Source organism: Tenrec ecaudatus, chromosome 16 (assembly GCF_050624435.1).
Source record: "Tenrec ecaudatus isolate mTenEca1 chromosome 16, mTenEca1.hap1, whole genome shotgun sequence".
In the NCBI taxonomy this organism is placed as follows: domain Eukaryota; kingdom Metazoa; phylum Chordata; class Mammalia; order Afrosoricida; family Tenrecidae; genus Tenrec; species Tenrec ecaudatus.
Window position 1 is genome coordinate 3,558,178 of NC_134545.1, and position 72,089 is coordinate 3,630,266.

The 72,089-nt window shown below is 45.6% G+C and overlaps 1 pseudogene; it reads right to left on the bottom strand.

Moving 5' to 3' along the window:
* Positions 1-8,280: 8,280 nt before the first annotated feature.
* On the bottom strand, positions 8,281-50,652 carry LOC142429576 (checkpoint protein HUS1-like; annotated as a pseudogene).
* Positions 50,653-72,089: the final 21,437 nt, after the last annotated feature.

Genomic DNA, 72,089 nt, shown 5'->3' on the forward strand with positions numbered 1-72,089 from the left:
CCTTACTGAGATGGAGGGTGCCTGGATCTTTGTTAACTATCTCAGGCAGGATAAGTAATTCAGAGAGGCAAAGAATGGAACCAATGGCTCCAAGGGCATATGGGAGAAAGGGAGGTGGGAAAAAGGAACTGGGGGTGGTGGTGGTGGTGGAACCAACCCAGGGACAAGAGAACAACAAGTGAACTAAAACCAATGGAGAGATGGGCATAGAATGCCTAGTGGGGCTTAATCAAGGGCAATGTATCAGTGAGAAAGTACTAAACCCGAATGAAGGTCGAACCTGATGGTGGGGCAAGAAGAAAGTAAAAGGAAATAGAGGAGAGAACCAGGAGGCAAAGGGCAGTTATAGAGGTCTAACTACAGGCATGTATAACACACACACACACACACACAGGTAAATAGAACTATGTACTCATATCTATATGTTAAGAATTAAAATTGCAGATGGACATTGGGCCTCGACTCAAGTATTCCTCTTCAAAACAAGAACACTTTGCTCTAATAATCTGTCATTCTGTGATGCGCACCTTCCCAACATGATCGCTGAACACAAAATGGGTGCATAAGCAATTGTGGTAAAGAAAGCTGATAGTGCCAGGCTATCAAAAGATATAGCATCTGAGGTCTTAAAGGCTTGAAGATAAACAAGCAGTCATCTAACTCAGAATCAATAAAGCCCACATGGAAGCAGCACACGAGTCTGTGTGATCATGAGGTGTCCCTGGGATCAGGTAACAGGCATCCAAGACCCAGAACAAAATCATACCCACTGTGAATGGCAGGGGGAGGCGGGGGTTGGCATGGAGTAGAGACCCAATGCCCATCTGTAGACAATTGGACATCACCTCACAGAGTGGTCACAGGGAAGAGATGAGCCAGTCAGGGTGCAGTATAGCACCGATGAAACACACAACTCTCCTCTAGTTCTTTGTGCTTCCTTCCCCCACTATCATGACCTCAATTCTACCTTACAAATTGGATTAGACCAGGTCATGCACACTGCTACAGATAAGAGCCCGCAACACAAGGAATCCCTCAGGGCCAACAACGAGTAGAGATACCAAGAGGGTTAGGGGAGGGTCGAGGGAGAAAGGGGGTATCGATCACAAGCATCAACCTAGAACCCCCTCCCAGGGGGACAAAAAAAGGAAAAGTGGGTGAGGAGAACATTGGAGAACGTTGCAAAATATGAAAATAATAACCTATAGTTTATCAAGGGTTCGTGAGGGGGGCAAGTGGGGGAGGGAAGGGTTAGAAATGGGCAGCTGATATCAGGGGCTCAAGTGGGAAGAGAAGGCTTTGAAAATGATGATGGCGGCACATATGCAAATGTGCTTGACACACTGGATGAATGTATGGATTAAAGTGGGTGAAGGGAGATGTCACACTGTGTAGATATGACAAAATAATTTATAAATAATCAAGGGGTTGTGAGGGAGGGCGGAGTGGAGAGGGAAGGGGAAAATGAGGAGCTGATGCCAGGGGCTTAAGTGGAGAGCAAATGTTTTGAGAATAATGAGGGCAATGAATGTACAAATATGCACTATACAATTGATGTATGTATGGATTGTTATGAGTTGCATGTGCCCCTAACAAAATGATTTATATGTAAAGGCCCCCAATAAAAGTATAATTTTTTAAAGTTCAATTATCTTTTAATCCTGTGTTTCCATGAACTCTCTGAAGCACATGCTCCTGTTCCTGATAACATGAATGATGCAGGATGGAATTACTCTGAATGAATTAGTCAGTCATCCAAGGACAAATACCATAAGAGACCACTAGCGTTATAAGTCAAGGAAAGGTTTGTATCCAGAAAGAAACATTTTTTGAAGCATATGAGGTGGATGGACGGACACATATGAACTTGGGTGAAGTGAAGGGCAGCAGCCAAGAAAGGGAAGCTCAGCACCGAGCGAACAAGGGAAAGGAAAGCACTGGCCGGTGCACACAATTGAAGGCAGAGGGGTGGATATGCACAGTCCTGCAGCGAGGGTCATGGGAATCTGAGTGGACACATGGACAGTCAGGCCAGAGGCAGTGGGAAAATCAATGATACCACACACTCAGGGATATGACTAGGTCCTAACAGAGGATAATATTTCTACATGTGTATTTGTAGGTGCTACAATTATAGTCATGAACATGGGGAAATAGACAGAGGGGAAAGTTATGAAAACTTGTAATCATAACTAAACACCTCAAGAGAGTCAGGTGCAGGGCTAGGGTTAGGGTGAGGGAATTAGCTGGAGGCCAGGGGTCAGATGACTGTTTCAAGAGACACCAGAGACATCTGGCAGAATATAGTTCACACAGTGTTCGTTACACATCTGTCTGGGGTTCTTTAAAGTTAAAAAGTAAGCAGTCCGCTAAAGGGAAACATTGTCTTTTACCCAGAGTAAAGAGGAACACAGAAAATAAAGAAAAACAAAATACAAAAACAAAAGTCCATGGGATTAACAGAGCACACACATTTCTCTTTCCACAATCTTGAGATCAGAAGAACTAGATGGTGCCCGGTTACCAAGGCTGCTCTGAGAAGGACCACAGTAGGAGGTCCTGGTAAAAATGGGAGAAAAAATGTAGAACGAAATTCAAAATCTTAGACTAGACTTACTACTCGACTAGAGATTGCTAGAGCCCCTGAGACTGTGACCCTGAGATACCCTTCAAGCCTGGAACTAAACTACCTCCATGGCTCAGATTTCAGTCAGCTAAGAGGCAGGTCTTTATCATGAACAATACACCGGGGAGGTACCCTCTCTTTAATCCATCATGAGGCCAAAGGGTAGCAGCATCTGTCCAGGGGTGAAGCTTGGAGGACAGGAAGGAACAGAGGAGGAAAGGGGCGAATGGAAATGGGAGACAGGGAGGAAGTTAGACAAGGGAAGGGAAGGGAATCGGCACCCCAAAACGAAACACGCACCCATCTCTGGATGGAACACAAATTTGCTCTGTGAACTGTCACCCAAGTCACCATGAAAATTAAACGGAGAAGAAAGCCCTCCGGAACGGAGTTCTACTGTAACATACATAGGACAGTCATGCATTGAAATCCACTCAACACCAACTTTTTTTTGCAGAGATATAGAACATTAAGATCTGATTCCTGACTACCCCCACAAAACCCCAAGATTTAGTGACATCTGCAGCCAACGAAAGCCCTGAACCTACCCATGAGCTGTAAGGGCCGTCCCTTTTTTGAAAACAGGTCCACTGCTCACCCCCCGCCCCCTGGGGTTGCCTTTCCCTTACATCTAGAAAGTGCAAGTGATTTGGGAGCAAAACCACTAACTGACATTGCAACCTGTTCCAGGGCCACGTCTTTACCCCGGCCTGCACTGGCCTGCAGTAGACCCTCGGCTCTGGGCACAACTCACTGTAGCCCCTTCCTACTCGGGAAGGGATCCTTCAGGACAAGCTGGTGTATGCAGCTTCAGGGACAAGGTCAGCACAGCCCTAGTTACACAGGCTCCTGCAAATGGCCAGGCCTCTGAGCCTCTGACTCTACCCAACATCCCTCGGAACTTGGTGAGAGCCAGGAGGACACACCGTGGCCCAGCTGGGCAAAATGCTCCAAGAAGGGCTGTTGAGATGCTTTGTTTCCTTGGGGTGTAGCAGAATAAAAGTTAGATTTCACATCAGGACTCGGACATGCACAGCCCAGAGGTCCACTGGCTTGTGCACGAGAAAGAGCATGTGGCTTGTTGTGGCCCTCACTGGCCTGATCACAGATTTGTATGCAATACAAATCAATCTTCCTAAGAAGCGTTCCCAGTCCTGCTCAGAGGAGAGTAAGCTTTCCCCCTGAGTGCGCAAATAATTTTATTTGCAGCCACTCAAACCCCAGAAGGCAAAAGCTGGCCTGGGCAGAAAATCAGATGACCACAAGTGCATTGTCTCATTTCCAGGAGTGGACAGAGCTCGACTCCCCCAGGTGTGGAAAACAAGGTGTCCGTGGGCACACTGGCCGGCACTCCTTCCGGAGGAAAATACCACGTCCTCATTTTCTGATTCTCTTATTTGCTCCTTGTATTTTCCTCCAAGAGGGGAAACCTGGTAGTGGCTTTGAGTCAGCCCTGTTCATGCATGACGCCGAACATGTTAAACAGTGAACGATAAAACCAACAGCTCTCACCTACCCCTGCACCCCCAAAAGTCAACCCTCCGGCACCGAATCAGTTCTGACTCCCAGCCATGCTACAGGGTTTCCGAGGCCATACAGCTTTATGGGAGCAGGCAGTCTCATTTTCTCCTGAGCAGTAGCTGGTGGGATTGAACCACCAACCTTTAATTATCAGTCCAACACTTAAATACATTTTCATTTCTTAGCTACTGTGAAAATGTAATCATCAGCATGCCTTATCTTTATCGGAAGATTAGTTTCCATATGAAGCAAAACACAAAGTCAATAGAATGCTGGAGCCACTAACAAGTGGCCCTTTCTCCTTCTGGTTTGCTGGAGGGTAGCCAGTTGCCAGGGTCAGGCCTTACTCAAGGGGCCCGACATGCACACCAGAAATGGATGTGGTACTTTCACCGTCTGGTTTTCTGGAAGGTGGGTACCAGGCCTTCCTGCTCAGGCATCTCTGGGTGTATTTGGGTCAGCAGCGGAGTGAGCTAGTGGTTGGCAACATCCAGGTGGTAAACTGACCAACCATTAGCCCATCTTGACCCGTCACTTGGTGCTTCCAAAGAACCAATTTTCATGGCTCTGTGTCCGTGGCTACTGTGGCAGCTGCCGGTTATGCTAATTTTTGCTTACTTGCAAATAGGCCTGTATTTATTTTGTGCCTTGCCAGCTGTCAACAAAGGCTTTTTGGGGATACTTCCACACAGAAAGGACAGATTCTGTCCTAGTGTCCCACTGTGGGCCCCCGTGCATGATACCCCATGGGGCTTTGTGGGAAGGGCTTGGAGGGAACAGTGACTCTGCACGTTCCCTCCATTCTTTGCCCGGCTCTCCTCATCCGCATGAGGTCTTTGAGTCTCCCTGGAGCTTCGTTGTAAAAGAGACCTTTAACTGTGCTTTGGGGAAATCTTACAGAGGGAGCTGTAATTCTCAACATTTGGTACATATTTCGATGTGTGACGTTGACTGCAATCCCACAGGGTCATGCACTCTTTCCACTTCCAGAGTCCAGAGTTTCCTTGGTCCTTCCTGCCTGCCGAGCTTCATCCTTGGGCAAATGCCGCCCTTCTGATCTTGGGTCGTTGGTTGTTCTACGGAATGTGGGCGTGTACCTCCCTGGTGTCGCTGTTCATCCTGTAAGTCTGTCTACTGCTCCACTGGACACTGAGGCAGAGGAGTGACTTCAGCTTCAGGCCTGAAGTATATCCAAGGGCCATATCTCAGAGGTGCCACCAGTCTCTATCAGATCAGTGAGACTGTTTTTAATTTTTACGCATCTGGCTTTTAGTCCACAGTCGTCTCCTACTTGGTCCAGCACCTCTTATTGTCATCTCTGTCAGAGCAGGTGGTCCCTTTCGTCATCGGGCACCGTCGAGTTGCTCTGGTCTCAGGGGAATACAGGCTACTTTGGGCTACTGGTTTCCTTGCATCTTTGAGTTTATTCACTCTTCCTTGCTGTAGAGCGGGAGAGACTAGTAGTTGCACCTCAGATGGCCACTCATATGCTTTGAGACCTCACCAAAGAAGGATGTGAAATGCCAACTTTGTAGATTATGTCATGACAATTGTTAGCCTTTGTTCTCACCTGGATTTCCCCAAAGGGACCCAGAATTCTGCTCTACCAGGCTCATCCGGCATTGAGAAAATACCTCATTTTAAGATGATGAAGGAGGTTGTGGGCTAAAGGACCGCCAACCTCAAGGTCAGCATTTCTAAACCACCAGCTGCTCTGTGGGAGAACCTTGAAGTTTTCTTCTATATATAAAAAAAAATTATAGTCTTGGAAACACACTGGGGAAGTGCTACTTTTCTACAGTTGCTATGAGTCGCATCAACTCAGTGGTAATGAGTTTTTGAGTTTTAAGGGGGTTTTGGAGACACTGGGTAGTGAAAATGGCTAGCACCCTCAACTACGAATCAAAAGTGTAGGATATTCAACCTCTTCCTAGAAGCACCTTGAAAGAAACGCTTGTTGGTCTACTTCTGAAAAATTAACCAATGCTATGAAGTAGAGTTCTACCCTGACTGACACACATGGGGTCACCATGTATCAGGGTGGGCTCACAGAAACTTAAAAAAAATAATAATTGGTTTATTTGAATAATTTCACCAACATACAAGTCACATGTCATACATTTCAATAGCTGATCACATCCATAAGAGTGGTGCAACCATTGCTACAATCAATTCCAGGACATGTCTTCCTCCCTGTGCTCACTGTGGTGGCTAGCTCCCCATTTCCTGCCAGCCTCTCTTGTCATTTCCCTTTGACTCCATTGATCTGTCATTAGCTCTATAGGTTTACTTAATCTGGGTTTCATAGACAGAACATCATACAAAATCAGGACACAATACAAACAGTTCAACCATGACTCAAAGAAACAAAGGAAAACTTCAACTGATAACAAAGCAGAACATATGAAAAACGAGCAATTCAACATTAGGTCAAGAGGCAGATCACTGACAGAGTGGCACGTTTTGACCTACCTACAATTGCAGCAATCCACCCTGCACTGCAACCCGTCTGGTTTCAAGGCCTTTCCCAGCTCTAGGGGATTCACCAATGCTTCATCCACTTGGGGGACCCTGCAAATGGGTTTGGGGCTTTCACTGTCATCTGCATCCTTCTGCAAACCAAGTGTTGAGAATTTGACCTCTAATACCATTCCCTGCTCCCGGTTTGCGGTTTGCTGTTTACAGTTCTTGGATCACACATGCCTGGTGCTTCTTCCATATGTTTTAGGTAAAAATTTACATAGTAAATTGGTTTCCATTTAACAATATTCATAAATGTTCATTTGGGCTTCATGGATGGGAACCTTCATATCTTGCTTATTAAAAAGTTCTCTCTCAATAAATCTTCACAAATTGTACTTTTTCCTTGCTCCTCTTTAAGAATTCATATATAAATGACCCTTCTTCATAGTGTCCTATGTAACTCTTAGAATTTCTTCATTTTCTTTTTTTAATAGTTTTCAAAAAACCAAAAAAATTAGTATCAAGGAATTTATCTTCTATTTCCCTGAATCTCTCCTCTATTGATATGATTCTACATCTATGTCCTTCAAGTGAATGACTTATTTCTGATATTTACTGTTAATCTTCTAGATTTCTTGTTTTATATGATGTCTAACTTTGTCCTCTTGCTTCTGTATTACTTTCCTGGATTTCTTCTTTGATTTTATCTGTTTTCTTTCATCTCTTTGCACCCTAAAACCAAACTCATTGCTATCAAGTTGATTCCCACTCACAGAGCCGCTTTAGCACTGCATAGAACTGCTTTAACTTTCTAAGACTTTAAATTTTTTTGGCAAGTCTCTCTTTTGCTTAATAGCAAATGTAAAGTTTTATAAAACTATTTTCAGATACTGTTTCATTTTGCATTATGAATTTTAACTTTTATAACTATAATTGGAATTTTTCTTAGGTAAAGAGATTTTATATAAAATTAGAGTCTCCAATTTTTAAATTTACTGTGACAAAATAGTACAGCCCATTTAAACTAATACCGTTAAACAAAAGAAGTGACATTTGTGTTATTAGTTTCACTAAATCTGAAAAAGCCAAAAACTTACTGCCATCAAGTCAATTCCAACTCATAGAGACTATCTAGAACAGAACAGAATTGCTCCACAGGGTTTGTGAGACTGTGGATGTTCATGGTAGCAGACAAGCTCATCTTCCACCCATGGAGTGGCTGATGGTTTTGAACTGCCAATAGTAGTCCAACATTTAGCTCAGTGCACCGTTAGGACTCCAAAGCCATAAAAGATTTTAAAATATGTTTTCCTTTGGGTTGATTTCCAATTTCTGCATACCCTTACAAATTCTGACACTGTACCAGGTCTAAAATAACATTAAATTTTCACAACTTCGCCATTAAAATGAGTATTTAAAGTCTGGGTAAATAAGGTCTAACTTTTCTTCTATTGTAAAAGCAAAACAAAAGAGACATAAAAAAGGAAATTTTATGATATACTGTGCTTATCCAGCTATGCTTCATTAATTCACTTTTTAGTGAGGACATGGTAGAAGGGGAGACAGTGTAGTGTGTACAACATATGACTCTGAGAACAGGGACAAATGACAGAGCCCATCAACCGAGAACCTTTTCTCATCACAAGGGTCTTTGAGGCCGAAGGTTGGTGTTAAGATGATGCTGGAATGAAATACTGAAGGGACACATCTTCATGAAGCAAATCAAAGTGAACGATCCAGTTATTCACAATATTGTGCAAGGCCTTTGTAGGATTTACTTGTGGTCCAGCAAGAAACTGTAAGAACTTCTTCATATCTATGTGTACTTCAGCCATTCCTTCGAGGTTTCTACATATTTTCAAGTTCAATTCTCCATTTATTTTTGCTTCGATAGTAATTGCTAATATTTTTCAATTTTTCCACGACACTCTTCATAATCTTGAGCACAGGTAAGTAAATAGTGACATCAGATTCTGGGACTGTAGATTCTTGTAAATCCTTCCACAGCCTTCCAGGAATAACTTTTATGGGGATGTCATGTGTCACTAAGAGACTACTGTCTGATACAGATAACAGTTCTAGAGAGACCGTAAGGCAGGGGAAACACTTATTAGTCGGCTTGATTTGTAAGACTCTCGCATTCTGTGCAGTTTTCAAGGCTCAAGATAAATTTTCTGGAGTCAGTTCTACATAACTCTCATTGTTTTCTTTGGACATACCTTCCATTTGAAATTCACTGAAGACGTCCTCGCATGAAGTTGTTCAGACAGGCCGTGTCCATGATCAGGGCCCAAAACTTCATGGCTGGGACTCGCAGTTCGACCACAGGAGCGTTTGTTTGACTTTAAAACTTTATGGGAGTAGACGGCCTCATTTTGCTCCCGCAGATTGGCTGGTGGGTCCAAACTGCTGACCTTATGGTTAGCCACTCAGTGTGTAGCCCACTACACCACTAGAACTGCTTTCATCTCTTGAAGGATGTTATATATAAGTCTTTTGAATTCCTTACCAAGTAGTTCTATTACCATTTCTTCCTCAGGAAGGTTTCCTGTCCCTTTGTTTGCTCATTTTTTAAAACCAATTTATCTGCTTCTTCATGTGATTTGTCACTGACTGCCCTCCCTGAGGTATGACGATATTTACTTATTTGCTCTTCACTTGACTGACTGTATGTATGTTTGTTTTGGGCTGATTTTGTTTTGATGCCTTCTGAGCACCCCCCTCCCCTCTTTTTAAGTAGAATGCCTTTATTCTGATGTATTACTCCCACTGTTCTTGTTTTTGTGGTTCTGGTCTCTGAGTGCCCTTGGCTATGTTTGTTGGCTGAGTGCAATTTCCTCTCACTAGTTGGTAGGTGGGTCTCACCCATGTGGACGTCCTCTCTGGGAACACTCCTTTGTCGTCCCTTATTGGACTGAACCGACACAGGAGAGCAGGTTCTTTCTCTGGTGTTCAGTGACAAATGTAGGGCAGTCAGAGTCCCTCCTCCATCCTGGTAGGACCATGGGGTGGGGGAGGGGGGGTCAATGCTGACAGGGAGTGTATTCTCTGGAGGTCAGGGCAGAATGCACCCATATTCTCAAAGAGTGCTGCCCATTGGCCCACGGTGCATGCATGTACTGGCATCTGGTCGGTGGGGTATCAAGGAGTTTCAGTGCAAGTGCTGCTGGCCTGCAGGAACTGTTTGGCCTTGGGAGGTACGTCATTGCAGAGTCAGAGGCATGATGAGGGCACTAGGAGCTCCTGCTCGCTACTTGGCAGAGAGGGGTATAGGCAGCACCTGTAATGACGTGGCTGGTATTTCTGAGGGGATGTGTCTACCCAGCTCATCACCGAGTCCTGGGAGCAGGGCGTATTCTTCTGGTCATGTTATGGGCACCACCAAGTCCTGAATTGCCAGGGCAAAGACGCACAAGTCACCCATCAACATCTGGGTGGCACAGGAATTCAGAATGCTAGTCAGTCACTGGGAAGGTGGGGCAGCCAGAGTTGGAGAGGGTGGGTCTTGCATCTCTAGTCACTGGTATGGCAGTAGGAACATGGTGGTTGGGGTGGAGGGTATAAGGTCAATGAAGGTCAATGGCACAGGAATGAATACTGCATATCACCAAAGAGAGCAGGGATAGGGGGAAGCATGCTGTCAGTCGCTGGGAGAGTGGAGGACGCGGGTGGGGGGAGGGAGCATGTTGCCCTAGTCTTTGACAGAGGCACTCCTTATGTGCAGACCCTGGTCAGGACCTGGCTCCAACCAGATGGGAGGAAAGAGTGCTGGTCCAGAGTCAGGTCAGGTAGGAAATATATAGCCACCCCACTAAGGATGCTCTACTCTGCCAGTGTCACCTGCCGAGATGACCTGGTGAGTAGGTCTGCCTCTATTGTATGGATCCCTCACTGCTCTGCAGATCACGGGATCACTAGGGCTCTTGCCTGACCTCTTGCACTTTTCCTCCTATCTATATGTTTTGCTCACCATGCTTCATTCTGTATTGGTCAACACAGTCTCGGCATCTCCTATTGGGGTGTGATAGGTAGGTTTGTTGTGCCAACATGGCCAACAGGAACATATGGAATTAATCAGGTCACAATTTGATTGGAGGGCAGAGATAAATGACTCAGCAAGGCCAGCTCCTCATTCCTCTGCTCTCTGGTGATCAGACCAGTGTGGGGCTGCATTAGCTAGTTCTCTGCCTCAGCTTGTGAGCTATACTACCTGTAGGACAAGTCAACTTATGAATCATGTCATTAGAGTTTGAGGTTCCTTTGAAACCTGCTTCACCACGCTGCTGGTGTATACATCACTTGAGGCTGGTGGATCCTGTCATCTTGAATTTCTTGGGTTTCAGATCCCATCCCAGCTGCTTCACTAAGCTCCTGAACTGCTGACTGTTGGTGACCTGCCCTGCTGTTTGCTGCTGTGGGTGGGCTCTTCCTGCATTTCCTGAGGGACTCAGCTATCCGTTTCCTGGACCTTGGACCCAGCAGCTCTTCTGAATTGAAGGACTTCCAGTATATTAACTATTCCACTGAAGTGAGTTGAATTGAGACATCTGTACTGCTGTGTGGACTAATTAGCTGTTATATTCCTTCCCGCTGTATAAACCTATCTATCTAATCATAAGTGTCCTGGTTTTGAGTCTCTATAGAACCCTGTCTAACACATGAGGATACTGTGAAGTTTTTTTTCCCTACATTCCTCCCTCACTTGGAAAGGTCCTGGCTTTGTCTCATGATGACCAGACTCTGCCAGGTCTGCTGGCAGCTCCTACATTCTTTTAAGTCTTATCACGCACCGTTTTTACTCAGTTTCCACCTCCTTTCAGCACGCTAATTCTTCATCCTTTGGTTTGCTGTCCCTGGTTCCCAGGATTTCATCTGTACCCTCTTCACTTGATTTCCTGGGTCCCTGGCTGTCGGAGGATGAACGGCACAGTGGTGGGACCAAGCTGCCATCTTGGGTCATCCTGGCTATTGAGATAGTTTAAATTCTGCTGCTCTCTAAGAATCCAGGTACAGAGGAATATCTTCTAAATGCAGAATTTGGAAAGCACGGCGAATCTCATTTCTTTAAAGCAGCAATATAAAATCCATTCTGAAAAGTTCATGGACATGACTTATAAAATACCTGGACTGTTTCTCAGACGCGCCTAAGAGTAGTCAAACAACCCTTAGGACTAGAAGCAATGTCTTTCTTCTTGTTTATTTCTCTCTTCCCCAATGTCCAGTCCTAGACATTTTTAATAAGTTATTTCTTGATAAGTAATCACTGCATCTTCGGTAATATATGTGACTGGGAGTTGGTGACTTTGGATCATGCAGAATGGCTGCTGACATGTTCCCTTCAGCCGGGCCCAGCGGAGAGCTGCTCGGGGACTCCTTTGAAGCAGGGCAAAGGGCAGGGCAGGACACACGTGATTTGGTGGGGGTGGGGATAGGGAGTTGTTTCCCCCAAGGTGCCACAGACAAAACTATCCCATTCCTTCATTTATCCTCCTTCCCTTTCATTTCAGAGCAGCTCATCAGCCCTGATGTGTCAGAAGCGCTCCATGGTGACTAGGAATAGCTCTGAGGATGGTGAGGGGAGATAATGCCACCACGGCGCTCACTTCACAAGCAGAGGCTCTGTGGAGTTGAGTCTGCGTTCCCTTTCTCTGTGGCTCATCACATGTGGCTCTGGGCTCCTCTCTGGGCTTCACAGATTCCAGCAGCTCTCCCTCATTAGCATTTCAAGTGCCACCATGACAGTCTCCAAAGGACCTACACAATGCTCCACCTCCAACCTGAACTCCAAGGTGGCCTCTTCTTCAGGCCTGCATAGCTGTTGGCTTCGTGGACCACTGCTCAGTTGGGGGGCTGGGGGGGTAGATTCAGTCTCCTCTGTTGCTGTGATCACCTCTGTGCCAGTGGTCATTACACTGAGGGCAGGGTCCAGACACCCTGAGAATGAAATCTAGAAGTCGACCCTCGGGTTCCAGCTTTATCAGGTCAGTCTTCAGTCGTGAGCTGCTGCTGCTCTGGGGGCGTGAGCTCACCTTCCAAGACAGGAGAAGGGTTGGCTTTGCAGTGGCTTCCCTGCCTGCCTTTCTGGGTGGAGACACTTCTTAAACAGGCTCTGCTTGCATGGTGGACCTGAGTCAACCAGCTGGCTCACTTGAAGGTAGATGTGGTCATGCGCTCTGCTGTAGCATGTGGTATAGGAGCGCAGGTCATCTGTCCCCACGAAGGACTTCCTGCCATCTTCCCTCTGCCACACTGACCATCCAGGTTCCAAATGAGGGCTCAGTCTCAGCTTGGTCCCAGAGTGAGGCCAGCACAGAGCAGTGGCCCGAGCTCACAAGCTCTCACGATTCATATGCATACATACATTCTTTTACTTCTGTCAGATAGTTCTATTATGAGCATAGAAAGCTAAATGAAACTTTTTCTTTCTTTCTTTGCTTCAAACAACACATTTATTCTCTCATAAAGAGGCCAAAGGCCAAAATCAAGGTGTCAGTGAGGGTGGCCTTCCGTGGCCTGAGCAGGAGACTCTATCCCATGGCTCGCTCCCACCTCTTCTTGGTGTGCACGAACACTTCACCCCAACGTCTGTTTCTGTCATCACGTGGCCTTCTTGTTTGTTGTCTGACTTCTGACTTTTTAAAGCCCACCTGGCCCCACATTTAGAGACCCCTAATCTTAAGATCCTAATTAGATCTACCAAGACCCCATTTTTTCAAGTATGTCATATTCACAGGTTCTGGGTACAGTCTTTAGGAAGAGTCCACATTCAAATGACCAGAACAATAATAAGTCACAGAGGTGGATGACATGAGATAGATGTGATAGAATGGTCTCAGTGATTCAGAAGCTTAGTCCATCCCCTGCTTCCCCAACTTGCCCGCCCACTGAAAGATGGTGATGGGCAGTGGGCATAGAGTGTCCCCTTGGATAAAGTCCTATTTACCTCATTTAAAATCACATGGGATTTCCCTACATAGTCCAAATAGTTGGTTTGATTTTCTTCAGCTGAGGATACATTATTTCCAAACAATGCATTGCTTTTTTAAAAATCATTTTTTGGAGTTCATACAACTCTTATCACAATCCATACATACATCAATTGAGTAAAGCACCCTTATACATTCGTTGCCCTCATCATTCTCAAAATTCGTCTTCTGCTTGGGTTCCTGGAATCAGCTCATTTTCCTTTTTACCCTCCGCCTCCCTCCCCATTCCACCTCCCTCATAAACGCTTAATAATTTATAATTTATAATTTTATTTTATCTTACACTGCCCAGCATCTCCCTTCACCCACTTTCCTGTTGTCCATCCCCCAGAGAGGAGGTTATATGTAGATCCCAGAGATCGGTTCCCCCTTTCTACTCCCTCCCCCCCCACTTCCCTCCTGGTATTGCCACTCTCACCATTAGTCCTGAGATGTTCATCTGTCCTAGATTCCCTGTGTTTCTAGATCCCAACTGTACCGCCTGTGCATCCTCTGGTCTAATCAGGTTTTCAAGGTAGAATTGGGATTGTGATAAATGGAGGGGCGAAAGCATTTAAGAACAAAAGGAAGGTTGTGAGTTACATTATTGCTACACTGAACCCAGTGATTCATCTCCTCCCCACTACCCCTCTGCAAGGAATGTCCAGTTGTCCACAGATGGGCACTGGGTCCCCATCATGCACTCCCCTCATTCACAATGATATGATTTTCCCCCCTGCCTTTGTTGCTTGAAATCTGGTCCCCTTTGCCTTTCATGAACACACATGTTGGAGTGGTGTTTCCATGTGGGCTTTGTTGCTTCTGGGCTAGATGGCCGCTTGTTTACTTTCAAGCCTTTAAGTCCCCAGACGCTACATCTCTCAAAAGCCGGGCACCATCAGTCTTCTTCACCACACTTATTTATGCACACATTCGTCTTCAACGTTTATGTGGGGAAGGTGATCACACAATGATGGTTTTTGTTCTTTGGTGTCTGCTACCTGATCCCTTCAACACCTCGTGTTCACTTAGGCTTGTGTGCTTCTTCTCTGTGGGCTTTGTTGCTTCCGAGCTAGATGGCCGCTTGTTTGCCTTCAAGCCTTTAAGACCCCAGACACGATATCTTTTTGATAGCCGGGCACCATCAGCTTTCTTCCCTGTTTGCTTATGCACACGTTTGTCTTCAGCGATCATGTCAGGAAGGTGGGTATCATGGAATGACCGTTTAGCTGAGCAAGGTGCTATTGTATTGAGGGAGTGCATGCGAGGAGGCCCAAGGTCCACCTGCTACCCTACTGAACCTATAAATATATGCACATAGGTTTATTTCCCCCATAATCATAAATATATTTACATATGTACATGTCTGTATTTAGGCTTCTATGTATGCCCTTTGCCTCCTATCCCTTTCTTCTATTTCCTTACGCTTTCCTCCTGTCGCACTACCATGTTCAGCCTTCATTATTGTTTCAGTAATTCCTCTCGGTTACCTTGCCCTTGGTCACTCCCTACCAGTCCTCTTATCCCCTCCTTCCACTGGTTTTGAACTACTCGTTGTTTCCTTGTCCCTGGGTTGGCCAACACCTCCTCCCTTCCCCTACCCCCCACACTCTCATCCCTCTGGGACTGTTGGTCCTGTTATTTTCTTCTCACATTGTTTGTCCAGCCTATCTTATCTAGGTGGATCTACAATTATAGTAATATGTGCATAAAAATGCAGATGGCTTTGACAGCACCAAAGTGGCACATAAGAACATGGTGTCGACAGCAGCAACATCGACACACTAACAAACAAAAAGGCCGCTGACATACAAAATTTAAAAGAAGAGAAAAAAAATAAAAAAACAAAAATACAGGGAAAAAACCCAAAAGCTGTTAGTAGTTCGAGATCTGTTTGTTGACTTTAGGAGTGTTTTCTGGACGAGTCTGATAGGGTGCCACGTCCTGGCCCCAAAGTCCATCCTTTTTTAACCAAGAAAATACAAAGGGAAAATTGGCCTGAGGACTAAATTTATAAGTCCTTCTTTACATTTTGTCGGTGGACAATCTTTTGAAAACTACTCTGTGTGTGTACACCACCCTGGGGTGGCACCAGAAAAAGGCTGTGCAAGACCACTGGGGGAACGGTAGAGGGGAGGTAGAAAGTAACCTGCTGGAGATATTTGGAATTGGAGAGCCCCAATGGACAGAAATTAATCGGCCGAAACGAATAACCCACGCATTCTCCTTATTTCCTCAAAGACCCAGCTCTTTTCTAGTCCTTAAAGAAGCTGCTGTGATGCCTACAGCAGGCTTTACAAAGGAAAGACTTCCGAGGTCTTTTCCCACATTCCCAGGGTCTAGGGATCAATCCCGAGACTAAGACGTCCCTGATCTCTTCTCTGTATCCAGTTCTGGAGCGAGGCCAGGCCTGCCAAACGCACGGGAGACTCAAGCTATGCAGGCTACTAGCAGGAGAGTCATATCGCCCTCACTCGCCAGCCAGGACCAGCAACAACATCCCTCAAATAACTGACGTCCCCCTCCCACTCTGCACCCGCTGGGAGGCCTTCAGCTCCCAGGCTCCCCAGCCTCTTGGGCCCACCTTTGATCTGTAGTGACCACATCTTTACATACAAGCAGAGCTCATTTCATTGTGTCCTGCCTTGAAGGCTCCCCACAGATACTGCGCTTTACCCAGAGAAGGTCTGCAGCAACCCTCCCCAGAGTCCTGTGTGAAGGCCACTTCTCCAACCCTGCGCTCACTTGGAGTCTCTGTGTCACTTCTGGTCTGGTCCCACCGTCTTTCTGACTTTGTCCATGAGGCTCTGGCACACCGAGGTGACCAGCACTGTACGGTGCGCAGAGAACTTTCCCACTCGCAGGGACACCAAGCAAGGTGTGTTGACTCCCTCGCGTGCTGGTGGTGGGCCGCACTGGAACCCCCAGGATCTCTGAGGCCTGCCCGGGCCAGTATTTGTGCCAGGAGCTAATGCTTCCTACCGTCGGGGATCATGAACGTGGCACCTGGGCTGAGGTAAAAGATCAAGCCATGTCTCCCAATGTCCCCACTCTGGCCCAGATGTCTAGGCTGCACGGCGTGAGAACACGTTACATTCTTGATCAACAGTCATCGAGAGAATCATCTTCCCTGCATACTGGGTGTGATGAGAGGTGGTCTCCATGAGACGCTGGGACATGAAACATTCCACGGCCTGGTGTTCCCAGCCTCTGCATGAACAGGAGTTTGGCATGCACTATGGTTGAGGGGCAACTCACACAAATACTCAGTGCCGAACTCTGCCTAAGGAACTGCCAAATGCATTGGGACACACGCTTCTCTTTGCGCGTTCCAATCAATCACAATTAACCCAGAAAGCCTGTCTCACTAATCAAGTTCCCTAACTTCTAAGGCATGGCTATAAAAAAAAAACCAAGCCTGCCTCTCTTCATTCAGTACACACAGATAGGGAACCAGTCGCAATGCACTCAAAGGTGATAAACTGGAACCCAAAAGGCTTGCTGTTAACTATCTGTATAGCTCTAATGGAATTTTTTTCCTTCTGAATTTCTATTTCTCCCCCCTCACATGGGCTTATTCCCTATGCCCACAGGGCACGTGGTGGGCTGCTAGGAGGTAACTTGGGAACCCACAGGTGCCTCTAAATGACAGCAAGTGTTCAAACATCAACTGTTCACTGCACGCCCCCACACTTGAGGCGGAACTATCACATGATCTAAAAACAACAATCATAGCTACTGGGTAGGAAATGCTCATTCTGCTCCAGGCATTGTTTGGAGTAGTTTACATCTAATTCATTTAAATCTATAACACAATAAGAAATAGCAACCAAGAGATACTATGCGGCAGAATTACTTCTACTCTGTACAGATTAGAAGAAGTAAATGCTGGTTCCATGAACTGCCTGGCCCCAGGTTGCCTGACGACTGTATGTCAGAACTGGGCTTTGACCCCACACTGCCCGCTCCAGCATCCGCGCTCTTAAGGAGTAATTCTCTCTGATCACATTTGTAAAATAGAGACATGACGCCCTTTTTAAAATGAGTCTTCTATATGAAGAAACAAAGTGACCCTTAAATAAAACGCTAAGGTGGATAAACTTGGCTGCTAAGTCAACACTGGAAGTTCCAATGCACCCGAGGGGTCTTGGATGGAAGGCCTGGTAATCGACAGCCACTGAGAACTCTGTGGAGCTCAGTCTGCTGGGGCACAGGGCATGGAGCTCAGTCTACTCGGGCACAGGGCATGGAGCTCAGTCTGCTGGGGCACAGGACAGAGCGGTGCTGGCTCCACTCCGTTTCCATGATGATCAGATGTCATTTTTACATGACTGATCCCTAATCAGGAGGCAGACGCATGTGTGCTGACAAGGATGTGTCCACTATCCCCTTAGCTTGGCACACCCAAGCCTCATCAGTGAGCATGCCGAGATGGACTGCTTGGTGATCTGATCAATGTGCTTATGAAAATGCCCTGCCATCCGCGATCAACCACACAGAAAGCAATCCGTCCTCTCAGATGGAGGACTGATAAAACCAGGGTCCCATGGAGACATATTTCAGGCTGACGGCAGTGCCCTCAGGCATGTTGCCACAGAGCACATCAGGAGAGGCTGTGGACCAGCACTCCCTGGAGGCCCACTGAGCAGTGAGAGCTGGCTCTCAACATGCGCTTGGCTCAGGCAGCTGTTTGGCTTGCAAGGGACGGTGCCAGCACAGGCTTGCTGAGGCAAATGGGGGCTTATGGGGAAAACACAGGCGTCTACGATGCATCTTACCAGGAGAGAGCAACTGGAACTGGCAGGAGGCTGGAATAAGGACAAGGACCAGAGCAGAGTAAGGCAGCGCCTTTCCTGGCTCACACTCCTCTCTGCCCGTGCCCACAACACAGGCTTTCTCGGTCCCTTCACCTGGCCCAATCAGGGCCAACCTGACCCTGACCCTGGCCCTGGGCTCCTGTACTTTCCTCTTCAACTGTCCACTTGAGGCTGGACAGAAGCCCTTGGGAGATTCTCAGAGAACGGCTCCGATGAACCCAGCTGCAGCTGACATGTCCACTCTGATGTCAACTTCGCATGGTCCACGGGTGGTGCAAGCAGATCAGCACACAGCTAGCTGCTAACCACAAGGTCAGTGGTTCAAACCCACCAGAGCCCTGGCTACCTGCTTCTAAAAGGCCACCACCTTGGACACTCTGTGGAGGGCAGTGCTACTGTCTGTACACACCGGTCTGTGTGACTTGGAATCAACTCCCGGGTGAATGAGTCTATTCCATGGAGGGAACTTTGGGTTGGTGTCCTCTGACACACTGCCCATGGAACCAGGCATGCGGCAGCAGCCTCGGTGAGCCCCGCCAGGTAAGGGAGGCAAAACAGAATAGTGAAATACAACAAAGTACAAGTGAGCATGTGATGCAGGTGCTCTGTTGGTACGCTGCTTAAGCCCTTGGGGACTAGCCCAGAGGTTAGTGGTTCAAGCCCACTCAGCAGCCCAGAGACAAAGGCCTGCCGATCCATTCTTGTAGAACCCCAGGCAAGAAAAGCCTAAGGGCCCGTTGTCAGGGACTATGAGTGAGAATCCTCAAGCTGGCACCTGACAGTAACAGAGACCCCAAACCTTGTCCCCAGTGTGTTTACAGAGGGGTCTGTGAGAAACACCCAGTGCTATACAAGGTTAGCTACCCTTGAAACCAGTTCGTGGGGCTCAAGTGACTTGAAGGCCCAACCAAGAATTCTACCAGGTAGAGCCTCCCCTCGGCCCTGAGATGGTTCCCCATGCATTGGGGAAGGGCTGGTCAGTGACTCTTAGAAATGTGTGACTCTTTTGCTCTTATTCTCAATGACGGTGTGACAGTTACATAATCTACTGTCAACCTGAGGGAGGGGTGGAATCTATCCCTGTCAATCAGGTCACAGCTTGATGACATCATTTGGAGGCACAATGGTTTCACTGGGGGCCAGACATACTCTCCCTGCAGAGCCCTGGTGCTGGAGGAGCCACATGGAGACCCACGCCAGTGCTAAGATGCTTCCACCACCACTGGATCCACAAGACTTTCCACCACTGACCTGTGATCTTCCTGCATTCTGCATCATTGCATGTGCTGTGTGAATCTGAAGAGTTATTTATAGACTGGTGTGGGACATATGGTCTAATATTGGACTCATGGACTTGAACTGGACAGGGCTGGGATGTTTTCTTAATATACAATTGCACTTTGATATAAAGCTCTCTCTCTCACACATATGCGTCTCCCTGGATTTGTTTCTCTAGCCCACCTGGACTAACACAGAAGGAGATGCATTTAGAGGAAGACAACGTGCCTCTTGCTGTTTGCCGGGGTTATCAAGTCAGCTCCAACAGTGACCGTATGTGTAACAGAACAAAATGCTGCCTGGTCTTGGACCACCCACCCCGACATTCCTGTGTCCATATGGTCACAAAGCATGTGTTACTGTCCTGCAGAGCTAGCTCTTTGCCACCACTCTGGAAGTCAAGATGTTCAATTCACATCTAATGACTAAACACTTTAAAAGGAATTATGCTCCACTCTTTTAACTCAGCTCTGGTCTAAGAAGCGTCCCAGCAAGGGATATCACAATTTCAGTCTGAGCACCCATGATGTGCAGAATCTAAGCATCGGATTTGTGCTGGGGAGGCAGAGTGGGGCAGATGCTCCTTGTGCAAGAGCTCTCCCACAGCAGGAAGGAGGAAAACAAACGTTCCCATCACTTACACTAGCGCACAGCCTCGCACAGGGCCATGTGGGGCCGAGTCAAGAGAGGAAATACAATGGGGAAAATAGAGAAAGCTCTGATTCACATTTGGAAAGGCCCTATCTGTTCATTTATTTCATTTTCCCCCCAAACAAAAATGTATACAGTATGCCCTAGTCTCAGCTCTCAAAATAGAATCATGGGACTTGTGGCGAGAACCTCACTGATGGCCTGTTAGGTGATGACGGATGGTGACACACGCTGTGGTAAAAGATGCTTCTGGAATGGTGTGGGGCTGAAATCCACACTGAGCAGGGTTCCCTGGGCCATATCCACACATGGCACTCTGCCCTGGAGACGCACCAGGAATAGCACGAAAAATCACCTGAATGACAGCAAACAAACCCGCAGACCCTATCTCTGTGAACGTAAAATAGACAAAGACCAGAAGGAAGTGTGGAACTATAAAACAAAAGGACCAGGCTGTCTGGCTGCATAGACACTGCTGGACCCCTTTAGACTATGGCCCATAATCACCTTTCAAGCCTGGGACGGACTGCACACCCATGGCTCTACTCTCAGCCAAGCAATAAGCCTATAAGGTGAAGGGCTTTCAGCCAAGCCAAAGACCTATGCGGTGAACAACAACGCGAGGGAGGCGCTCCTTAGAATAAGCACCCCTGTTGTCTTGAGCACCATTGGACAGTCCCAAAGACAGAGCGTAGGAACTGGTCGGCTAAGCCCTGGGGCAGTGACCTCTCTGTCTCTAAGCTTGGCACAGTGACCAGGCCAGGTCCTTTCCTGAGCATAACACACTCTATGAGCCAAACAAACAGTCTTTTAAACAACTTATTCCAATGAGCATTCACACATACCAATATCAAGTCAAGAAAACGGGCAAGACTTACCAGTGAAAGTGAGTGAGTTCCACTCCATTGCAGTGGTCCAGAAGCTCTCCCCCCTCTAGACTCTGGGCTGGAATGTTCTTCAGTTTCTGTGGGAGGAACCATAGGTGTGGTTGTAGGGGTTCAGTCCTATAAGGGGTGCAGCCTCAAGCGTTTAGTCTGATAGCCTTGGATTCTGTCCAGTTTCGGTTTCCTTGTCAGCCATGTTGTCCAGGGTGAATCCATTTTGTATGCCCTCTTCCCCAGCACCCTCAGAGGAGCAGCATGTTCCAAAGAACAAAGTTCAAAGGGCAGAAAAAGCGCAGGAAAGAAAAATGAATGAGAACGCGAAACACAGGGAGGAAGGGGAAAGAGCCTATCACATGGCGGAGATTACTCATGAATTTTGGGGATTACATTTGTCATCAATCCCAAATGTGGATGAACTGACTGAAGAGAAAATGGGTATACTCTATACACCGCCACCTAAATCACATATGCATTTGAATTTTGTTTTTAAGCATATATACAAACATAAAATGTTTAATTGTGTGATCAGGAAGAGAGTTTATTTTCCATTTCACTCATAAGCAGTATTTTAGACACTGCAGACTTTCCAGACCAATAGTCAGTCAGTCGGCCTCCATTCAAAAGCTACAGCCCTGACTGGTCTCTGACCGCAAACATCTCCCGAAAGCCTGTGAACATGTTCTTCCTGACACTTGGCAGTAGGGGTGCTTGTTGACATCCGGGTGTGTGTGTACAGAGCAGGTGTTGACTGGTCTTGACTCCAAAGGTTCTTCACAGGCAACTAATCCAGGTTCTGTAGACTGAATCGAGTCAGGAGCATGTTTCTAGGTATCCAGGCTCAAAGCCCCATGTGTTTACAGATGCCAGGCTTGAGATGATCAACTCCCATTTGCTTTTAATTTCCTCACGCAATGTTTCAAGTCAAGTTGCAAGAAATTATGAATGGCTTTGTATTAAATTATGTAGAGGTGCCGCGTTGGCACTGGATGCTCAAGTTTGACGAGGTTATTAAAATGACGACACTATAAATTACCAGAGCAGCAAACACAAAAATCCACAGACTGGTTGTTTCTTCCTCTGGGTGTTGACGTCTTTTACAGCTCTTGGAAGCTCGGGCACAGCGCAAATCAAACATTTAGCTGCTGAGCGACTCGGGCTCCTGACATCCATCAACAGGGTTGGTGCTGACTCACTGAGCATGGCTGGGGGTGAATAGCGCAGGCCATCTCCCCGAGACTGGCCAGCAGTGTGTGCACACCGGAGCTACGCCAGATCTGAACACTTCTACGTCAGCCATAAACAAGCGACACCACAGAACCGATCTCTGTCCACGCAGGGACAGTCCCCACCATCAGTGACCAAGTGCTTTCAGCCTTCACTTGTACATCTCATTAAGTCTGACCCTTGGCAGCCTTGCCTCCTGCAGTGAATCCGTGTCAGAGCGCAGCGGAGGGCGGTCGCCAGCACTGCGAACCAAATGCCCAATGTAAGACATACGAGGAGAAGATGCAAAGCGGCAGAAGATGCTTCATCTCTCCCCCGTCTGACAGGCAGATGAATCTCCCACGGCGTCCCGCACCCCAAACCCGATGCTAAAAGCACGAGGTGGCACCCGTGTTCTAAAACACTGCTTTATGACTGCGGCAGCATCCAGGAGACCAAGGGTATTTCTGGATGGATTGCCTGGGCCATCCACCCCTTGGGACCACAGAACCCATGGGGCGTTCTTGGCATGGGGGCAGTGAGAAAGCTTTACCTGGAGTATGTCCTGAATTCGTGCATCTCTGCATCTGACTGGGGACCAGGTTGCGTTATAAATTATGCACCTGCCCCCCCCACCCCCACCGCTGGGTTTTCTCGGCATCAACCCTCCAAATCTTCTTATACCCAAAGACGAGAGAGGCAGGTGGAAGCTCAAAATGCCAGACTCTCCTGGCCCTAAGGCGCACCGACCCTCTTGAGTATCCCAGGCAGTGTTTTTGAATGAGTGAATAAGTAATGGAATGCCAAGTGTGTTCCACTCGAGTCCAGAAGAGAAACGCACTGAAAGGCGTATGTTAGGGAAAAGGGCCCGTCCGTCTGTCCATCAGGTGTTTGGAGCTGCTGCTACGTCAGAGGAGGATACACAGGTGCATGGACGTCAGCTGCCACCCTGCCCGCACTTCCATTCTTGCAGGACAGCAACAGCCAGGCCAGGAGGGGGCGGGCTGGGGAGCCATCAGAGGAATGTTATTCTGGGAACTCAAGCTTGGTCAGGATGGTGAGAACAAAGACACGCTTCGATTTTCCCCCTTTATGGGTCACGTCTGCACCTATTCCTGCAAGGAGACCCCAAGGAGCAGTCACAAAACACACAATTTCTCAAAATCAGACCACTTTCCTCCATGTGCAGGGCATGCTCCACAACACTGTGCAAAGAGGGAACTGGGTAGGAACAGGGTAACTCTGTTGGCGTTGACAGGGCTCTGAGGCATCTGAGCTGTGAGGCCGATACAGCGAGTACCTTCTGGAAAGATCTGTGTGTGGGATCCAAGAATTGAGAGCCTAGAGAAGCAGTGGAGGGCACAGGACCATGGGGCAGCTCTCCCAGGAGGGCAAAGGAGGGACAGTGGGCATGGGCTTCAAAATCAATGGATGCATTTTGTTCCTCACTCTATCCGGACCTCCTGTTGGGATTCCTTTCAGGATGGTCCTCCTCAGCAGTAGCTGGGCACCTGTGCCATCCTTCCGGTCTCGTGGTTGTAGAGGCTGGTATTGGCCAGTCTGTTAGCCCTCCTTGCCAACCTTGACTTCCTTCACTCTTCTTTGCCCAGGAGATGGAGGGGCTGATGCTGCGCCTCTGATGCTGCTACAAGCTTTGATGACCACAGCCCTGCCTCACTCGAGTCAAAGGTGTAATGCTGATCCCTCCGGACTGTTATGCCAATTAACCCTGGTGTGCCCCACACCGCGATCCTCACTTCCGAAGCCTAGTGATTCATTCCCTCAAGGTGTTTGGTAATTAAAAAGGATCACGGAGCTGACGGAGATTGGCAGAAAGCCAGCTGCCTAAGGCTCTCAGACAGTCTAGAAGCCCAGAACTAAATTCAACCCCAGGCTCAAGGTAAAGCCATGTGACACACAGGTCTGTAAAGTAAGCAGTCACACCAGGGAAGTACACCTTTCAACAAACAGTCTGAGGAGGGCACAGGGCAGCATATGCCCAGGGAGAGAGCTCAGGAACCAGGAGGGAAGAGGAAAGAAAAATGAATGGAAACAGGAAACACCAGGCGGGAAGTGGGAGGAGCGATGTTACATTGTGGGCACTGAAGACAATGAGAGAAGCCAAGAGGGGTGTAAGTTAGTTGCTGAATGGGAGACCCATTTGCTCTGTCAACTTATACCCAAATCACCATGTTCTGGTTCAGTGCATCTGAGGTGAAAGGGAAAATTCTAACTGGGGGATTGAATCAGAAGGAACTGATTCCAAGCCCTTATCTTGGCTGCTTTGTTCTGCACAGCTTCTTCCAGAGGATCCTGGTGGACACCTTGCTTGGGAAAGCAAGGCTTTCCTCATTGCTCTGTTCACCCTTTCCCTCTTGTGGAAAAGGCGTTGCCTGAACAGACACACACAGTCTGACAGTCAAGGAAGCAGACAGCAGAGTTTTCCCTCAGGCAAGGCGGGCACAGTCTGCCCGCAGGCAGCACACAGCAGGGTGGGTCAGCAACAGTGAGCAGCTCAGGAGCTTAGCAAGTCAGGTCTCAATGGGGTCTGGAACTCCAGCACGGTGACAGGATCTACCAGCCTCAAGTTCAAGTCATGACAAAGCAGGTCTCAAAGGAGCCTCAAGCTCTAACAACATGACCCATAGGTTGGCTTGGCCCACAGGTAGTGCAGCTCACTAGCTCAAGTAGAAGCACACTGGTACAATCACCAGGGAGGAAGAGGAAGATGAGTTGCCAGCAGTCTTTATTTGTCTCGGTCACCCTCCAATCAAGCTGCAACCTGATTAAACTTCTACCCCATATGCCGATTGGCCTAGTTGGCACAATAAATCTAATATCACACTGGGAGGACAAACAACGATGTCTCAGAAAACTTGCAGCCAGAACGTGCCTTCTAAATTGAACTGGTAAGCCTTCAGCTGGCTCATGTTGGACGCAGCACGGAGAGAGATGCTGTCTGAGTGCCAGAATAGGTTCTTATGGTTGGTCAAGCAGAAGGTCAGCACAAGTGAGGGAAAGCTTCAGTAAGATGGACTGACATAATAGCCATGGCATGGGACTCAAATACATGGACGAGCAAGATCATACATGGCACAGGAGCAGACAGCACTGTGCATGCTGAGCAGAAGGTCTCCTCCACGAGCCGGGGAATAGCATCAAATCCTGAAGCCAGAAATGATGTGTTGTGATTCCACAACTCATTTTAAAGGAGTTTTAATCATGGGTGGGAAGTAGGGTTCTAAAATTGATATGGCAATGATTGTACAATTCTCCTTGTTATGACTGAATGGTTGAATTGTATGATATGTAAATTATGTACCAATAAAACTGTTATTATTTTTTTTTAAATAAAGAAATGGTCTGTTGTTTGACCACTGATCTCTTGTGGTTTCTACTCTGAAGAGTAGAGGTGGTTTATTGTTCATGGGTTTTGGAGAAGCCTCTGTCTCCCTTTCTCTAGTCTCCTGGATCTAGCTCCCTTGCCCCTTCTGTCTTTTTGCAGTCCCTCCCATCCAGAGCGGGAGGATGAGACATCCCAATGACCCAGTGACTTGCCTTTCTGACCTTTCCTTAATTAAGTGGGTCCTGGACACAGACACCCAATCCAGAATTGACCTGAGGACACACACACACACACACACACACACCACGCACAGACACGCACACGGCTGTTAGCCCACTGCTGTCTGGAACGATAATGACTATTGTCTAACAGGCAGTGCGTCTGCTTCGTGTGCCCATCCTTCAGCTCCTTAAGGAGAACAGGTCCGAGTTTAGGAAGGAAAAAGAGGGTCCTTTTATTTTTTAAAACTGCTTGTTCAAGTCAACAATGGGGGAAAGGAAAACCCTAGCCTCATATGAAAAACATTCTCTGAGACCCTGCTCTCGCAGTGTGCAAACAGGGAGCAGACAGAACAGTCACTATTTCTGAGCCAAGTCTTTGCAGGTCTGCTCCAAAGAGAAGAAATCATTTCTTAAATTGCTTCAACATTTTATTTTGATAACAGAGCAAAACAATACAGAGGGGAACTATTATCTGGCCATTGGACATCCTGGGTTTTGTTTGTTTCTTTTCTCTCTGGCTTGCGTTCCCTCAACTTTCGATTTGGATCACAAGCGGGCCCCAAATTACTTTCCAATTCCATCTCCCAGCCTCTGCTTGCACTCAGCATTCACTCCCTAGTTGACTGTGCAGCAACCATTCTCACTTCTGCTAGCAGCACAAGGTTCTTCTGGGTGAGGTAACCCTTTCCTTACTCTCCAGATGCAGCCTTGGTTAAGCATGGGGCCACTGGCTTAAAGGTCAGTCGTTCAAACCCACCAGGTGCTCTCTGCCAGGACACCTACAACAACCCTCTCCCCCACGGCCCCTGGTGGCTGCTAAGGGGGAAGTCCACACAGAAACATGTTGGCCCAACAATCTGCTTGTGGAGGATGAGCCCAGCTCTCCACAGGCTCAGCGCCAGTGGGAGTGACCCAGTGGCTTCTGTGTGTGTCCCTGGTTGTTGCAGGATTCATGTTCATGTTCCCAGAGGGAGAAGGTGTTTGGATTTAGGAGGCTGAGTGGGAGCATCAGGAGCCTGTCTCAGACATGTGCAGGAGCATCTGCCGCTCACCAGGCGAGGAGGGGTGTGATTTCACTGCACCTCATGTCAGAGGTGGGAGCACCTGAGAGTCATGTGGCTGATGCAGGATCAGGAGGGACCACTCAGAGGATGTCATCCTGGAAGACAGTCAGTGAAAATGAAGAAGGCCCTCGACCCAATGGGCTGACAGAGGCTTTAACCGTGGGCTCAAAAGCAGCAGTGGGGATGCAGATGATGCAGCACCAGAAGCACTTCCTTCCACTGTACATGCGGTCGTCATGAGCCAGGAAGAACATCTAATGTCAGCCACAGGTGTTTGGAGCCATGAGTCAGGATGAGCTCACCTAAGATACATGTTCAGATCTCTGGGGCTTTCCAATATCCAGAGCTGTGCTTCCCACAGTGGGCAAGGCCACCCCCCGGGGGACGCTGGAACCATCCAGGGGGGCCGTAAACATAGACTTTATCTATTTTTATCCATCTGCTACACTTTATCGTGGATTGTGGGCTTACCCTGGATTATATGAAGCTATTTGTAAACTGCAGCATGAAGCATAAATACTGTAGAACAAAACGTAGGCTGCAACTTAAACAGGCTCTCGCTCAATGGTAGCTCATGCCGTCGAGTTGATTGCTGCTCATGAGGAAGCTCTAAGGCAGAGTGGAACTGCCAAGACTGTCCACTGTTACTGGGGTAGAAAGCCTTCTCTCTGCCACCCGCAGTTAGCAACCCATCACCACCATCCCACCAGGGCTCCTCAACGAAAACCACCCTGTAATTGAACCCTCCTTTAGCCGAGAAAACTGCCTCTTGGATGATAATGTCATGTAAGTGTTTTTAATTGCCAGGGGAGGCATTGAGTAATTTTTTTCCCCAAACAGTAAGGCAAACAAGCTTGGGAACCTGTGGTTAAGGAGAGGTAAGGAATTCATGCTGCCAAAGAACCAGGATGAAAACCAACCACGCAAACTCACCAAGGCTGCATCACCAAAGCCTCCTGGGGAGGACATGTGAGACCTGTGACAACTATGTCTGAGAGATTAGGAGACGGCCCAGTAGGCTGTGCAGGAAGGCCTCCATGTCTGGGTGCATGCAGGCAGGTTCAGCCCCAGGAGCAAACACTTCATTAGGCAGGACCCCAGGCACAGCCCCTGGTGCATCCCTAGTGACCCAACTGAAAGGTTTCGTCTTTCGACTCCAGAAGGAAGTCTACGGTGTAGACGCAACATGAGCCCTGAAACTAAACCCCGACAGTCTGAACAGGAGCGAGCCAATGACATGAACATGGCACTGCTGGTTGTCTGCACCTCCTGGCAGGTCAGGAGTGACCCGCTCTGTGTGGGGCCGGTTGGAGTACTGGCGTCTGGCAGCATGGAGAACTGAAGCTGGCCTCTTGGAACTGGTGTCCCATCCAGAAGTCGGCAGATACCCAGCGGCTACCATTTCTGTGGTAGTTGCATAATTTCTGTTCAACTTAATATAAAGTGTAGGGGTGGAGTCTAGCCTGTCGATCAGGTGTAGCCGATGGTACCTCCCTGTGGGAGTGGCCTTCTGCTAAGGAGGGTCCTGGGAACCTCCCTCTCTCTCTGCCTTCACCTTCTTGCTGGCTGGCCACACTGAGACCAGCCAGAGCCCCGTGATAAACTGGGCCATAGGATCCACACGACCTTGCACCTGCCGGACTATGAGCTTCCTGCATCCTGCATCATTGATGTGACTGCATGAGTCTGAAGAGGGACGGATAGACTTGAGTTGTACTGGGCTTGGATGTTTTCTTGATATATATATAACTACTTCTTAACATAAAGCACTTTCTTACACATATGAGTGTCATTCGATTTGTTTCTATAGTCAATCCGGCCTAACACAATTTCCAAGGAAAACAGAGACCAACTGAGTTTTCAAATCATAAAAATGAAATCGCCTCAGTCTTAGAGAACGCACTACAATCAATCTCACAGGCAGCGGGATTCCTTCTGAAGATACAGGAAAGAGACTTTTACAAAGAGAGTCACAGATTTTCTCCTCTGGGCAAAAACACGCAAACCTCCTGCAGGTAAGCCATGAAACGCTCCAGCCACATCATGTACACGTGCACACACACAGAGGCATATACACACCCAGGAACCACACACACAGACATACACACCCAGGTACATACACACAGGAACATACACACCCAGGTACACACATGTAGGCACAGAGGCATATACACACCCAGGAACACACACACAGGCACAGAGGCATATAAACACCCAGGTACACACAAACACACATAGGCATATACACACCCAGGTAAGAACACACACACACACACACAGGCGTATATACATTGAAGTACACACACAGGAATATACACACCCAGGTACACTCAAGCTCACACAAGCATGTACACACTCAGGTACACACACAGGAATGTACACACCAAGGTACAAACACACACTCACACACACAGGAATATACATATTCCTGTACACACAAGCACGCATAGGAATGTACACACTCGGGTACACCCAAACACACAGGCACATATACACACAGGGATGTACACACTCAGGTACACCCAAACACCCAGGCACATATACATGCAGGTATACACACATAGGAATGTACACTCGCAGGTACACCTCAACACAGGCACATACACACAAAGGTAGACACAAACAGAGGAATGCACATACTCAGGTACAAACACACATAGGCAAATATACACGCAGGTACACACACACACATAGGAATGTATACATGCAGGTACAAACACACAGGCATATACACACCCAGGTACATACACAGAGAGACAGATCACTACTGTACTTTATTCTTATTAAGATCAAAGTATACATTACACTATGGACTGAGTACAGAGGCCTGCTCCTCTTGTACATGACTCAAGAGTCAAAGTGACCTGGACACTGGACAATAGCTAACAAGCAACTTAGTGTTTTTCACGCAGTGAAAATTGCCCTTTTGCATGCATGCTCCATTAACTTGAATATGCTTATACTTGTTAACCCTAACATCCCAATCAAGAAGTTCAGCAGGTTCATTTCCTCCAATGAACGGTACACATATGCCCTTTGCCAGACAACCCACCCCCACAGTCAGTCCCCAGGGAACCCTGAGGCCAGACACTGCAGTCTTACATCTACAGCCTCCTCACGTAGCCTTCCTTGCACCAAGCATAACACATCTGAGAGTCACCTCCTAGAGTGTTGCCTGTAATTGTTGCTCTTTAGTGTGAGCAGGACGCCAGTGTATGTGGTTCACTGAATTTGTGGAGTCACCCATTTGCAGTGATTCTGAATTGAAACTGCTATAAACATTCAAGTGTAGATTTTAATGTGACCTTGAGTCTTTATATTTGGGGGGTGAAGACCTAGGAGTGGCAGTGCTGGGACATACAGAGAGGGTATGTTTTGCCTCCTAAGAAACCCCCACACTGCGTCCTTCCCACCAGCAACAAGTGCGGTTCCACAGTCTCTACTGTGCATTATTAGGTCGGGCATTCTACAGAGTATACAGTGGCATCTCGCTGTGGGACTAGTTTTACTTCCCTCGGGACAATGGCACAAGCCCAGATGGTATAGTGGGTTATGAGTTGCACTGCAAACAACAAAGTCAGTAACTCAAAGCCTCCAGCTACTCCAAGGGAAAAAGATGAAGCCTTCTACTCCCATAAAGAGTTAGTCTCAGAAACTTGCATGGGGCAGTTCTAGCCTGTCCTTTAGGGTGGCCGTGAGTCAGAATAGACTCAATGACAATAAGTGAGTGAGTAAGCCTAGCTACTAACAGAAAGGCTGAGAGTTCAGAACCACCAGCTGCTTGAAATGAGAAAAATGAGACTGCCTGTCTCCGTAAAGTTGCCAGCCTTGAAAATGCTCTCATAGAGCAGTTCTTGTGCTGTCCTCTGGCTCTCTCTGAGGCGAAATCGTAACTCTAAAGAAAGGCTGATACTTTGTTTGATTTGGTGGATTTTTACTGACTAGTGAGGTTAGCCTTTCGCATGCTTCAAAGCCAGCAGTGTAACCAGCGAATCATCTTCAATGAAATGTCAATTCATCTGTTTGCCCATTTTAAAACTGGATTATGAGTAATATGTGACAAACTTCTCATGCATTTTCACTACATATGTACTAATTTATCATATGTGCTGTACAAATATGGCCTTTGGTCGGTCCCTGGTCTGAATGATCAGCCTAGCAACGCCTGGATGAGCACAGGTCTCTAAATGTCATGGGTCCACTTCCTGTTTTTTAGGACTCATGCTTTTGGTGTACGTTGGAAGAACCCCGGACCCTGCCCAAGATCACAAAGTCTTTTTCTCTTATGTTTCTTTCCAGAAGTTCCATACGTTTAGGTTTTACATTTAGATCCATGATCCACTTTGAGCTTTTCCTGTCGTGTCAGGAGTGTTTAGTTTGTTTGCTTTGCAAATGGACGTTGAATTGTTCTAAAACCATGTATTGAAAAGGCAGGTCTTTACACTCGGAATTGTTTGTGCTACCTCGTCACAGCTCAAATGGCCACGTGCACACGGGTCATTTCTGAGCTCTGATCCTGTTTCACAGACCTGCGTGCCCCTTCTTTTGAAAATGCCACTCCATCTTCATGGTAGGAGCTTCCTGGTAAGTCTGAGAATCAGAATGTGAGTCTTCCAAGTTTGATCTTTTTTTTTCTTTCCAAAGCTGTTCTCTTTTCTTTGCCTTTGTAATATACAATTTAGATTCCTCTGGCCAATTTAAAAAAATAATTTTTTAAGGCATGCTGGTCTACCAAATGAGATTGCACTGAATCTGTAAGTAGGTTAAGAAGGACTGGAGTCTGACAACCTGTGGCGGGTTGATGTTATCTACAAGTAAAGGGAGTTCAAATGTTTGTAAGAAACCGGAGCTCAAAGGTAATGAAAAGTTTGCGGTGAGTTTGAAGTTTCCTCTCCCCATGTAATATATGGCTGTTTTCTATGTGCAAATATAGAAAGGGTTTTCTTCACTTTGTTCCTGTGTATATCCTTTTCAGCATACGGAACCTGTGCAGTCTCCAGATTTATACCTAAGAATGCCATGCCTTTGAACTACCATAAAAGATACTGTATCTTCAATCTTCGGTGTTTGTTGCTGATATATTTGATTTCTGTATATTGACTTTGTATCCTGTGACTATATTCAACTCACTTCCACATTACGGTAGCTCTTCTTTCTTTTTTTTGATAGATTCTCTGGGATTGATGAATCGTGCAGTTTATAAATAGAAATGGTTTATTTCTTCCTTCCCAATGGGAATACTTTCATCTACCTTCTTGCTTTATTTCACTGAGCCCTTCAGTACGAATACTGGTGGATGGCACAGATGTGCCTGTCTTGCTCTTGGTCATAGGGAGAGAGCATGCCGTCTCCCACTTCGACGTGCCCTGGAGGCTCTCTCTGATGGTTTCCCCACAGTGCTCAGGACCACATTCTTTTCAATCCTGTCCACATTCCTAACAGACTTCTCAACGCTCTGGATGCGACACAGCTATGGGACACCGTTTGGGAAAATGCACCACCTTTTTGGCAGGCTTATGGAATCCCTGCTAGACCTAACAGAGTGGTCCCAGGGTCGCTAGGAGGAGCGCATCAGTGGATGTAGAAGGTCGAAAGCAGAAGCCTGACTTGAACAGTTGCAAGTTGTCAGCTGACAATTCTCTCTTGGATGCATGCTGGACCTGATCTGGTATCCAAAATCTTACATACTGGGGAGTTGTATTGTTTTGTTTGACTGTACTTATTAGGGGATATCTCTAGAGTGTTATGGCATTGGGGTCACCATGTTGAAGTTGTGGCAATTGGGTGTTGTTGGGTTTTTTGTTTGTTCTGGGTGTATGAAAACCAGGACAGATGAACCTATAGAGTCAGCAAGTGGAGAGGGGGTGGTGAGGTGAAGGGGAGATGGCATCAAGGGGTCTACATAGAAAAAGAATATTTGAAATGGATGTATGCATGGATTGTGATCAGAGTTGTACGAGCCCCCAATAAAATGATTTTTTTAAAGAAAAAGAATGTTTGGAAACTGATTGTGGTAGCAAATGTACAATTCTGCTGGACGTGATTAACCATGGGATGATTTGATATATTAATCCCAATGAAAAAATAAAAGTGGTCTCTCAGGAGTCATGTGAACATCAAATATCATCTATACACAATGAGGTTGAGAAATGTAAAACAATAACAAAAAGCAAATAAAACAAAAATTCCTGTGCTTGTTCCACCTCAAGGGTATGGATGAAACTTAAAAGAACACTCCAAATTCCCAAACTGGATTCCACTGCTTAGTGACCCTACCAGGCAGGCTAAAACTACCCCCGTGGGTTTCTGAGTCAGAAATTCTCTACTGGAATCCGAATTCTCTTCTTTCTCCCTCAGAGAGAGAGACTGGTGGTTTCAAACTGCTGACCTTAGCGTTAGCAGTCCAACACATAACCGCTCCCAGAAGTGTCTGTATCAGAGGAATCTGACGTGGACACCCGTTGGAGAAAAAGATGAGCTGACAGAGTCTTTAAGGAACGTGTTGGTAGCGCACTAGTAAGAAGCTGCTGCCCCAGGGGCTTCCCTGCGCTCTCTCTGCCTTCCTGCTATCCTGGGAACACTTCAGAAGCATTCCATAAGGAGACCTCCTCTGCCTTGAGGACAGCTTGAATTTAGGCAGGTGAATTGTACCCAGGTCCTCGCTTGAAGCACTACAAGTTGATGCTGCTTATTATCTTTTACATGATTTCCCAGGGCAGGAGCTCACCCAGCTGTCAAGCTGAGGGCTTTTGTAGCTAAGAAACTCCTGGATAAGCCCATTCCCACCAAGGAGTCCCAAGAATCTCTTGTGGTCACGGAGCCACCCATTGTTCTAGACAAATAACTACAGGGATATGCAAATGCTTCCTATTTTACAGATACTTCATTGTCCTTACTGCCCTAGATCCTCCAGTCTAGTTCAAAAAAACTAATACCACAAACACGCAACTGGCCCAGCTTTCCAAGTCTCCACAGGAGACTTGCCCTGAAGCATGGCCTTGGGCCCTTCTAAACTTGAGGACCACTTCACTTGCGCTTCACAAATTGGCACCACATAAAATTACCACAGGGTGGCCAATAGCCCTCACCTACGAGCAACCTGGTAAATCCACACAACACTCCAATGTATTGAAAAGCAAGGGTGTTACATCGAGGACAAGAGCACACCTGGCCCAATATTTTCAATTGCCTCATATGCATGTGGAAATGGAACACTGAATAAGTAAGATTTTTCAAAAATTGATGCATCTGAATTGTGGTGCTGGAGAAGAATATTGAAAGTACCATAGACTGCCAAGATGGGAAATAGATCTTGGAAGAAGTACGGCCAGAGGGCTCTTTAGAGGCAAGGATGGCAAGACTTCATCTCACATACTTTGGACATGTTGTCAGCAGAGACCAGTCCCTGGAGAAGACATCGTGCTTGGTAAAGCAGAAGGGTAGAGACAATGAGTAAAGCCCTCCATGCGAGGGATGAATACAGTGACTGTAACAGTGACTGGGCTCAGGCACAGCAACAGTTAGGAGGGGGGCGCAGGACCAGGCAGGGTTGCATCTGGGGTACACAGGGCCACTATGGGTTGAGCGGACTCAATGGCCCTTAACAGCAACAATACTGGGCAACTTGCCCTAACTCCAATTTAACTAAATCTGATTTGTTCCAATATTGTACATCATTAATCCAAAATTCTCTGGAACATTTAACACGAGTTAAAGGTTTGGGGGGAAATTTTTTAAACCTAATTTCTCTCTTATTCAACCTAGATATTATGATTACTGCAAAAGATTCCAATTGAAAGATACTTTTCAAATCTCAATGGGAGGGACCTTATCTAATCCTTTCACTAATTCTTACGCTGCTAAATTACAGGGAGCTAAGTCATGAGTCCATCTCTCCCAAATGAAAAAGAATATTGTTTCAATCTGGATGATTCCAACTGGAAAACTCAAACTGAAATTCAGCCACAGGGTAGCCAGAAGCAGATGACTAGGAGAATAAACAGCTCATTCCAAGATCAAAGAACTAGATATGAAAGTGAAAACGCGTGACATGACTGAACTTTGTTTCTCATTAACAGGGTGAGCGTTTGGTTATTGTAGTTCTTTATGTTTTTCCACAAAGTCAGTCTTACTGTGGCAGTTACATAACCTGCTGTCAACTTGAGGAAGGGTGGACTATGTATGGTTAATCAAGTTGTAGCTAATGAAGCCTCTGTGTGGACATGGCCTTCTCCTGAGGATTCTGGGAACTCCTGTCTTCTCTCGAGGTGGGACACACACTCTCTTTGAGACCTCCGTGTTGACAAGCCACATGGTGCTACACAGATGGACAAGAGCCCTGGAGGTGGATGAGTCATGTGAAGACCCACGCCAGCACTGAGATGCTTCCACCATCACTGGATCCACAAGACTTTCCACCCACTGGCCTGTGATCTTCCCAAATTCTGCATCATTGCATTCTGGATCATTGCATGTGTTGCATGTATCTGAAGAGGAATTTATAGACTGGTATCAGACATATGGGCTAATATTGGACTTAGAGACTAGATCTGGACTGGGCTGGGATTTTTTTCTGAATATACAATTACGCTGATGTAAAGCTCTCTCTTATGTATATACGATTTGTTTCTCTCATCCACCCCGACTCACACACTTATTAACGTAGCTGCTTTGGTCATGAGGACTACAGAACTTGCTACTTTTTCTTAATATTCACTGCATTTGAAGCAGCTCTGCTTTGTTACCTTGGATTTATTTCTTGGTAAAGTAACCTCTTTCTCATGCTACTGTAGGAAGCTTGTTTAGTTAAACTTGTTATTATTCTATACCTTTAGTTGGCAAACTGTGACTCTCAAGGCACATAGATAGGGCTCTTCCAGTAAGTGCACATCACTCTGAAGTAATGTCGAAAAATGTTAAGGCTATTATTCAGATCACGGTGATTTCATTTGTCTGTAAAAATGACACGTATACTCTCTAATTGTATTTTAACTGTTGTGAGGGACAGGATTGGCTCTTCCACCTCAAAGGTTTGTCCACCATGGGCTATAGGCTGCTTCCTTTTACTACTGTTGGATTATTTTTCTCTGCTGGGAAATTTATGTGTGGTCTTTTCATAGGACTTGAATTTGAGTTAACTGTCAGAATGCCATTTCATTTGTCAGCACAGTACAGGAACCTGTAGAGTGATCCCCTTGCCAGCGTCAAGGTCGACATCCCCTTTAGATGACCCATACTTGTGCAAGTGTGGCACCTCCTCAGGCTATGAGCTCAACGCTACGACTTATGCTTTGATCTCACCTTGCTAGAGTTACGGGTGACTCTGATGCAGCCTGAAAACCCTTCCAAATTCAAAGATGAGTGCTCAGTATAGTTTAATGGGGAGGGCTGGTAGGACAGTGGTTAAAGCACCTGACTGAGAGACAAATGGTCAGCTGTTCGAGCCACCCACTCACTCTGTAATAGAAAGCTGTGATAGTCAGAATGTGCACCCTTGTCAATACTATGGGGCATTCCTACTCGGGCCAGTCAGTCTCATTAGGAATGACAAGAAAAACTAAACAACTTTCTGATATTCTCTGCTTTCAGTCTGATATTCTCTGCTATGGGTCAAGATCCATTTTCTATAAGCAGTGCCATGTCCTCTTCTGAATCCAACTTCAATTTCTGATAATTATAAGAATCATTAAATGCTGTAAAAAATTTTGACAAGTGCTCTTCCCAAAGGACCAGGCCACGGGATGATGTCCATTGAAAGCACTTATTTTTCAGATGGACTCAAGCCCACGCCTTGAGTCAGCCCTCAGATGCAAGGCTATTCCCTCTAATATGGTGTGCTCACCACTACTCCTTGGGTAATGAGCCTACAGAAGCAAGCAGTCACAGCTTTGCTGGAATGAAGCCAATGGAAGAAGCCGGGTTACCTTTACACACACACACAGTGTCTGGGGTCTTCAAGGCTGTGAGATGAGCAGCCATCAGATTTATCAGAAATTCAAGTTGTATTCAGAAGAGGTTAAAGTCCAAGGAAGCATTTCAGATAATGGTCACTGAATCTATCAAAAAATTTCTCTTGTAATCTTTGATTCAGCAGAGGATATGTGTAAGGGAATTTAAAATCGAAGTATCTGGTAAAATACAAAATGGCTTTTCTGCGGTCTGGGCCTGACTCTCATTAGCTTTGTTTTTATTGTAGCGACAGCCATATTCTATTCTGATTCAGTCAAGTAGGTAAGGAAATGTTTTCCTTTGTGATAAAATTAAGGATGTAAGAACAATGCTTCTAAGAGAATGCCTGGACACAATCCTTAATCTTCTGCACAATTTCCACAGGAAAAGTTGTACTTGAACAGAGAGCTCTAAGGAAGAACTGTCTGGTGATTATAATGTCCACTCTCCAGTGACTTTCCTCTCCCTCTTCACCTACCACCTTGTAACCAGTCTAAGACAGACACTCACTGTACTATAAGTTGCTCCACCTGATGAGTCCTAGTTTCAGGAAGTCCTGCCTTGTGAGAATCTAAGTTTGTAAAAAACAGTTAAGTATTGTACCCCCAGTCCTCTCTTCTCCTCCTGTAACAAGTCCCCTACAGCTTCTCCATTTTGAAGGACTAGCTTTTACTCTATAGAATTCAGTCCTTTCGAGTGGTGTTAACAAACCCAAGGACAAGGGAACAACAAGTGATCCAAAGTCAGTGGTGAGGAGGGTGTAGGAGGCCTGGTAAGGTTTGATCAAGGGCAATGTAACCAAGAGGAATTATTGAAGCCCAAATGAAGGCTGAGCATGTTAGTGGGACACAAAAGGAAATTAAAAGGAAATAGAGGAAAGAACTAGGAGGCAAAGGGCATTTATAGAGGTCTATGTACATATGTAAATATATTTATATATGACAATGGGGAAATAGATCTATGTGCATATGTTTATAGGTTTAGTACTAAGGAAGCAGATGGGCACTGGACCGCCACTTAAGTATCCCCTCAATGCAAGAACACTTTGTCCTATTAAATTGGCATTCCATGATGCTCACCTTCCTGCTACGATCACTGAAGACACAGTGGGTGCATAAGCAAATGTGGTGAAGAAAGCTGATGGTGCCTAGCTATCCAAATATATAGCATCTGGGGTCTTAAAGAATTGAAGGTAAACAAGCGGCCATCTAGCTCAGAAGCAACAAAGCCCACATGGAAGAAGCACACCAGCCTGTGAGACCACGAGGTGTCGAAGGGATCAGGTATCACTGCAGAATGGAGACCCAAAGCCCATCTGTAGGCCACTGGACATCCCCTTACAGAAGGGTCTCGGGGAGGAGACGAGCCAGTCAGGGTGCGGTATAACAACAATGAAACATACAACCTTCCTCTAGTTCTTTAATGTTTCCTCCCCACCACTATCATGATCCCAAGTCTACCTTACAAATCCAACTAAACCAGAGGATGTACAGTGGTACAGATAGGAACTGGAAACACAGTGAATCCAGGACAGATGAATCCTTCAGGACCAGTGGTAAGAGTGGCGATACCGGGAGGGAGGGTGGAGGGAAAAGAGGATAGAAAGGGGGAACCAATTACAAAGATCTACATATAACCCCCTCTCTGGGGGATGGACAACAGAAAAATGGGTGAATGGAGACATTGGCCATTTTATGACATGAAAATAATAATAATTTATAAATTATCAAAGGTTCATGAGGGAATGGTGGGACAGGGAGGGAGGGAAAAAACTGAGGCGCTGATACCAAGGGCTCAAGTAGAAAGCAAATGTTTTGAGAATGATGATGGCAACAAATGTACAAATGTGCTTGACACAATGGAAGGATGGATGGTGATAAGAGTTGTACAAGCCCCCAATAAAATGATTTTTTCCTTTCTTTCTTTTAACATTTTATTAGGCACTCTTACAGATACTATTACAATCCATAGTTCCATTAGATCAAGTATGATTGTACAGTTGCAGTCATCATCTTTTCTATACATTTTCTTTCTTCTTGAGCTCTTTGATATCAGCTCCCCTTTATCCCCTCCCTCCCCACGCTAGGATCATAACATCTGCAAATAGAGTTTTACTTCTCACCTGCCAATCTGGATACCTTTGATTTCTTTTTGTTGTCTAGTAGCATTTTTTTTAACAATTTATTGGGGTTCATACAATTCTTATCACAGTTCATACATATACATACATCAATTGTATAAAGCACATCTGTACAGTCTTTGCCCTAATCATTTTTTCTCTTTTCTTTTTTTACATTTTATTAGGGACTCATACAACTCTTATCACCATCCATACATATACATACATCAATTGTATAAAGCACATCCATACATTCCCTTCCCCAATCATTCTCAAGGCATTTGCTCTCCACTTAAGCCCCTTGCATCAGGTCCTCTTTTTTTTTCCCCTCCCTCCCCTTTCCCCCTCCCTCATGTGCCCTTGGTAATTTATACATCGTTATTTTGTCATATCTTGCCCTATCCGGAGTCTCCCTTCCCCCCTTCTCTACTGTCCCTCTCCCAGGGAAGAGGTCACATGTGGATCCTTGTAATCAGTTCCCCCTTTCCAACCCACTCACCCTATAAAATGATTTTTTAAAAAGAATTCAGTCCTTTCCCAACTCAAGTGACCTCTTTGTTTTCAGCACAGTGTGAGTTGTTTTTCTGTGGCAGGAGATACTGTGCTGCTCTGATCCCATCTCAGATTTGACATGCCCTTTGTCCTTACATCTGAGAGAGGGGTTTCCACAGTCAGCCCTTTTTCTCCATCCAGAATAGAGACGTTTACTGTTCTTTGCCAAGCAGGAATGGTTTCCTCCTTTAGGAATACAGGGTTGCTGTGTCGTCCCCTGAGGCAAAGCATATTCATTTGTGCCTTGAGCATGACACCGTGGGCTTCCCTCCCTCAGAGCCTTAAATCTTGGTTTGGGGGATAGAAAAAACCTGGAAGGATTGCCATTATTTATTTGAAATCCAGCTCTGTGATACAGTGGCAGTGTCAATATGAAGGGAAAAAAATTATTTCGTGAAGTCTTAGTGCTCTCATCTGCAAAATGGGAACCTAATTGTTCACCCCTCTGGGACTGCCGTGTTAAACCCAGTCAAGCTTATCAAGTCCTTAACATATTTTCAAGAACATGGTTAAGTGCTCAGGAAAATTGTTGTAGGGAATTTTCCAAGTGTATCCATTTGTAAGTTTCTTCATCTCTTTAGCAATGGGCCAGAGCTCTGTGACAACCACTGGATGCTTATCCAAGGCAGAAGCACTGAGGTTCTGTGCCTAACAAATGCTTCTAATACACAGCGGTCCTATTTCCTGAGAAGAAAGCCTTCCTGGAAAGAGAAAATAATGCACAACGTTCACAGTTCTAACATAACCCGGGTGGAAAGTGGTGGGCACATAGCTGTTTCTTAGTCTGAGCAGCATGACCACCATACTGGCTTCATTCGAACCATTAGAAGGAAAATGCACTTGGAACACGTGTTTGCATCAAGCAGCAGCAGTCGTTCCATAAAAGCAGTGATATTTATTCACATAGCACTATTGGCTTCACTCATTCTTTCAAGAGATAATGACATGACTGAGGGTCTATTAGAAGTCAGGTGGAATTCCAGTCACCGGTATGAACACAATGAACAAGACAAATGATCCTTGTCTCTCAGAGCATGTCTTATAGAAGGAAAATAAAATAAGCAATTAACAAAGAATTATCAATTATTTCAGATGGAGCTATGTACAATGGAGTAGATATAAAATGAACATGGTAAATTTTGTTCCTCAAAGGACTTTCTCAACAAAGCCAAGAGTCAACCAAGGTACAGAGAAAAACCTATGAACTCCTATTTCTGACAAGGTTTTGATATCCACAATATATTTTTTAAAACCTTAAAACTTAACAACAAATAGACAAACAGCCAAACCCCCAAAGAACTTTAGCATTTAACCAGAAAAAACATACAAGGGGGTATACAGAATAATAACAGAATAAAGCCCTGCTGGGCAGAACTTTCACAGTACACATTATTTCCTACCAGGCAAAAATCAAGCAACTCGCTCTGTTGGTGCAGCATGGGTGTTGCCTAGGAAGGTCCTCTTTGCTCATAGTGAATTTTTTCGTAAAAGAAGTTTCACTCTAACGCCATTTGTTGTGATGGCCAATTTAAGAGACTAGCGTGCAGCTGTGAAATTTTGTTTCCTGCTCTGGAAAAGGCTGCAGAAACTGTTGTGATGCTGAACACAGCTTACAAGGGCAGCACTATGGGAAACCCTTAAATGTATGAGTAGTTTTCTCCTTTCAAAAAAGGTGAAATGTCGATTGATAACAAACCTCGTTCTGGGTGCCCATCAACTTCCCAAATGGACAAAAATGTCAACAGATTATGAGCACTTGTGCTCGAAGACTGACGATGATGGACCATCAAGGAGATGGGGACGTTCTCTGGACTGTCTTGGAGCTCAGTTCAGCAAATTTTAATGGAACATTTGGAAATGAGAAGGGTTGCTGTGAAATTTGTGCCTCAGGTTTTGACTGACCAGGAAAAGGAGCGTAAAGTGGAAACACGCTGTGTTAGACCAGATTATCTAGAGAAACAAATCAAGAGGCTTGCATATGTGTATAAGAGTTTGATATCAAATAGTAATTGTTCATTAAGAAAACATCCCAGCCAAGTCTAAATCACATCTTATATTAGCCCATATGTCCTATACTAGCCTATAAAGTCCTCTTCAGGCTCACCCAACACATGCAATGATGTAGAATGCAGAAAGATCACAGGCCTGTGGTGGAAAGTCTTGTAGATCTAGTGGTGGTGGAAGCATCTCCAGGGCTCTGGCTGCCATCAGCTTGGTTCCATGTGGCTTGTCAACAAGAATGTAAAGCAGGGAGAGAGTATGTCCCACTTCCAGGATGAAGTTCACCAGATACTCAGGACAAGGCCATGCACACACAAAGGCATCAGTGACTATGACCTGACTGACAGGCTAGACTCCACCCCTTCACTCAAGGTGACAGATTGTGTGACTGCCACACATGCCGTGCTTTGAAAGAACAGCTTCGAAGCAACCCAGACTTTTTCCCCAAAGTCATTTACTGGTGTTGAGACATGGTGCTATTCTTATGACCCCAAAGGCAAATGTCAATCAAGCCAGTGGAGGATGTCATTGTCACCTGGCTCTAAAAAACCTCAAATGAAATCAAAGATCAAGATGATGCTCATTTGTTTTTAAGATCTGAAAAGAATAGTGCATTTGGATTTCATTCCACTAGGTCAGACTATTAACCAAGCTTTATATTTAGAAGTTCTGAAAAGACTGCGCGACAAAAAAGGCCTTTATCTGTGGCAGACGGGGGACTAGTTTTGCCCCCACGACAATGTACCTGCTCACATCCATCTCAGTGTGCCAATTTTGGCAAAACCCAGCATACCTCTCTTGCTCCATACACCTGACCTCACTCCGTGTGACTTATTTTTGTTTCTGTGAATGAAGAGGTTACATGAAAGGACAGCGAGTTGACGACGATGGAGAAGAGGTGAAGAAGGAAAAAAAAGAGGGAGGGGCTGTCAGCTATCCAAACAGAAGAGCTTGAAAAATGTTTCCAAGAATGGAATCACAGATTTGACAAATGTAATGTGTCATGGAGAGTACTTCAAAGGTGATAAGGTTGTTTCGTAAAAAAAATAATAATAATAAATATATAGCTTTAAAAAAAGAAATTGTTTTTTTCGGAGGGGACCCGTTCGCGCGCAGGCGCACGCACGCATGTGTGTGTGTGTGACCATACCTTAAGTGTCTTGGTTTGGTTTCTCTAGAGAACCCTGCCTAACAGACCTTTATTCTGTTTGAATGACTGCCTCTTGTTCTATACACAGGTTGCTCATAAACACAATGAAGTGTTCTGGAATTCCCATTCTCCACACTGTTTTCCATACATTGTAATAATTCACACAGACAATTCCCTTTGTGTAGTCAGTAAAATAAGTCTTGTTGGGAGCCTCTGCTGTCAGTCAACTACATCAACAGTGATACCTTTTGCTCCACATCGTCTTCTGAATCTGGCTTGAATTTCCTGGCACTTTCCTGTCAATATACTGCTGAAATGATTTTTGGGGAAAAAACCTTGTGTGTGACATCAGAATGGGCTCAAATATTGATCTCTTCCAGTAGTCATCCAGGCATCTGCCTTCACATTTCTTGGTTTAAACTACTGGTTCCCCAGAGCAATGCATCTGATTGAATCATCTTAATTGGTATCCCTTTAGTTCCAGGAGCCTTGCCTGACACCAGTGTCTTCAAGGGAGCTTGGATTTCTTTTGATCACACTGGGTCTTGATGAAAGCTTCCTCCTACAGCGGTGGCACAAGAGCGCTGCACTCCTCTAATCTTCTTTAAAGAATCAATATTCCGCCGATACTCACTGCCATGGAGATGATTACAACTCACAGTGACCCTATATCACCCTATAGGAATCCTGCGGTTTTCTTCATAGTTGCCCCTGGGAAGCAGCTGGTGGTTCTTGAACTGCTGACTATATGGTAAGCAGCCCTACTCATAGCATGCTGTGCCAACAGGGTGCCCCTGTTGTGCCAACAGATCCCTGCAAACAGTGCTGTTCAAGGCTTGAATGTATTCTTCAGTGCTTCCTGCTCACCTGTTCTCCCCGTTCTGATTTCCTAACTCCAGGCTTTCCCTCATCTCCGGATGACACTTTAATTTCTGTTCTTGAGTTGCCTGTTGAAATAAGTCAGTCACAAAGAGTCTTATTGCCTGATGAACTATGTAGAAGATCTAGTACAAAAAATTGAGACAGCTTTGTTACCAATTGCCAGGGGGTGAGAGCAGGGAGGTGACAAGGAAGACTCACTGCTTTAAAGAAGCCAAGCTTTTGTTGCGGGGTCATAAAAAGGTCTCAATCGATCATGGTAATTTGCTACACAGTCCAATTATGCATGTGAAGTATGCTGAAATGGCAAGCCACTTGGTACATGTGTAGTTACCATAATAAACAGAGAAAGGGAAAAGAAAGTTATGCAGTTGAAAATTACTTGTTGGGTGACGTTAGACTAGAAAGGCCCAAGACAGGTCTAATGCTGAGAATGTTTCAGCCACGCCAACGCTTGAGAAGGAAGGCCCAGAGACAAAGACTTAGAGCAGGTGCAGAGGCCCTGAGGCAGGAGGGGCAGAAAGGGGTCATGTACCTGGAGCACAGAAGCCAAAGACCACTATAGTCAATTTCGAGAGGGCAGGGGGCATAAAAAAAGCATAAAAACAGCCATGAAGACTTAGCCTGTACTTTTCAACATACTGTTTCAGCTGAGAGAAAGCCCAGCCTGGACCAGAATCTTCGAATTAGCATCACATTATTTCAGCTTTTCTTTGTATCATCATTGGATACGAAGGTTCATGCAAGTACACAGTGACAGAAGAGAGCAAGTCATTGCCAGTGAGGAGTTCCTACCAGGAGAGGAGTCCCACTACCACCACCACTTACTACACAGTGGTCTTCTGGTGTAGTACACCTTGCCTGAGGGGTATTCCTCACCAGTTTACTACCTGGAGCATCTCAACCTTAGCCATCTCGGACCAGAGTACCAGTGCACGGGGCTGACGTCTCAAAGTGGTACTACAAAACCAGACACCTTTATTAAAAACACATCGAAATGTAAAGCTACTCCTTCTCAACACAGCCTTCATCTGAGTCTCCATGTGTCCAAAGATGATGTTTCCTGCTCTCTGAGGCAGTGGTTAGCAGTTCAAAAGCACCAGCCACTCCACAGGAGGAAGAGAGTTACCCTCTCAGAAACCCACAGGTACCATTTCAACCTGTCCTATAGCATCGCTATGAGAAGGCGCTCAATCAATGATAGCAAGGTCAAGTTTGACTTTTGAACCCTTACCCCCCAAAATTCCACACTGTTCAACTTACACCACATCAAAGGCAGCTCAGAGATCATCAAAGAAATCAAATTTTCCTTTTCAGTATACTTTTGAGTTTGGGAAGCAAAAAAAAGTGTGAAGGGCTAAAATCAGGACCGCAGGGTGGATGGGATAAGGCTTCCCAAAGAAATTCCCATCGGACATCGTTGTGTAGGGAAAAAAGGAAAATGCTTGGTGCAGCTTTCCTTTCTTTTCCTTACTGCTGGAGTTCAATTTTCGTGAAACGTCTTCCTAAGCAGACCTGTGATCCACTTATGTCCTTCAAGGATCTGTATCAAGATTATCCCTCTGCAAGTCCCCAAACCAGTGACCAGAATGTTCTGCTCTGACCTCTCTGCCTTCAACTGCACTGGTCCATCAGATCTCCCTGGAAGTCACTGTTCTGAATGGCCTTGAAGGCACCCTGATGAGTCAAAGACACCTTGGAGAACAGGAGTCGCCCACCCAACCCAGAGGCATGCTTCAAGCTTCGTTTTAAATAAACCCATCAACATAGGAACTAGAACCCTAATAACAGCAACACCCTTTGACTTGCTCATGCTCTGTTTTGTTTGTTTGTTTCAACAAAGCATCACTGATGAGGTAAAAAACATATCCTGAAGATTGAATATCTCCTCCATAGGTTGTATATCATCCTGTAAGTAAAAACCCTCAGGGCCCCAGGCATGAAACAGTCATATTTCTAGTCATGATCGTTTTTGTTGGAATGTCTGCTTTCCCTTCAACACACCTCGGTGCAGGCAGTGAACTAAATTCTCCCCATTTCGGCAAACCTACCAATGAGGAGAGGGCTTTCCAGGGAAATCTACAGAGAATCTGTCTCCAAACCCCTTTGCTTCTTTCAGTCCCATCTAATTAATTCCATGGAAGGCACCATGCCAAATGGTCTTAACATAATTATGCTCTGATCTTACGAGTTCAGTTGCAAATGTTGCCCCAGTCCAGTCCAGGGGATGCTGAGGCAAAATGGTTTTTAAAGTGACACGTTGGGGTCCCCTAGCTGAATGAGCTCCCAATCTATAGGCGGAGGTTAATTGACTACAATGTGGGGAGTGGACACTGAGGGAGCCGAGAGTCAGAGGATCCGAAGTGGACAAAGATGGACATCACATCCTTATGATTTATAAGTCTCTGTGTCTTTTAACATTTAAGAAAGCAAACAAAGTATGTATGACACAGTAAGGCTTTCTTTGAAGGAATTCATGAAGTTTTCTAGCATAAACCACCTAGAAGGGCAGTCATCTGAGATCGTTAGACGTTGGCAAGTGGGACGTTCCTTACTTGAGTTTGAAACTCCTTCCCGAATGGCCTGTCTGCCAACCTACTGTATATACTCGTGTACAAGCCGAGTTTTTCAGCACATTTTACATGCAGTTTTTGTGGTGAAATTAGGTGCCTCGGCTGCTATCCGGGTTGGCTTATACTCGAATATGTACCATACTTTTCCTCCCCACCCATCACAGACTTGAGGTGCATCAGGGGCTTGCCCAAGCTCAGGGGGCATCGCTTCTGCCAAGAAATGTCATTTCAAAACAGTTCAATGAAACCAGAGTCTAAAAGAAAAATCCATCGTGGAACTAAAGCTATAGCACCTTTTCCCAGAATGCAAGGGCCATGATGGATTCATAGATTAATCACATGGAGTGTGAGCGTCCCTTTCATTATAAGCCGCAGGGCTGGGCTGGGAGTGAATAATCACAGTGTTATCCCTTTGCACTGCACCATCATCCGATTATTCAACGTGGCATGCCCGTTTCGGGAGTGCCTTTGGAATCAATTAGCAGTGAATTATTTATATTAACAGTTGCTGCAAAGTATTTCCCAGATGTTATTTCATGAGAGACATCTAGTGCCTTTCAAATTTTGCTCCAGGCCCGTGTATGTGACAGAATCCAACATTAAAAATGAAAGGGGTTTTCTCCTTTCCTTCCCCAACTGTAAAGACATGACCACACGCAGAGTCCTTCCATGTGGAAAATTGAAATACCCATGTTCGCTATGTTATTTTAACCATAAGCTTCTAAGACGGGTTGCTTGCTCAGTGTAGCTTTGTGCAGTCTGCAGTCTGGATGGAAATGCAAGGGGCATCTGCCTCGTCCACAAAGGGCAGAGCACCTGTGGGAGTTGGCAACAGGGCAGGAGTTGGAACTTCACACACACAAGTCACGGGCGATGCTCCCAAGGACTCGGTTGCCTGTCCTTCTGAATGGTTGCTTAGGAGCGCGTACCATATTAATGAGAGCAAAGCTGTACTTGGGAGGCAGAACGGGCTCACCCTCAAAGGAAATGAGTGGGGAATTCTGAGACCTTTCTTCTGATTCCCTCACACCAAAACCCATCCAGTCAGTGTCCGCTCCCCTCTGAGGGGCCTGTTGGCATGTCCCACAGACATGTAGCTGCTACCCCCCTCCTCTGTGAATGTGTTCTATTACATGCTCGGGGAGAATTACGGTCCCAGATGGAATGAGGGTGCTTGGCCGTATGCTAAGGAGGTGACACTGGATTATCTGAAGGAACACAATGTAAGGACCAGGGTTCATGAAGGTGAGAGGGAAGCTCAGAGTCAGAGATGGTACACTGCTGACTTTGAGGCTGAAGAAGGGAGTCATGGGATAAAGAAGGCAGGCGGGTTTAAGAAGCTGGGAAAGGCAAGAGAGTGGACTCCTCGGGAGCCTCCAGAAGGAACCAGCCCTGGACAGTGCTTGCTTGGAATTCAGCCCAAAACCTGTTTGAGACCCCGGAGTTATTTTGCCTCCAGAAATGTAAGGTCATAAAGTCGTGCCGCTTTACAGGCACGTTTATGGAAATGTATGGCCGAGGCAGCGGTTTCTAGTACGGTCCATTATGCACATTAGCCATGACTCCCTGGTCTCTGGGTCCCCCGTCCACCTTCCACTGCAGCCTTTTCCTCTCCAGCAGAACAGAGAGGAGCATCAGCTCCCCCGTCTACTGTCAAGCCAGTGAATTTCACCACTAGCGGAGGCCAACGCTGCAGGTCCTTCTGCTCCAGGGGCCCTCTGGCTGGGTGTTCTTCCTTTAGCTATCGGATGGCTCACTTCATCATCTCCTGCAGGTATCTGCTCAAAGACCCTTGCTTCAGTATCCTCCCCCAGACTGACCACTTCACACACTGTGTGTTTTTCAGAAGCCCTGGATGTGTTATGATTATATGTTGGGCTCCTCACCACAAGGTCAGCAGTTTGAAACCCCAGGTTCTCTGTGGGGGAAGAATGAGGCTGTCTATTCCTGTCAAGAGTTACTACAGTCTTGGAAACTTAAAGGGGCCTTTCAAGCCGTGGCCTCAGACCAGTTTGAGTCGGAATTGACTCGATGGCAGTGAGTTTGTAGGCTTTCTTTGGTACTTGTTTTCAGTTGTCATCGAGCCACCTCTAACTCATGGTTAACTCCTTTTCCGTGGAAACAAATCACTGCCTAGTCCTGTGTCACCTTCGTGATCTGGTATGTCTGCACCTTGCAGCACTGTATCACACCACATCCTGTTGGGACCCAGAGGGGGTCCAATGGCTGGTTTTAGAAAGTCGTTCACCGGGACATTTTCCCTGCATTGTCTGAGTCTGGAAGCTCTGCTGAAACCTGCCCCTCATGGGGGAACCTGCTGGTGTCTGAAATATCAGCGGCATAGCTTCCAACACCACAGTGACACACACACCACCACCACAACACAACACATTAAGAGACAGATGGTGGGTATTGTGCTTAAATATGTGTATGCTTACAGCCTCCCTTCCTTAGACTCTAAGTTCAAAGAGAATGGGAATTTTACTGGCACCATGTTATAGGAGTGATTCTCAAAGCTTAGCTCGTAAGCCTTAAAACCACTGGGCCTCACCTCCAGGGTTTCTAGTACACGAGGTCTGGTCTGGTGCCTGAGAACCTGCATGTTCCATAGCTCCGAGTAAGACAGAGGCTGTTGGTCTAAGCACCCCACATGGAGAGCCACTCCCCCAGCAGGCTGTGTCAGACGGAATGAGTGGACACCTCCTCACGTCTCCAGAGGGCTGTTAAGCCTCTGTGGACACGCCCAAGGGCAGGTCCCTCTATTGAAAGGTCTCCCCATGGACCCGTGAGCAGGTCACCTCAGGCCTTGGGAGATATAGGCACTGTCCCCAAGACTGGTGAAGTCCCTCTCTGGCAAAGGTGCCTTTCATCTGAGTGACCGACAGAACCGTTCCACTCCAGATGGCCACAGCTGAGTTTAGTGCCGTTTATGCAGTCATCAAAGTTCCCTCCAGGAGGATTCTCATTTTATGCTCACCAAAGAATATCATTTCCCTGATCATAATAATGAAAAACAAGAAACATCCTACATACCCAACCATTGTGAGATAGTGAAGTAAATGATGGTGAAGCCATATGCTGGAATACCATTCAGACATAAAAATTATGTTTACACAGATTGTTTTGATAGCTGCGGTAAAGTGGATTTTTATCCAGTACAATAAAGAATCAAGCTGGGATAAGACCCTCCTAGAGAGGCAGGGGCAGGGGCAGGTGACCTTGCCTGCAAGCTTGCACAGTGTCAGCTGCCCCACCAGGTCTGGCTTGATAACCGGGCAGTGGTTGGAGGGAGAGAGGAGGAAGGGGTCGCATGGGTCTTCTTCCTGTCTGGACACTGGGATGGATCTTTGCCTCTCTGGTTGTCGCTATGCCTAAGAGTCAATGGCAAGGGGTGAAGTTTTCGTTATTTTTTAGAGGACCTGAGACCAATCATATAACAATGTAGCGATGCTGCTTGTTATAAGCTGCTGTCCCACTGGAGCCTGACTTGGGGCAGCACTGTCCCTTGGTCAGGAGACAGAAGTGAGCAGAGGAAAGGGCTCCTTCATGGGGCCAGCCACTTCCTCCCCTTCAGTGTTAGTCCGGGTAGACTAGAGAAACACATCAGAGACACCCCTATGTGTATAAGAAAGAGCTTTATATACAAGAACAATTGAATGCTGAAAAAAAGTCCCAGCCCAGTCCAGATCAAGTCCACAAGTCTAATATTAGTCCATCTGTTCTATACCAATCTATAAAGTCTTCTTCGGACTCATGAAACACATGAAATGACGCTGAATGCAGGAAGATCATAGGCCAGTGTGTGTAAAGTCGTGTGGATCCAGTGGTAATATAAGCATCTCAGCACTGGCAGGGGTCCCTACATGGCTCCTTCAGCTCCAAGGCTCTAGCATAGCTCCATGTGTCTTGTCTGCAGTAATGTCTCACAGGGAGTGAGCCTGTGTCCCACCTCCAGTGAGCTACTTATATCCGTAGTGCCTCCAAATGAGGTCATCAGGCTGTGACCTGATTGACAGACTAAATCCACGCCTTCATTCTTAAGTCTCAAACTGACAAGATCATGTGACTACCACACCTCCCTGCCCATGATGCAACATTCACTACAAGGAGACATGGATGCAAATCCCATGGGGAGGGAGGCTTTGTGTGTGAAAACCATGGGTTCAGCTATTCAGAGCACCTGGCAGGGTCCCAGGGCATCATGGCATCTAGGAACTACCTCATCACCGCCATTTCCTGACTACCGTCAGCCCAGACAGTCACTCAACAGTCATTTGCTGAGCTGTGTTAGCATGCAGCCCACCTGAGGGCTTGGTGACTGCCTTCTTGCATGGCCTGCTGCCTTCAGTGAATAAGATCTCCTGGGCCAGGATCTCCACCATGAGCGCCATTGCCAGGCCACACCGGTCACCGTGCACTCCACTGCAATGCACGGTGCCCCCAGGTGAGTCAGACTGGAACTGAAGTCAACCGCATCAGCAAAGGCTGATTTTTAGGACGTGAGGCACCTCCAGGTGGACTGGGACGCCTGACCTTCCGGTGAGCAGCTGAGCGTGTGAAGGCCCTGTCCCTACTCCGGAATCGTGGACACCTTCTTCCCCGCCTCCCCGCTGCTGCAAGCGGCTCCCTCTCTTCTCCCCTTGTTGTTGCTCTGTAACTACTGATAACTCTATGGAGGCAATTTCACATAGAACTGGGCAATTATTCACAGGGGGAAATCGTGTTTCCAAACAACAAACTGGGACATTAAGCTCACCACATCAGCCCGCAGCTAGAAATGGCCCCCGTAGTTCCGCCTTGCTTTCTCCTGGAGGCAACCAGTCGCCTATCAGAAACCGTCCTCTGAGCAGCAGCGAGGGTGCTGACGACAGTGAAGCTCTGTGGCTCTTTCCTTCCTTGTTGACATATGTCTTCAGCAGATAAGCTATTTCGTTACCTGGCTATAGATGTTCTCCTATGCAGTCATTTACTTTCCTCTATTTAAATGGGGCTGCACCATCTTTAAAATAAAAACATTTTCCCAACTACAGAGAAAACCATTAATAACTTAGCATGCAAATCTGATATTGCACTGATAATAAAAATAAGAAGCACTAGGTAGATACACCCTATCTCACAAAGCTGCTTCTCTGGTCATTCGCAGCAAGCAGAGCTGCCAGCAGAGCCCCTGGAAGGCAAGCTCACGGTCGCTTCCTCTGTTCTCTCCTGTCTCTTCCTTCCTAATTCCCTTTCTCCTGGCTTGAAATTTTTGCAGCATGGAAAATCCAATTCCCATAATGGGGCTGATTAGTACTAAACTGACACCTTCATGGTTACCATCCTTAACTTCTAGAACACCGTGATACACAGGTCTGTGAGAATGCTGGGGAATGAGACCAGGCCCAAATTTTCCACACAGGAGGCACCTGCATGTATAATGAGCCTGTGCAGATGAAGGGGTAGCCCCCCCAAAACTGATTTTTTTCTGTCAAAGCCATGTATTTAATTTTTTTTTAAAAAAAACAAGCTATCGCCTTTAAAGTGTTCTCCATTACACTTATTACATTTCCATGCTTGGAAATGTTTGGATGGTTGACAACATCTCCCTTGTTTTCTTCTTTTGCTCTTCTAGGTCCTGAAATCACTGCCCTTTCATGTCCCTCTGTGTTCTTGGAAACAAAAAGAAGTCCAACAGAGCGAGGTCAGGTAAGTCAGGTGCGTGGGGCAAAAGAGGCATGCTGTGTTTTGCCAAAAACTGGCGCACTGAGATGACTCCATGGGCAGGTGCATTGTCATGGTGGCAAAACTAGTCCCCTGTCTGCCACAGATCAGTCCTTTTTTTTTTTTTTTTTACATTTGGATCAATATTTAATTGTGATAATTAGTAGAACTTTTACCATCTATCTATTCCTCTATTTCTTTTTGGGGGGGGGTGTTTTATTTTTTTAAACATTTTATTAGGGCCTCATACAACTCTTATCGCAATCCATACATACATCAATTGCATAAAGCACATCTGTACATTCTTTGCCCTAATAATTTTCAAAGCATTTGCTCTCCACTTAAGCCTTTTGCATAAAGTCCTCTTTCCGCCCCCCCTCCCCGCTTTTCCCTCCCTCATGAGCCCCTGATAATTTGTAATTATTATTTTGTTATATCTTGCCCTTTCCGGAGTCTCCCTTCACCCCCTTTTCTGTTGTCTGTCCCCCAGGGAGGAGGTCGCATGTAGATCCTGGTAATCGGTTCTCTCTTTCCAAAACACTCTCCCTCTACCCTCCCAGTATCGCCACTCACACCCCTGGTCCTGGAGGTATCACCCACCCTGGATTCCCTGTGCCTCCTGCTCCTATCTGCACCAGTGTACATCCTCTGCTCCATCCAGACTTGCAAGGTAGAATTTGGATCATGGTAGTTGGGGAGGAGGAAGCATTTAGGAACTGGAGGAAAGCTGTATTCTTCATTGGTGCTAGATCGCACCCTGACTGACTCATCTCCTCCCCTAAACCCCTCTGTGAGGGGATCTCCAGTGGCCGACGAATGGGCTTTGGGTCTCCACTCTGCACTTCCCCCTTCTTTCACTATGGTAAGATTTTTTTTTCTGATGATGCCTTATACCTGATCCCTTTGACACCTCGTAATCGCACAGGCTGGTGTGCTTCTTCCATGTGGGCTTTGTTGCTTCTGAGCTAGATGGCCGCTTGTTCACCTTCAAGCCTTTAAGACCCCAGACACTCTTTTGATAGCCGGGCACCATCAGCTTTCTTCACCACATTTGCTTATGCACCCATTTGTCCTCGGCAATCGTTTCATGGAGGTGTGTACCCAATGATATGATTTTTTGTTCTTTGATGCTTGATAATTGATCCCTTTGGGACCACATGATCACACAGGCTGGTGTGTTCTTCCATGTGGGCTTTGTTGCTTCTGAGCTCAGTCCTTTTTTGTTGCACACTGTTACACAATCTTTTCAGAACCTCTGAATAGAAAGCTTAACAGTGCGACCCAGTGGAATGAACTTCAAATATACTATTGCCCTCACATGAAAAAATGAACAAATGAGCATCATTGGTGGGGGGGGAGCACCTCCTCATATAACACATATAGCACACGGGAAACCCATGCCTTAGGGGGTTGCAAGGCATATGCAAAAATTGCCTGTGTCTGAAAATATGGTAGCTCCTGAGGAAAGTGCAGAGGCTAGAGATGGGGGAGCCTGACCAACATGGTGATGTCAGTGCAGAACTCAGATTCTCAACCCAGATCTTGGTATGGCAGTGCCTCAGGGAAACAGATTTTCAGGAAAATTCAGTAAAAACCAGGACCTCGTTCTCAATAGCAGATGTATTCATGAAGACGATCGGGCCCTCTGAGTGAGTGGGGGCCGGGGGTTCACTGTCAAATAAGAACCCGCTGACTTTGTCATCTTTCTGAGCTCCTTCTCATGCTATGGTTAGAGTTGAAGGTCAGAAAGGTCATTACAATTATATACACAATCCTTCATTAACAATAGTCTATAAGTGGATGCATGGACAGGTGCCCGAGCTGAACAGGTGTGGTGAGGAGAATGAGATCACAGACACAAATGTATGTAAGTGTGACAGAGGATGTTTCTACACACATGTGAGGGCTCCAGAAATCTCATGGAGAAATTCCATTGTCTTTTCATCACACTTTTCCATGGATTTTTTTAAGGCCTCTCATATTGACATATACTACAAGTATACTCATGATGTTGGGAACACAGACAGGGAACAAAACAGAGAGACTTCTTTGAAACACCTTGAGGGAGGGAGTGCTAGGGGACACCAAGGTTAAAAATAAAACGAGTTTCCTTGTTCTTGCTCCACCCAAGGGCATGTGCTTTGCTCTGCCTCTCTTGTGTGCAGAGTGATGAGTTTATTCGCACATCAGAGATATTCTGTGACACCTTTATGCTTGCTTTCCATCATCTTTCTTCTGGCCAAGAGAAAAAACAAAGTTCTCTTTGTTTGCAGGCAAGGGGCTAAGGAAACACTCTGCCACTTTGAGCACGCCCTCAGCCTTCAATGTCCCCTCAGCATGGTACCCTTCACGACACATGTTGTTAATGGGGGCTGAGGTGAGGGTGAGCAAGAGGGAGGTTTCTAGGCTAACGAAGGTCTGCAGCTTTGCAGGCTGTGCGTGCAGTCAGATAATGAGACAATATTCCACGTGGTGACTGCAAGCACATCTTTTAGCCCATTCTACAACCGAATGATGGGGATGAAAATGTGGATGTCTGGGTAGGAACCCAGATAATAAGAGAGCCAGGGTCTCTGAGAGGATACGATTATTCATACTGACAGAGGTTACTCAAAAACTCCATATTTAAGAACACTGTCAGAAAATGAGGTGATGGGGGTCACCTAGAAGAACCCTAGGACCCCAGGACCGTAATGGAGATGCTCAGGGTCAGCTGTCTCAGCTGGTCCTTCATAAAAATGAATGCTTGTGACCATTTCCAGGCCTGTAATGATGGTCTATCTACCAGGCAAAGAAATAGCTAAACTCCTGGGTACAGGGGGACAGCCTGGGACCACCAGTGGTTTCCAGAACCAGAGGCTCCTTCCAGCTTTGGACGTTAGGTCTCTGACCTTTGGTCTTAAAGAAAAGTTAAGATAATTTCTCAACAAATGGTTTTTAACAACAGAAACAAAGCCTTGCCCAGAAGCAAAGCCCAGTTTCTGAGACATGGCATCGTGTTTAAGCAAAGACTCCAAGGACTCTGCTTCTCTAACACCGTGGGAGATATATGCTCAAATCAGCAACTTTCTTAAAATAGAGTCAAGGAATTAAGATTTCCTTTAATTTAGAATCTGAGTCCTCCATCTTTATTCCAGAAATTCATTTTGAAACAGTATATTACAAAGCTTAAATCTAAGATGTAATTTTTTATGAATGGGACATTTTTTAACCAACAACTACATTTTACCTAATTTTAAAAAGACATTTCAAGGAAATCTACATTTATTTTAATGTCAGGAATCTGAGCTGTGGACATTTTAAAATTTTCCCAATGTTAAGCCTTTGTTCGGTTAAAATTTATTTAAGATTGCTCAAAGAATTCAGCCCACCTTTGATGTGTGGTGAATATTAGAAAAAAATCACCTTACTTGAATTAGGTAACTTCACACCTACATCAAAACCCCATTTTGAATGAAACTAAGATTTACATTTCTATATTTGGAAAGAAACCATTCAATCCTGTCAAATTTTACTGCTTGGAAAATTTAAAAAGGCAAAAGTCAGGATTTCTAACCCAGATGAAGAAGTACTCCTTACCTTCTGGAATGATGTGCAGATGACCCCAGAGAAGGGGCTTTGGCCAGCAGGAGGATAGGGAGGTATCTTAGTCCAGGTTGATTACAGAAACAAAGCTAGAGACACTCATTTCTGTGTGAGAGAAAACTTTTATAAGAAAGCAATTGTATATTGAGGAAATATCCCAGCCCAGTCCAGATCAAGTTCATAAGTCTGATAGTAGCCCATATGTCTGACACGAGTCTATAAATTCCTCTCCGACTCACGCAGCACATGCAATGATGACAAATGCAGGAAGATCACAAGCTGGTGGATGGAAAGTCTTGTGGAATCCTGTGGTAGTAGGTACAATTCCAGGGCTCTGGCTGCCATCAGCATGGCTCCATGTGGCTTGTCAACAGGAATGTGTATCAGAGAGAACGTGCATCCTCCCTCCAAGGAAGAAAAGAGGAAGCTCCCAGAATCCTCATGAGAAGGCCACACCCACAAGGAGGCAGACTCTACTCTATCACTCTTAATATCCTCAAGTTGACACAAGACGATGTAACTACCACAGGAGGAGACCCGAAAATGTTAAATGAAGGTACTAGTTGCCCTCGAGTAGAGTCCGACTCACAGCCATTTTCATTCCAATCACAAGGACCCCCACAGGACAGAGTAGAACTGCTCCTGTGGGTTTCCAAGACCAAAAGCTTACAGAAGTAGGAAGCCTCCTCTTCTCCCTCGGAGCAGCTGATGGTTTGTAACTGCCAACCTTGAAGATAGTGGCCTAACATGTAATCCATCAGGGCTCCTTGCAGCCCCATGTAAAACAGCTCAAAACCCTACTCTGTCCTGAGGCTTCCTCCCCTTTGTTATGTTTGAGCCCGTGACGGTAGCTGCTGTGCCAATCCATTTTCTTGAACATCGTCTTCTTTTTGGCTTCCCTCAACTTTTCCAAACATGATGACCTTTTCCAGGGACTGGTCCCCTCCTGATAACATGTCCAAAGTACCTGAGACAAAGTCTTGTCATTCTTGCTTTTTTCTAATGACCATTTTGACTGTACTTCTTCCGAGACAAAACGTGCGCATTCTTCTAGCAGTCTATGTTGTTTTCCATTTGTCTCGTCAACACCACTATTCACAGGCATTCATTCTTCTCTGGTTTTCCTAATTCCGTGCCCGGCTTACTAGTGCATCTGGCATTGCTGCAAATAAAACGGCTGCAACACCTCGGATCTTCAGCACTTAAAAATGGTCTTTTGAAGACTTGCCTGATCAATATAGCTTTTGGTTTCCTGACTGCTACTTTCATGAGTGTTCACTGGAGATCCAAGCAAAATAAAGTCATTGACAATGATCAACAATTCTGTTTATTGGTTCAATTGTGCCAGTTTTTACTTTATGTTGAACTATAATCCTTACTGAAAGCTGCATTTGATCTTCATTAGTAAGTGCTTCAACACATCTTCACTGACAGTGGCAAGGTATTATTTCATCTCATCTGCATATCATGGGTTTTAATCAGTCTTATTTCAATCCTGGTGTTCTGTTCTTCTTCATACAGTCCAGCTTCTCAGATCTGCACAGCACACAGATTAAATAAATACGATGAAAGGACACAACTCTGACACACACCTTTCCTGATTTCAAACCATTCAGTATCTCCCTGTTCTGCTCAAAGGACTGTCTCTTGGTGTATATACAGGCTCTGTATGAGCACAATAAAGCATATCAGAATCTCCATTCTTAACAGTGTTATCCACAACTTTTATGATCCACGCGGTACGATGCCTTTCTTAGTCAATAAAACACAAGTAACCAGCTTCCTGGTATTTTCAGCTTTCAGCCAAGATTCATGGGACACCAGCAATATTAGTTTTCTCTGTTCAAATGCTAATTTCAGAGTCTCTTCTGACATTTACGTTTGGTGCTTCCCCACCCCTATCTTTTTGATGAATTTCTTTCCTCATATACGAGGTACTTGATGTCCTTCCACAACTTGTCTGACCATCAGTTATTAGTTTTCAATATGTCAAATATGTCCTTGATATTATCTCAAAATTCAGGTGTGCCTAATTTTGGCTCTCATGGACTTGTTTCGGTTTTCTTCAGTTTCAACGTGGACTTCTACACAAGCCACTGTCAGACCCTGGTCTTGTTTTGGCTGATGAGATTGAACTTTTCATTGTGTCTTTCCACAGATATAGTCTATTTTGATCTTGAATAGTCTATCTGGTGAGGTCCGTATGTATATTTGCCAGTTATTTGGTTTAACGAAGTGGGGGGGCGGTATTTTCAAGGAAGTAGTTGGTCATGCAAAATCCAGTTTCATTTCTATCATTAGACCGTATTTTCCAACTATCAGTCCTTCATCTTTGCTTCCAACTTTCACATTCCAATTGTCAGTAATTATCAATACATCTTCAATGCATGATCAATTTCAAACTGAAGAGGTTAGTAGACTACTTTTCATCATTAGCTTTAGTGGTTGGTGCATAAATTAGAATAATGGTTGTGTTAACAGATCTTTCTTGAATGTGTTAGATATTTAAATAAGGAGCCAGAAGACTTTACTAATTCAAAGTAAAGGTATCTAAACAGGACTTCTGATATAAACCAGAGCTACAAACTATTAGTACACTAGGATGAATCCCAAGCACATTTTTGAAACAATCTGTCATTAAGGAGTACAACCTAACATATTGCTTTCGCTATTAAAGATTTCTAATACCAAGGGTCAAAAGGCAATCTTTTAATATATATATATATCCTATTCCTTAGCATACAAGATCAAATTAATCTTTACACCACACCACTAAGACCACAAGCTATCATAGAAAAGAGGTGGGAACTACCGAGCAATTCAGGTCTTACCATACTGACCATGACTAATTGGCCTGAACGTTGCTTCATGTCTTCAACTTGGGTTACATGTGACAGTGAAGATGCAAATGAAGCTTCTCGGCTTTACCTTGGGACAGAAAATACCCCCAACCAATTTCGCATCAATAGCATATATTCTTGCGGCAGTGAACGTGCCTGGGCACAGGGTTGTGTGAATGGGCAATCTTTCATATATACACTGATATGTGAATTAGTGGGCTATAGGTATTTGCATATGAGCACGTTATTCAATATGGTTGATAAAAATACCTAACATATACAGTTGGTGTGGCATGACTGTTTACATATCTACACGCTACACACTCCTGTTTGGATACACAGAACATATGCAGCCAGTGTGAAATAGTTGTTCGCACATATGTGGCCATTTGCACAATTCTTTCAAAACATTTACTTTTCAAACATTATCCATTCTGTCATCTTGTCTCTGTTTCCATATAGACACAGACATTTGCGTGGCGGACACCAACTTAAACAAATGCCACTTCAAGTCCAATTGTCAACCACAGCTCCCTTGCTTCCCTCCTAGCCAAGCACTCAGCTACAACACATAGATTTCTCTTCTTTCAGCTTAACTTAACGCCTGTGAGATTTCTAAGGCATAACTTGGTATCTCAGTTCCAGAGTTAGGCAGAAATATTTTAAGAAGCAGATATCTCCCTGTTTTGTAGCATGCAATTTTTTTTCACTGTGTCAAAATCAGTAACAAATGCTTACTTCAGATGAAGTTCTTTAAAAAGTGGCTGGGAGGAGTGAAACAAATGAGACGTTGTTGAAAAAAACTCAGTCTTTATATTTTGTCTAAATATAAAATCCTTGCTAATTACTGGTTTTCACTCATGCAGAACATTGCCACACACTGGTTTGTCCTGAATTTCCACGCTCAACACTTCCTCCAGTACTTGGTTCAGTACTATGTGAACAATACTGGCCTTTAAAAATCCACCTAAGGTGGGTTATTGATTGACACTTAGAAAAATCACTGGTAGACCAAACAAAAAAATTTTTTACATAGCAGATTATTTTTTATACTTTTTCCTCTTACACTCTTTTATACTTTTTCCTTCCATCTCACTGCCATTGAGCTGACTGAGTGGATGGGGTGTTTGTTTGCTCTGGTAAATGGCTCCGTGAAGCAGGTCTGCTCTGGCCCACCAGAGATCACTATGAGTTGGAATCAACTGGAGAGCAGTGGGCTTAGTTTATCCCCCTGCACATTCAAAGCACCAGATTATTCACATAACTTGGCCGTACAGAAAACTGATGAGTAGGCATTATTTTATGCTAATGAGATGGAGCTTTGAGATTGTAATGTTCCCAGGACCCCCAGCAAGGCAGGGAATCGCATCCAGTGTCATCTACTCCCGAAGTCTGCATTCCTTGCCAGCTGAGGACATGCGTCTCTAATGAAAGGGTTAGAAAACACTTAGCAGAGATGCTCACATGCCCAAATGCTAGCTGAAAGTAAGGCTTGTTTAGAACCAAGACTAAATGCAAGATCTACCTAGCCAAAATGAAGCCTAAGACCAGTGAAACAGATCACTGTAATAAACCGGGGTGACAAAACACTGCACGTAGAGAGATATGAGGACTTACCATTGTGAAAATGTCCACACCACCCAAAAGGGTCTATAAGTACAACGCACGTCGGATCCAGATCTCCCCACATCATTCTTGAAAGGAATGGAGCAACTAGTCACCAACTTTATATGGAAAGGAATGAGACCCAGGTAAGCACAGAACAAGAACAAGGTAGAAGGCCTCTCAGAAGGTCGCTCACTCTCACGCCCCAGCCTCAGAAGCTACCGCACAGCCACACCTGGTACAGTGAAAGACACATAGACCAGTGCAGCGGAATTAAAGAAGCCAGGAATAAATGCAGACAGCTGATTTTTGACAAAGGACCCCAGTACACGAGTCAATGGGGATGAGATCATTTCTTCAACAACTAGGGCTGGGAAAATTGGAATTCCATTAACAGAAGAATGAAACAGAACTGATAGCTCACACCACACCATATGCACAAATGAACTCAAGATGGATCAAAGACCTACAGGTAAACACCAGAACTATAAAGTTCATCAAATGAAAAAAAACAGGAACAAATGTAAGGGGCCTGGTACATGACATGAGCACACTGTCAAATGTAAGGAAATACACACACACAGAGCAGAGGCATTAAAGAGGTGAGTGGGCCCTCCTCAAACTAACAGAGTTATATGCATCAAAAGAGTGAAAACAAGAACCAACAGACTGGGTGGGTCAGTGGGGGCATGTTTGACAATGACCTATCAGATAAAGGACTTTCTGTAGACAATGGTAACCCCTGAACAAGAAAAAGATGAAGAGTTTGATTAAAACATGGAGCGAAGACATGAATAGACTTCACTGATGATGAAATCCAGCAGGCTAATAAACATGAAGAAGTGCTTGAGATGACTAGCCACTCAAGAGATGCACATTGCAATAATGAGGACAGGCCACCATTAGTAGCAAAGTCAAAAAACAAAAACATAGAATAGCCAGTGGTGGAGAGGTACAGAGAGATTGGAACTCTCAAACATTTGCTGGTGAGGCTGCAAACTACACAACTGCTGTGCAACTGATATGGCGCTGAACTCAGAACCCCTGGAGTGGAAACACGAAACAGTCCAGCAATCCCTTTCTCTGGAAGAAAAGCGAGATGTGTCAAGAACAGGTGTGTGCACACTCATGTTCACGGCAGCCCTATTCACAACAGCGAGAAGGTGGAAACAACTAAATGCCCAAAGGCAGGAGAATGGACACACGAACTTCAACACATACACGTACTACACTAGTACACCTCGCTAAGGACCACGGATGAACCTGCGAAGCATCTCATGACATGGCTAGATTGGGAGGACATTATGCCAGGTAAAGGTAGTCAGTAACAAGAGGACAACTATTTTGATTTTGTTTCTTCTTTTATAACACGGTCTCATACAATAAATGTTTTTCATACTATATATACACATATACGGTCATCAAATGGATAAAAACTCAAAGCCCCCTGTGGTGCAGCGGGCTACACACTGGGCTGTAAAATGGCAAGATCAGCAAGTGTGAAGCTACGAGCTACTCTGCAGGAGCCCCAACGAGGCTTTCTACTTCTGTAAAACAAGCACAGCCTAGAAACCCACAGCAGCAGGTCTGCCCTGCTCATGTGATGTGCAATGAAGTTGACAATACAAATCCTGATAAAGGTTTAGCAAAATATTCACTGAGATCCCTACCTCAAACCATACGCAAGTGGTGATCTGAAGTCCAAGTCCTGCTCCGACCAGACCCATCTGCCTTTGCATGCCTCCAGGTGGCCAATTCTTTCCAGGTGACAGCATCAGAACTGGACTGAGACAGGGTCTAGCTGGATCAGTTCTCTCAGGCTGACCCACGGGTCATGAGTGGCTGGAGAGGAGCACCCTGGCTGATCCCCCCTCCTGGGAAGAGGAGAGGAAAGAGCCCAACAGACCCTCTGAGGAGGATGTTTGTGATTAGCCTAAGAAGAAGTGGTGGAGGTTGTCCCTTGGGACTCACAAATCCGGGGCCGCAGCGGAGCTGCTAACAGCAGCCGTGTTCCTCCGTGCCCTCGCTTTTCCTCGCCTGCCCTTCTTCCCTTCCTCCGCATCAGCGCTGAGGCCCATTGTGACTTGAAGGAGTTTCCATTTGTTAGCAGCACAGAGTCTCCCCGGCTCTTGCCCAGCTCTACACTCTGACAGACAGTTTTATTTTGTTTTCATTTCCACAGAAAAATCCACACACGGACGTCACTGTCTAAAGAGCTAGTTCAAAGATGAGGAGATGCCTCGGGAGGATTTAAAAGACTCCGTTGGATCGCCTTTCTGACCTAAGCCAGTTTTCTTATACTGAAAACAACAGTATTTTAAAGTTGGTTCAGTGCTGGAAGCACAATGTTTTATTTCTATTTCGACTATGCATAATTCCCAGATGACAATGGCTCCAATCTTTTCTGATATTAAACAGACTATGGAAGTGACATGTCAAAATCTGAAAACTGTCACTAACACGGGAATTTTAACTATGAAAGATATTTTTAAATTGCATTTTCCTATGGTAATCGGGCTTGGAATTATGCAAAAATTCTAAAACAAGAACTGTTTCCAACACTCTCAGACAGGAAAGGCTTACCTTTCCTGGGATCATGCTCTGGAGGACTCTCCAGCTGCTCCTCTGTGTTTCCCTCGTGTCATCTGGCACGCGCAGGGTGAGAGGACATGCAGGACGGAAGCATGTCTAAATAAGGAGGGGTGCTGAAATTCCAGGGGCAGGAGAGTGAGCTGGCATGTCTAAATAAGCAGGGGAGCTGAGATTCCAGGGGCAGGAGAGTGAGCTGGCCTTCAGTAAGGCCATTTCCTTTGCCCTTAAAACCCGCAAGCTTCACAGTGGCAGCATCTTCTCACTGTTATACAAATCCCCTGATTTAAATTCCTTCTTCCTTTTCGTATGGATTTTTTAAATGATAGATTACTTTAATGTATATTTAATAACTAAGGTATAAAGATGAGTAATTATCATTTTCAGCATAATTTAAAAAATCGTTTTATTGGGAGCTCATACAACTCCTATCACAATCCATACATACAAAATTCCTTCTTTTACAATGCATGTGTACTCTTTGCTCGAGTAGACCCTGGCTGATGTACAAGAATAAATGCAGTATTTCACATTTCTATGGAGCACGTGTTGTATGTGTGCTGAAACTAATGAGCAAAGAAAACCACACCCTGCCCACGGAAGGTAAAGTCTAGCAGGTAAATTTGGAGGCCCTCGGTGGGGTGGTGCAGATAACAGTCTTGGCTGCTGTCATGGATTGACTTACGTCTCCCCAGAATATGTGTCCATTTAACTAAGCCACGATTCCCAGCACAGCGGGGGTGGGGTCCCTCGATTGTGTGATAAAACATACGTGCATCATGGATTGTGAATCTTAACTTCTACCTGTGGTTCATGAATCAGGATTAGGTTATGTTAAAAAGGATGAGGTTGTGTTTTTTATGTTCACAAGGCAGACATAGGCTCAAAGGTGACACCCTTTATTGGGTCACAGCTCTGGTCTGATGTAAGGGGAGTGACCCTAGGGGGTGGCTGACCTCATCTTTTCTCTCACAAGAGAAAACAAAAGAGGGGAGAGAAAGGAGCCAAGAAAAAAGAGCCAAGAGCTAAACATATCCTTCAGACCTGCCCTGTGAACCACCTAGACCCAGGGGAAGATTGAAACCAAGGAATAGGAGAATGTCCAAGGAACACCAGGCCGGAGGATTTTGACGGGAGACAACGCCCTTCCTCCAGACCCAAGAGAGAGAAAGCCTCCCCCTAGAGCAGGGGTTCTCAACCTGGGGGTCACGACCCTCTTGGGAGGGGGGGGTGGAACGACCCTTTCACTGGGGTCGCCCAATTCATAACAGTAGCAAAATTACATTGATGAAGTAGCAATGAAAGTAATTTTATGGTTGGGGTGGGGAGGGGTACCACCACATGAGGAACTGTGTGAAAGGGTTGCGGCGTGAGGAAGGTGGAGAACTACTGCTCGAGGAGATGGGGTGACGCTATGGTTGCAACAATGGGCTGAAGCAACACTGCACGGACCATGAGGCTGGCCCGAGACCCGGCACCGTTTCCTTCTTGTCCGAGGGATTGCTGAGTATGAACCAACTCCACAACCACCACCGACAGCTGAACCTACTCTTGAGCGAGCGCTGGCACGGGTAGCGACACTTGCAACGTGGTCAAGGAGTTGAAGATGCTGCAAAGGGCAAACATGGAGTTAGAAGAATCGCCACGACATGTGCCAGGCGCACAGAAAACCGCAGGAAGGGCGCGTGGCACTTACTTCAGCAAAGCAACGTGGGGCTGGGAGCCTTCACTGTAGCAGAGTGAGAGTCCATCACTCACTCGGGAAGGATTTCAGTTAGCTGGGGATCTCAGCAGATACGCTGGAAACTCTCGGAGTATTTTTTTAATGCTGGAATTTCTGGGTGTGATTTTGGAAAAAAGGGGATGTGGAGCTTCTACCCTTCCTTTACTAGAGGAATCCCTCTGAAAGCCCCGCTGCAGGGCCTGCTGACCATCAGGGAGGCCCCCTACCTGTGGAGCTGCATGTGATCGTGCCACCAGGGGGCGATCGATGGACCTTTTCTAGAAGGTAAATGAAAAAAATCTTTCAAGCCTCAGGATGTTGGTTGTTTCAGCTTATTTTAAACCACAGGGAATCTAACAAGCATTTCCTTTGGAACACAACTGAGACCAAAAACCAATCTTTACCTTTAGAATAAAATATTGTAGCTGTTAGGACAGTTTGTTCAAAGAGATACGCTTATTAAATAATTGAGCACAGTATAGTCCCAGACAGAACCTGTTTTGTACCTCAAAAACACCCCAATCAGGAGATGACTTCCAGCAAGATGGTGGAAGGCATGCTACACGCCCCCTCTCTCCTCCCCACCCCTCTCTACAACAAAGACACAAGGGACCAAATGAAGCATAAAATGGTAATCCTGGACCCCTGGGATCCAGAGAAGCGCACAGAAGCAGATTGGGTTGCTTCTGACTAGAATTCAAAGTAACACAAAACTAGAACGCTTAAAATAGGGAGCCTGACCTGTCACTTTGTAGCAAAGGAAATAGATTTGGGTTTTTGGTTAAAGTACTTTCAAAGAGAAAGGAAGTCAAGTAGATTTCAAGACTGGACAAACTTGTTTTAAATTTGGGAAGAAATGATTAAATTACAGTATAAATAAATCTAATTAAAAAGAGGAAACTCATAAAGATTAGGCACTAAAACAATGAATAAACTTATAAGAAAACCTCCAAATAAGATTAATTCCAAAAAGATTACATAGAATAAAGCAACCAGCAGCATTTAAAAATGTACAAAATAGCAAAATAACAGCAATAAGTTCATACCTATCCATAATTAAGCTGAATGCAAACTGACTAAATACACTGGAGACCTACACTAACACAACAGGCTGAAGTAGAAGACTGGCACACATAACAAAAAGAAGAAATGCATCAGGTTAAATAGCTCCCAACAACCACTCCCAGGCCCAGACCTTTCCCCTGGAAATTCTACCACACATTCAAAGAACCAACACAAATCCCACTCAACGCGTCCAAAGTGTAAAACAGAATCGAAAACACCAACATTCATTTTCTGAAGCAAGCATAACCCTGATACCCAAACCTGGGAAAGACATCACTTAGAAGAGATTGTAGATGATTAAAAAATAATTTAAAATGTACATAAACAAACATTTAAAATTAAAATTAATGAATTAAATTTTAAGTAATTTTTTATTTAAAAAGAAATAAAAATAAAGAGATTATAGATGGATATTCTTCATGAGCATAGATACAAACCTGATCAGCAAAGTTCTAACCAATAGAATCTATGGGATTTGTACAAGGTATGCAAGGATGGTTAAACATTTCAAAAGCAATCATTGTAATCCACCCCATAAATGAAACAAAGGAAAAGTACATGACCATATACATTGACACAGAAAAATATTTGACAAAACCCAAGTCTCATTCCTGATAAAAAATATCCAGCAAATGGATTGTGGTAAGAATTGTACAAGCAGCTAATAAAATGATTATATGTATCTCCAACAAAACAGGAACAATATTTGAAATCATAAAGGACCAGGCTTATTGGTCAGATAGAGATGGCCAAGACTATGGCTCTTAGTCACCTTTTAGGTCTGGAATTGAGCTCATCTCCATGTTAGAACTGTCGACTACATAAGGTTAAATGGGCAGCATTTACACACGGACAAAGTTCAGAGGGTTAGGAAAGAAAGCGGTTTGGAAACAGAAAAACACCAGGAAGGAATGAGATAAGTGTTGGCAATCAAGGGGATTGCAATGAGAGAGTTGTAATAAATATGCATAATTGGTATATATAAAACTTAGGATCTGCTCTGTAAATCGTTACCTAATTTACAAATAAAAACACAACAAAAACCAGAATCAACAACACTATACTTTTGTAATATTTCCCATCTTTGGAAGCTACTGGATAATCTAGGAAGTTAACCCCTCTGTAATTAGTAAATACTATCCTCTCTTACATTCCAGAGCTCACAATACCACCAAGGAGTCAAACTTTCAGCAAGCGCCACTTTCCTTGGGCTAAACAGTTACACTTGTGACAAGTTCCAGAAGTATTTACTTAGTAGTAGTGACTATTGCTCCAACAAATACGTTGTCAGTTGTTGCCAAATGGCTCCAAGTCATGGTGACCCCAAGTGTATCAGGAGGAAAACCTGCTCAGCTGTACTATCTGCACGATTCTTGCTCGGTTGTTGAGTCCATTGCTGAAGACATCGTGTCCCTCCATTGCACTGACAGGCCCCCTTGCTTCCGTGGGTCCTCTGCTTTATTACTATGATGGCCTTCTCCAAAGGCCAAGCCCTCCTGATGATACATACATCCAAAGTAAGCAAGTTCAAGACTTGAAATAGATGCTGTGATCCCCAGGCTGATTTTCAAAAGTAGCTCACCAAAACTATCTTCCTACTCTGTTGGTCTTAAAACCACTACCATTGAGTAGATTCTGATGAATAGCAGCCCTACAGGACAGGGTAAAACTGCCCCTGTGGGTTTCTAAGACTATGACTCATTATGGAAGTAGAGAGTCCCAATTTTCTCCCGCAGAATGCCTGGTGGTTTTGAACTGTGGACCTTGTAGATCACAGTGCAAGCTTCCCTGTAACGTGTTCGGCACAGGAAGGGCCCTGCTAGTATTTGAAATACTGATGGCATAGCTTCCAGCTTCACTGTAACATGCAGTACAACACACTGACAGGGAGGCGGGAGTCTATTTCATGTCAACTTGAAATGTAGGGGTGGATCTAGCCTGTCAATCAGGTCACGGTCAGATGGTGCCTCCTTGTGGGGGTGACCTCCTAAGGAGAGTTCTGGGCAAAAACACCCTTCCCTCTCTGCCTTCACCTTCCTACATACCTTCCTATTGAAAAGCCACATGGAGACCCGCATGATCCCTGCCATGTAGCCACAACCATTTGACTCCACACAACTCAGCATCCCCCACTGCCGCCCGTGATCTCCCTGCATTCTGCATCATTGCATGTGGCTGTGTGACAGAAGAGGGATTTAAGGACTAGTATCAGACTGATAGACTTGATCCAAACAGGGCTGGGATGTTTTCTTGATATACAATTACTTCTTGATATAAAGCTTTCTCATACACATATGAGAGTCTCTGGATTTCTCTAGTCAACCCAGTCTAAGAGTTTCTTTAGAGAGAAAAGCTGAAGGGTCAACAGAATTTAATATGCAACAGGGTCGCTGGTGGGATATGGCCTTGAGCACTTGTTAGCCAGTGTCACAGAGCCAGGGTCTTCACCTGCCCCCAGACAGCCTCCTCGTCCTTCAGGTCACGAAGGGGAGCTCTGGATGTTCTGTGTGCGTACATCAACTGCTCACTCTACTGCTTGCTCACCTGAGCGGCTGGTGTGACAACCTCCTTTCCATTGTATTTCCACAACAGGGGAGCTTTCTCCCCCACTGCAGCCACACCGCCTGTGAGAGGGGAGCGAACACACATCCCAGGGAGGCCATGGCTGGTTGGGGCTCCAAAGTCGCTCATGCTCACTCTCCTGGTGTGTGTATTTTATGAAAACAGACAAAGCCATGGCTAGATGAACAAGCATTGGCCGTGACCACATTCACTTTCACGCCACTCTACAATGACCTTCTCTTCTCCCTGGCTGTCCTCCTTCATAGCTTCCATTCCTCTCATGCCAGCAAGAGCTATTTCTGAGGCTAGGGCCCACCAAAAGACAACAGGGCCCAGCTAATTCCCTTCTTTTGTAAAGAAAAAAAAAAAGAAAGAAAAAGAGGAATGTCAACACAAGTTGACAGAAACTGGAGTTTTTAAAATATTGACATTTTATAAACAAATACTGTCAACGCATGCAAACTGTTGTAACGTAAGTGTCCTAGCCACAGGATAATTAGAGCATGTATTAGATGGTGGTGTGTAGCAAGTGCACGTTTGCATTAGGGTGGTTCGTGATGGCTGCACTAGAGTGCATTCTGACTCATAGCGACCCGTGTGCTAGAGTAGCTCCTCCCTGGAGGCTTTTCTCTGCCAGAGCCACTGCTGGGTTTCAACCACCAGCCTTCCAGGCAGAAACCAAAGGCTGGGCCATTTGGGTACCAAAACCCCTCTGAATTAGAGAATTGGACATGAACTTAAACTGGTTGAGTGACTGTGAGTCATTATCTTCCCATCCCTCCAGATGGTGGCCTTGTCTGGTGTCTCAGCCACCCCTGTAGGCAATGCCAAGAGGTTTCATGTGGGGCCCTTGTGGGCTTAAATTAAGAGCCCAGCAAGACAGCATCCCTGGCATCGGCCACTCCATTCATTCCTCCCACAACTAGACCACTTGGATATAGACTGAGAGAATAGGTCTGCATTCCGGGATGGGATACTTTCTGAGATGAAACACAGCTTTTAGGCAGGTCCAATTTTCTCATAAGGTGTCGGGGGGTGGGGGGGGGGAATTTACAAATCCTGGTTTGCTGGATTGTTGGGGAAGGATATATGAGGCACCAGATGTAAGGCAATTAGTACCACTCCTGCCACTTAATTATACTGCTCAGCGAGGAATAGCTATCATCATTAATTATAAAACTGTAGTATTAAGATTAATTAAACAGTAATAGTTATTATTAAAGGTAAGTTTCTCTGCAATTTTGCTGGGACTGTCTGAAGACCCGAGCTAATTCCAGTCCAATAATGGCATGAGCACAGTGCTGTTCACAGAGATAGGGTTTACTAAGGACAAATACAGTTAAACCTTTGTCTGTAAAATCTGGTCTGCTTTTAAATTAGTTCGCACAAAGACCAGCTGGTCATTTCTAATCAAAATATATACAAAATGTTAAGTACATTTCCACCCTAAATTGAACTATTAATTCTATATTAGCTTTCTCATTTTCTCCCTGCCTTTATACTGAAGTCCAAACCTCCCAAAGCAAATCAAACCCACTGCCATCAAGTCGATTCGGACTCTTAGAGACTCCGGAGAGATAGGGCTTCCAAGACTGTAAACCTTCTTAGGAGCAGGCAACCTCACCTTTCTCCCTTGGAGTGGCTGCTGGGTTTGAACTGCTAGCTTTGCAGGGAGCAGCCCAATTCCAAAGCCAGTGTGGTCAAATAAGGATTTGGCAAAAGCCGAGTGGTGGACACAGAATGTGTCTCCTTACTCTCTGTTGGATCAGGCAGCAGCTGTCCAGTGGTGAGTCCCTGAGGCTCTTGCTGCGGGCTGCCCGGAAGCGCGGCCCTGGTTTGCGGGCCCTGCCCATGTCCTAGGAGGGAGGACAGGTGCACCTCGCTCCACTGAACTGTACTGGGTGGCACTTCACAAACTGCTCTTGTGCCCACCCTACGCTCATCAAATCTACCAGTGTTGTTTTTCCAACACCGTGCGCTCACTTCATGTCCCTGTGACCCATTTTGGTCACTCTCACATTTCAAGCTTGTTCATCATGCTGACTGCACACGTCACACTCGTAGCCGAGTGTCAATATCACTCCTCACGGGGGCGTCAATGAACCTTTTCTACACTGGGAAGTCAAAACATTTGTGGGACCGACTCCATGGCAACATTCCCTTTCCGGTGGTCACCAGAGCTAATGGGCAGGAAGTTCCGGGTCTGCCTGTACTCTGGACACAGCTGGCTTCTGGTCAGGAACACGGAGCTTCAACAGTCTCACAAACCCAGCAACCCCTGAACGTGGGGATGCAGGAGGATAATGACTTTTCACCTCGAGATGGGAGCATGCGTCTATAACGTGAATACACTGGGCTCTGGCTTGTCACTTGGGTCACTGCTGTGGCAGAGGTCACTGCCCAGTCAGAAGAAGGGAAATGTGGACATACCCTGGCCAGGACGGCAAAGCAGGTGAGGAGGATGTAGAATTTTCCCAGCACGCTTGCATCCAACGCGCAGACACCGCGCTGTTCTGTTCCTGAGCGCTGATCAGATGGGCGCCCGCCCTCACAGCACCCCCCACCTCAGTGTTCTTGTTTGTAGCCAAGAATACTCACGCTGAAAATGGAAATGCTGAAAGAATTAAATATAAAGGCTTATTTCAGGTTTCAAGGCTTTTATTAGGTTCAAATTTATCACTTTTTGTTGTTGTTGGATAGGAATGAAATCTGTGCCTCCTGCCAACAACTGGCTTCATCTTGTTGGCTTCTATTTCAGCCCCTGATGAATAGCAACTAATTGCAACCCAACGGTGATGAAGAATTAACCGTTACGTGCACTGGACAAAACTGAGTTGCATAAAGATGTTTACCTCCATGCTGGTACAAACGATCAATCTGAAAAGCGGGTTAAAATTCCTTTGGGTTGTGCTGGGTGGATGGGAGTCTTCTGGAAATAATCCCACCATCGCCCCCCTCCCCCCACCACCCTGAGGATGGAAGGTTGGGGTACAAATGTATTCGCACATGGTGAGGAGCCCTAGAGAAGGGCAGTTAAGCACTCTGCTGCTAATCTAGAGGCCAGAGATTCTAACCCAACAGCCGCCATTCGTAGCAGGATGAAGGGATCTGTCCCTCAAACTGACAGTGTGAGAGGGCTGCATGGGTCACAGCCAGTGGAGGGCAGCAGGGCTGGTTTTTACCATGAGGGGGCACCCTGGTTTGGTTTGCCATGTAGCCAGCCCTAGGCCCTCTTTCCTAGCACCACACATGCTATTCCTGCATCATTGCTTTTGACCGCCTGGCCATTGTGGGAAACCAAGCAATCTGACACAGGGAAGTATCGATATGAGTTTTCAACTCACGTGGGAATCAGAACGTCTATGTGACTGACTTGATCACAATATTCCCTTTCCGGTGGTGGTTCTCGTTTTGTTTTGTTTGGTTTGGTTTGTTAAAGTGGTGGTCACATGATCCAAGCTAGGCCAATGAGATGCTCCATCTTCAGAAGAAGGGCAGAGAAACTGTGAAAAGTTGGAGACCTGCATTACCCAAGAAGCTGTTGGATTTTTAGTGCCTTTACATTGAGGAGGAGTCATGGTGGCACAGTAGTTACATGATGGGCTGCTAACTAGGGGTCAGCAGTTCAAAACCACCAGCCACTCTGAAGGAGAAAGACAGGAGTTTCTATTCCCAATCACAGTTATTGTCTCAGAAACTCACAGGGGCATTTCTACCCAGTCCTATACAGTCATTATGAGTCAGCATTGACTCAATGGCAGTGAGTTTGGTGTTGGGGTTTTATCCAAAAGGTTTCCATGTGCTGTCTTCCCGTATTGGTCTGTTCATTCCTGAGCTAGAATCTCTCAATGTATTCCTCATCTACTGCTGCACTAAAACATCCCCTGAACAGATGATCCCTTCAGAACCAGTGGTGAGAGTAGTGATACCGGGAGGGTAGAGGGAAGGTGTGGTAGAAAGGGGGAACCCATTACAAGGATCTACATATAACCCCCTCCCTGGGGGATGGACAACAGAAAAGTGGGTGAAGGGAGATGTCGGACAATGTAAGAAATGACAAAATAATATTAATTTAAAAATTATCAAAGGTCCATGAGAGAAAGCGGGGAGGGAGGGAAAGAATGAGGAGCTGACACCAAGGGCTCAAGTAGAAAGCAAA